This window comes from Carcharodon carcharias, chromosome 33, assembly GCF_017639515.1.
Source record: "Carcharodon carcharias isolate sCarCar2 chromosome 33, sCarCar2.pri, whole genome shotgun sequence".
NCBI lineage: Eukaryota > Metazoa > Chordata > Chondrichthyes > Lamniformes > Lamnidae > Carcharodon > Carcharodon carcharias.
This window is the reverse complement of record NC_054499.1, coordinates 18546832-18607779: the sequence shown is the minus strand read 5'-3', so window position 1 is coordinate 18607779 and position 60948 is coordinate 18546832. Positions and strand designations below refer to the sequence as shown.

The following is a 60948-nucleotide window of genomic DNA, read 5'->3' as shown; positions in this document are numbered from 1 at the left end:
GCTGGAGCAAAGCCTTGTCACTGGCCTTGAGTAAGGCCTGATCACTGGTCTGGAGCAAGGCCTGGTCACTACTCTGGAATGAGGCCTGGTCATTAGGGCAGAGAGAGGCCTTGTCATTGGCTGGAACAAGGCCTGGTCAATGGTCTGGAGTGAGACCTGGTCATTGACCTTGTGCAAAGACTGGTCACTGGCCTGGAGCAAGTTCTGGCCACTAGTGTGAAATGTGGCCTGGTCACTGGTCTGGAGCAAGGCCTGCTCACTGGTCTGCAACAATGCCTGGTCATTGGCTAGAACAAGGACTGGCCACTGGAATGAGGCCTGGTCACTGGTCTGGAGTGAGGGCTGGTCATTGGTTTAAAGCAAGGCCTGGTCACTGGCCATTTGTGAGGTCACAGGTCTGGAATGAGACCTGGGCACTGGTCTGGAATGAAGCCTGGTCACTCATTTGGAATGAGGCCTGGTCACTGGTCTGGAGCAAGACCTGGTCACTAGTCTGGAGGGAGGCCAGGTCACTGGCCAGGAGTGATGCCTAGTCACCAGCCAGGAGTGAGGCCAGGTCACTGATTGGGAATGAAACCTGTTCACTGGTCTGGAGTGAGGCCTGGTCTCTGGTCTGGAGCAAGACCTGGTGACTGGTCTGGAGGGAGTCCTGGTCATTGGCTGGAGCAAAGCCTGGTCACTGGCTTTGAGTGAGGCCTGGTCACTGGTCAGGAGCAAGGCCTGGTCACTAGTCAGGAATGAAGCCTGGTCATTAGGCTGGAGAGGGTCCTTGTCATTGGCTGGAACAAGGCCTGGTCATTGGTCAGGAGCAAGGCCTAGTAATTTGTCTGGAGTGAGACCTGGTGAATGGTCTGGAGTGAGACCTGGTCATTGAGCTTGAGCAAGGATTGGTCACTGGTCTGGAGCAAGGCCTGGCCACTAGTGTGGAATGTGGCCTGGTCACTGGTCTGGAGCGAGGCCTGCTCACTGGTCTGCAATGATGCCTGGTCATTGGCTGGAGCAAGGACTGGCCACTGGAGTGAGGGCTGGTCATTAGGCTTGAGCGAGGGATGGTCATTGATCTGGTGTGAGGCCTAGACACTGGTCTGGGGCAAGGACTAGACACATCGCATGGTCTCTGGCCTCGAGTGAGGCCTGCTCTCTGGTCTGGAGTGAGGGCTGGTCACTGGTCTGGAGTGAGACCTGGTAACTGGCCATTTGTGAGGCCAGGTCACTGGTCTGGAATGAGACCTGGGCACTGGTCTGGAATGAAGCCTGGTCACTCGTCTGGAATGAGGCCTGGTCACTGGTCTGGAGCAAGAGCTGGTCACTGGTCTGGAGGGAGGCCTAGTCATTGGCTGGAGAAAAGCCTGGTCATTGGCTTTGAGTTAGGCCTGGTCACTGGTCTGGAGCAAGGCCTGGTCACTCATCAGAAGCAAGGCCTGGTCACTTGTCAGGAATGAGGCCTGGTCATTAGGCTGGAGAGGGTCTTTGTCATTGGATGGAACAAGGCCTGGTCACTGGACTGGAGCAAGGCCTAGTAATTTGTCTGGAGTGAGACCTGGTGAATGGTCTGGAGTGAGACCTGGTCATTGGGCTTGAGCAAGGACTGGTCACTGGTCTGGAGCAAGGCCTGGCCACTAGTGTGGAATGTGGCCTGGTCTCTGGTCTGGTGCAAGGCTTTGTCATTGGCCTGGAATGTGAGCTGGTCACTGGCCTGGAGTGAGGACTGGTCATTGGCTGGAGCAAGGTCTGGTCACTGGTCTGGAGCAAGGCCTGGCCATTGGCTGGAGCAAGGCCTGGTCACTGGTCTGGAGTGAGGCCTGGTCATTGGCTTTAGCAAGGCCTGGTCACTGGTCTGGAGCAAGGCCTGGTCACTGGTCTGGAGCGAGGCCTGGCCATTGGCTGGAGCCAGGCCTGGTCACTTTTCTGGAGTGAGGCCAGGTCAGTGGTCTGAAGCAAGGCCCTGACACTGCTCTGGAGGGAGGCCTGGTCATTCGGCTGGAGTGAGTCCTTGTCATTTGCCTGGAGTGAGGCCTGGTCACTGGTCTGGGCCAAGGCCTGGTCATTGGGCTAGAGCAAGGTCTGGTTACTGGTCTGGAACAAGGTCTGGTCAGTGATCTGTAGCAAGTGCTGCTCATTGGGCAGTGGCAAGGCCTGGTCATTAGGCTGGAGCTAGCCCTGGTCATTTTTCTAGAGCAAGGCTTGATCAAGGGCCTGGAGCAACATCTGGTTAATGGTCTGGAGTGAGGCCTGGTCATTGGGCTGGAGCAAAACCTGGTCACTGGTCTGGAGTAAGGCCTGATAGCTGGCTTGGAATGAGGCCTCGTCATTGGCTAGAGCTAGGCCTGGTCACTGGCCTGGTGTGAGGCCTGGTCACTCATCTGTAATGTGGCCTGGTCATTGGGCTGGAGCATGGCTTGGTCACCAGCCTGGAGTCAGGGCAGGTCACTGGTCTGGAGCAAGGCCTGGTCACTGGTTTGGAGCAAGGCCTGCTAACTGGTCTGAAGTGAGGCCTGGTCACTACTCTGGAGTGAGGCCTGGTCTCTGGCCTGGAGTGAGGGCTGGTCACTGGTCTGGGGCGAGGCTTGATCACTGGTCTGGATTGAGGCCTGGTCATTGGCTCAAGCAAAGTCTGGTCACTGGTCTGGAGCAAGTGCTGGTCATTGGTCTCAAGCAAGGCCTGATCACTGACCTGGAGTGAGGCCTTGCCACTGACTTGGAGTGAGGCCTGGTCACCAGGTCTGGAGCAAGACCTGGTCACTGCTTTTCAGTGTGACAGTGGGACAATGGATTGGAGTGAAGTTTGGTCAAGGGGCTGGAGTGAGACATGGACATTGAACTGGAGTGAGACCTGGTTTCTGGCCCTGGAATCTCGAGGTCCAAGCCCAGCAATGCCAGCCATTGGGGCTTCCCTCTAGGCTGGTGGACGAAGCATTTGCAGTGGAGGGGTATCTGTGCCCAACGTGCTTCGTGCCGCTCCTGCCTGTGTGATGTTTTTCTGTGGGCCACTAAATCACCAAGTCAACCTTGCCTATAAATGGCGCAGATCCATCTCCAGGTGGCAGCACATCCTCAGCACATTGCTTCACTTGACCACACCCCCCACCCCGGCCCCCACACCTTCAACTCCCCCGCCTTCCCCCCCGACATAAGTAGGCACAGGGCCCTGAGTGCAGCGGCAGTGGTCAAATAACCTGAAGCTGAAGTTTGGAGCCGCAAATAAAATCCCAAACCTAATAGCTGCCACTGACTCACCATCTGACTAAATTGAGCAAGAAGCTCAGTATAAAACAGCCACTGAGGGAGTGCGGGAGAATCACAGTAAAATCAGAGAATTTAACAATATGGGGCACTAGCTGTTCGGGCCTGTTTCAAAAGCTATTCATTTAGCTTTCACTCCCTCCCTATCCTATGAATATGCCTGATCAGTTATCAATCCAGTTACCTTTGAGAAGATACCATATTGAATCCATTTACATTACACAGCAAAACATTCCAGACTTTAGCAACTCACTAAAAGAATACTCATGTAAAAGAATTCTCCCTAAATTAGCTCCTTGCTTCATTTGCCAATTATCTGCAATCTGCCTCCTCTGGTTACTCACCAGAACACAACGTTCAGCTACCTAGTCATAATGTTACGATCCCAGCTGAGGTTACCCCCCGGATAAGCCTGACCCCAGAGTAGAACTCAGCTTGATAGGTCCAAACTTTTAATGTGTTTGTTTAGATATGTGGAGAGTAGCCATTGAACAGAGTCACAGGAGTCTGCTGATGAACTTTTAACAGAAGAATAAAACATTTATTAAACAAGAACAGATGGATTATATTACAATATTCCTTCACCCACAACTACCTTTAAGGATATATATGGATCTGTAAGGATAACACAAGTTACAAAAGCTCTCATACTCTAATTGACTTGAAAAGTACACAGTCCATGCACCAAAGGATGACCTATGGTCAAACACACCATAGTCTGAAACCAAGTGAAAGATGCCACCTCAAACAGATGCTTTGGATCTCTCCTCAACTCCCCCCAGAGGCTTATCACACCAGTAGCTAACCAGTCTCACTGCACTTCGGCTTTCACACAAAGGTTTCCAAACTCCACTCTCCAAGAGCTCGCCTTGGAATCTTCTCCCAAACTGATGTTTCCTCTCAGATGCCTTCTGCAAGGGTTCACCTCCAGGGTTTTGAACTCTCCTTCTGATGTTCCTCTCCGCTGGATTACCACAAGCTGTCTTCTACATGCTCTCTCTCACTGTCTCAGCCATCAACAGTACCACTGCTTCATATGCCCATAACCTTCGGTTATCTCTTTGGGCCTTCTGACTTCTCAAGCTTTTATCTCTTTAAGCTTGAAGCTTTAAGCCTTTTGCTGCCCCTCACACTTAACCTCACTTAACAGGAACTTTTCCCAGTTTCCTGTCCTTCCTTTGACTAGAAGGTCTGCTTGGGACTTTCTCTTGTTCCACTGCCCTGGATTCTTGAGGTTTTTCTTTAGCACGGTACTGGCTATCTGTCCCCTTTGCTCCAGTCTCTCCCAGCAGTTACTTTCAAAACCAACTGAACTCAAATAGCTTCCAAAATCCAACTGTTGTTCCTCTTCTTGTGTGTGTGTCTCTGTGGAAGGGACCTATCTCTCTGGACCCTGTTGCTAGACAGCAACACTTTTTTCCTGCTCTTGTTTGCTTAGCTTAGCTTACAGTTGCAAAACTCTCATTAGAAAAGCAAGCACCCATTAAAGTGAAATTAAAACTCAATTTGACCTTTCTTAACACACAGATACAGAAATACAAATCAAACTTAAACTTTAAAGTTAAAATTAATTCCTAACGCCCAAATACAAAAATAACTTACTTAAACTGTCTCTATTTCCCAACAATATGATCATAGGAAATAGAAGCAGGAGTAGGCCATTCAGCCCCTCGAGCCTGCTCCGTCATTCAATAAGATCATAGCTGATCTGATTGTGACCTTAACTCCACTTCCCTGCCTGCACCCTCTTAGCTCTTGACTCCCTAGTGGATCAAAAATTGGTTTAACTCAGTCTTGCTGTTAATGACCCAGCCTCCACTGCTCTGTGTGGAAAAGAATTCCAAAAGCTAATGACCCTCTGAGAGAAGAAACTCTCCGCATCTCCATCTTAAGTGGGAGACCCCCTTAATTTTAATCTGTGCTCCCTAGTCCCATGAGGGGAAAAATCCTTTCAGCATCCACCCTGTTAAACCCCTTCAGAATCATACATGTTTCAATAAGGTCACCTCTCATTCCTCTAAATTCCAATGGATACAGGCCCAACCTTCTCAACCTTTGCTCATAAAAGAAACCCCTTCATCCCAGGGATTAGCCTAACCTTCATTGCTTCCATTGCAGGTATATCCTTCCTTAAGTAAGGTGAATGAAGCTGTACACAGTACTGTAGGTGTGGTGTGACCAATGCCCAGTACATATGTAGTAAGACTCCTCCACTTTTATACTCCACCTGCCCTGTGCAACAAAGACCAAGGCCGGAATTTTCCGACCCCTCCCTCTAGCGGGATCTTCCAGTCCCGCCGAAGTGTATCCGCGTTTGATTGGCTCATTGCATTTTCTAGCCCCGCCCCTGCCATGACAGGGCTAGAAAATTCCGCCCCAACACTCCATTTGTCTTCCTTGCTGTACCTGCATCTTGTGATTCACATACCAGGTCACCTGTATCCCTGTGTACCACAGCATGTTGCAGTCTCTCTCCATTGAAATAATATCCTGCTTTTCTATCCTTCCTGCCAAAGCGAACAAGCTCACAATTTCCACACTATTACTGCATCTACCAAGTCATTTAATCTATCTATATCCCTCTACTCACTCACATAGCCTGCTCGCAACTTGCTTTCCTACTTATCATTGTATCATCAGCAAACTTGGCTAAAATACAGTTGGACCCTTCATCCAAGTTAATAATATAGATCATAAATAGTTGAGGCCCCAGCAAGGATCCTTGTGGCACTCCAGTAGACACAGTTTTATAACCTGAAACTGACCCATTTATCCTGGCTCTCTATTTCCTGTTAGCTACCCAGTCCTCTATCCATGCCAATATATTACCCCCAGTACCATGAGCTCTTATCTTGTGCAGTCGTCTTTCCTGTGGCACCTTATCAAAGGCCTTTTGGAAATTCCAATACACTACATCTACTAGTTCTCCTTTATCTACCCTGCTTTTTACAACCTCAAATAACTCCAGTTGTCAAACACAAATTCCCTTTCACGTAACCATGTTGACTCTGCCTGATTGTATTATGATTTTCTAAATGTCCTGCCTCTACCTCCTTAATAATAGATTCTAGCATTTTGCCAGTGGCAGATGTTCAGCTAGCTAGTCTGCCATTTCCTACTTTCTGTCTCCCTCTTTTCTTAAATAGAGGTGTTACATCTGTGGTCTTCCAATCCACTGGGACCTTTCCAGAATCTAGGGAATTTTGAAAGATTGCAACCTGTGCATCAACTATCTCTATAGCCACGTCTTTTAGCTTAGTGATGGGGAGGTGATGGCGCAGTGGTATTGTTGCTGGACTAATAATCCAGGGACCCAGGGTAATGCTTTGGGGGCCTGGGTTCAAAGCCCACCATGGCAGATGGTGGAATGTGAATTCAATAAAAGTCTGGAATTAAAAGTCTGATAGTGACCATGAAACTATTGGCGATTGTTGTAAAAACCCACCTGGTTCACTAATGTCCTTTAGGGATGGAAATCTGCTGTCCTTACCTGATCTGGCCTACATGGCACTCTAGGTCCACAGCAATGTGGTTGACTCTTAAAGTGCACCCTGAGCAAAGGCAATTAGGGATGGGCAATAAATGCTGGCCTAGCCAGCGATGCCCACATCCCATGAGGCAAATTTTTATTAAAGCCCATTAGCCCCGGGGAGCTTGTCAGACATTAGTCCCATTACTTTTCCTAGTACATTCCCTCGGGTAAACATGATTGTTTTAAGTTCTCTCTCCCTTTGGCCCCTGCTTTTTGACTGATCTTGGATATCAATCAATTTTGTGTCTTCTACTGTGAAGACAGATACAAAATACTTACTCAATGTCTCTGCTATTTCCTTTTTCCCAATATTAATTCGCGGCCTCATCGTCAAAAGTACTAATGCTCACTTTAGCTACAATTTCCCTTTTTCTAAACCTGTAAAAGCTTTTACGGTCTGTTTTTATATTTCTTAATAATTTTCTCTCACACTCGAATTTCTTCCTCCTGTATTTTTTCAGTCATCTTTCGCTGGTTTCTAAAGTTTGTCCAATCTTCTGCCCTTTGCTCAATGGTATCATTGCAATGGCCTTTGCTGCATTGTATGCATGTGAAAACTCCACCGTACCACCCTCCCTCAAACAGACTGGCCGAAAGGGTGGTTCAAAAGTTCAAGACAGCCATGAAAAGGCTAACTGGTGATTCCTTGGCAACCAAGCTAGTATGCTTTCATTCTCATTACAGGACCACCCCTCACACAACAGGTATCACACCTGCAGAGTTATTATTGAAACGCCGTCTCAGGACAAGACTGAGCTTAATAATGCCGAATTTAGATGGGAAGGTGGAAAGGAGTCAGGGAAGCCAGAAAACTAGACACGGCTGGCATAGTCGCAAGAGGAAATTTACCATTGGAGAGCCTGGTATACGTGAAAAATTTCAGGCAAGGACCAAAGTGGTTACCGGGTGAAATAAGTGCGGTGACTGGACCTCTATTTTACCTCATGGAGGTGGAAGGCCAGAAACTGTAAACATGTAGACCATTTAAGAAAGCAAGAGTCAAATCACAAAGATTTGGTTCCACCAGTGACCATGACTGGGTCTGCGTTTCCTGTTGAGGCTACTCAACCCAGGGCTGACATGTTTGATGTCCCTGTGAGAATACAGAACTGCAAGTGCGCTCCGAAGCACCTGATGTTCAGGCAACTCTAGAAAAGGAGGCTCCTGACAAAGAATCTGAAGTTGTGAAGCTGCCACGTTCCACAGATACCAGGAAACCAACTATAAGACTGAACTTGTAAGTTCTTCACCCAGTGTAAATACTATGTTGTCTTGAGAAAATATGTATTATAAATACAATATGTATAACTGAGTTAAAGGGGGAGGAATGTACTAATTATGGTTTTATTTAGTGTGTTTTAAGAATTTTTAACCTTTTAAGAATAATACTTGTTATGCAAGATCACATAATCTGTAGTAACCAATAGGAAAGTTGCATGGGCTACCTCAAGAGTCACTGTAAAATTAGAGTTAGAGTTAAAAGTACACGTATAGATGCTGCTGAATGCATTGTAAATAAACTTAACATCTCCACCCAAGAAGTGCCTGCCTATAGATGGCCCTGACTGCTTCAAGAGAGCTTTGCATGTCATGATAGTCAGCATATTGTTGGATCCCACAGGCTTTCTCTTCCCATCACGCAGCCTTTGTCTCCCAGCTTTGTCTTTGAGCCTTGAGCTCTTGGAATGTTGCCTTCTTGACCTATGACCTTGGGTTGTTCCGCCAGGCAATGGAGGCTGCTTGTTTTTGTTCCTGGAGGTCAATTATTTCAGCATCTCTTTCATCGAATCAGCTCTGGTGAAGGCAATGCTCGAACCCAATGGCCTGGACACAGGCGCCTAGTAAAGCTGACTTTAGTTGATCCCACTGTTCTGGAGGGAGTTGAACGTGTGAAGATTTTCCAGATTAGTCACAAGCTGCACTTGGAATTCCTCTCTTCATTCAGGCTGCTTTAGGTCTGAGGCATTGATTTTCTTCCGCTTGAACTATTGGGCCTTGCGATGTCTTGGTGCTAGGTGGGTGTTCATCACCAATTGAACAAGCCAATGATCTGTCCATTGGCTGTCAAGCCAATGATGGGGCAGGAGCCCATCAGTACCTCACATGAATCGATATCGATTGATCCAGGCATCACTTAGGTCTGTAATTCTAACAATGACATAATCTAGGAGATGCCAATGCTTTGATTTAGGATGTCTGCAAATTGATTTTTATTTGTCCTTCAGGCAGAAGAAGGTGTTTGTTATAATGAGGCCATGCTGAGCACACTTTGGCAGGAGAACATCACTTGCATTAGCTTTTACCCTGTGGGCTGAATAATCTGGGGTGGGAGGGTTGGGGGGTGGGAGTAGGGGTGAGTGGGGGGGGTGGTGTGGGCGGACAACACATTTTCCCCCCAGAAATCATGCCAGTGTGAAGCAGACATGCTCCACGCCACCCGCATTGGAGCAGAAGTCCTGCCTTCTGGAGCTTCCAATCCTGTTGAACAATTCTGTGTGCGCTAATAGCTACACTAACAATTTAAGATAATCAGCCGACCTCGTAATGTGGCTCATTTATACTTGCTAGAAGTGACATGCATTGACATGAAGGGACCTGTTCTCTGCAAACAAAAGGAATATGTTCAAGCCTTGCGCCTTTTTTTAAATTACCCGAGAGCTAGGGGGGGACTATAGTCCCCCATTGCTTTCTCCATAGCAACCCCTTAGCAAATCAGAGTCAAATTGCCAACCAATCAGCACTCTAAATATAGTTCTTTTAACCCAAGCATTACAAAAGAACAAATTGAGTCACTCAAAAGGCTGTAACACTTGTTGTTGGCTTATTGGTTCACACGATTCCGGATTTAGGTACAGATTTGAAATGTTTACAGCAAAATTAAAATGGTTACAGAAAATGATTAGAGTTTCAACAGGCTGGAAGAAAAGAAAATAATATCTAGAAAACAATGATTGTTTCGTTATTTTACACCCAGCAAATCAGCTCATCAGTGATAGCATCAGAAGGCTCAAATATGTTACTTTGCTTCCAGCAAGTAAACACACCAGCAATATCCACCTCAAATATGCTGCAGAAGTGGCTGGTCCTGTGGCTCTCACCTCCTCCCCTGGTGATCTGTCAGGTTCTCTCTCTCTCTCTCTCTCTTTGAGACGTTCTTCTGTCAATTTACAGTATAGATCTTCAATGTATTCAATCTTTCATACATTTTTTCAGCGAATGGCCTTAGTTTACTATTTTGAATAGCTATACCACCCTATGAAGCCTTTTTAAACCACAATATCCAATTATATTCTGCGACCATGATTAGAATCCTCCCAGAAAGTGGCCCATCTTTCTTTTGTTTTCTCCAGTAATTTTCCATTATGCGAAGCCCTTCATTGTAAATTTCCCAGGAAAAGATGTTTATATTTTGAGGGAACACAGCGCTTCATTTTATCTCGATTCAAGGCCTTGTCTTAATAACTATAACATGAATGTCCCTTGCAGGGCTGTGTTAACTCTGTTGTTCCTCCTGATAATATTTATTTTGATCTCTCAGCTTGGTAAGTTCAGTACATTTAATTTTGAGAGACTGACAAACAAGCATTTTCTTCATCAGCACTCTCTGAATTTCCAGGGAAATGCTGATTGAACGAGAAGCTGAAAAACATTTTTAAAAAATATTTGTTCATGGGCTGTGGGCATCACTGGCTGGGTCAGCATTTATTGCCCATCCCCGGTTGTCCTTGTTCGGAGGGCATTTAAGAGTCAACCACATTGCTATGAGTCTGGAGTCACATGTAGGCCAGACCAGGAAAAGACAACAGATTTCCTTCCCTAAAGAAATGGGTTTCTGAAACTCATCTGGCATTTTTTTAATTACAGATTTATTTTTGAACTGAACTCAAGTTTCACCATCTACCATAAAGGGATTTGAACCCAGGTCCCCAACATACTACCTGACATCTCTGGAATACTAGCCTAGTGATAAGGCTACTACACCACCTCTCCTGTCAACAGGCAATGTCAAAAAGTCTTGTCTGTGCTAAGCCATTGTGGTCCCAGCATGTATGGCATCAAGTAGTGGGCAAAGCATGGTGACATACTTCTGAGGGCAGCCAGGTTTGAGCGGGTCTCTCCATAAACCCTCGCAACCGGGCGGGGTCAAAGGCTTTCGCACGGCCAGAAAAAGTGACGTCCAGAGGCTGGTACTGCACTTGCCTCGCAATGGAGATTTATCTGTAATGTTTCTCAGTGGGCGAAATGCACATTCCAGCTCTAGGAGGAGCTGTTCAGCCACTGGGGAGAGGAGGTTGGGAATGATCTTTGCAATGATCTTCACTGTGGGGGACAGCGGCGAGTCTCCCCTAGAATTACCGCGATTGGACCCCTTTCTGGGAAACGGTCATGATTACAAACTCTCTGAGGTCCCTTGGCATGTGTTCCTCTTCTTAAATAAGGGATGTGATGTTGTGCAATGAGGCGTGTACCTCTGGTGTGCTTTAGGGTTGTTGGCAGGGATATTTGTGGACAAACCAAACAAGGTGGGGCCTGATCACTGCACTGCTATTCCAGTTCAGGAACCTAGGCTTCATGACAACAGTATCAGTGCTCTGAGCTTCTTTTCAGGAGTGCGTCTAGTTGAGATCTTTTAACAAGAGAGGGCTGTTGCACACCAGTTACCACACGGTTTTGATGGAGAGCTCCATCTCGATCCAATGGAGGGCTGAGACGGTTTGAGGGCCAGGTTCTGCTGCATAACATTGACACAATTGGCACATACACATTTGTCAGGTGTGCAGGGGAACATGGGACACAAACGCACATTACCTTCCCCACCCCCACTCTCTTTTGCCCCTTCACCTCCCCGAATCCTTCCGCACCCAACACCTCACCCACACCCAGACTTAACCCTCCCGTACTCACCTCCCTCACCCAGATTTTCCCTCCCTCTCACTAATCCCTCCCAACTCAGCCTCCATCCTTGGAGCCCCCCCCCCCCCACACCGACCCCATCTTTAGCTAACGATTCTCCCAGAAAACTTTGACCATAGCCCACTCTCCCTCCAACCCTCCCTCTATTTTTCCCTCCTGCACTCTCCAACTTTCTCCTGCTCCCTCCCTCCCATGGAGTGCTCCCTCCCACCCACTGCAAAGCCATAAATACGCCAACCAGGGCAGGTACCCCAAGGCCACCTACTGGCCACTAGTTATAGCGAATAAATTATTGAATCTGTTCACTCCAGTGATTCACTCTGCACTGTTTTAAACCTTTCACAAAGGCTTCTTCTATGTCTCAGCAGGTGGCACATTGTCAAAGCACCACAAACCATCACAACACCGCTTATTGCCCGTGCAGGCCTTTCCCCATTGATAAACGCAATTGCAAGTGCGATGGACACCACCTCAAATCGGCAAGTTACATCCATAACTCACATACCTCAACCCAACATGTGCCATTTCTTAATCCAACCCAGTGCTGCGATTATTTTGATTGATTCTTTCATGGGAAAATGGGCATCGCTGGCAAGGCCAGCATTTGTTGCCCATCCCAGATTTCCCATCAACTAAATGCCTCGCTAGGGTCACTTCAGAGGGTAATTAAGAGTCGACCACATGGCTGTGGGTCTGGAGTCACATGTAGGCCAGACCGGGTAAGGATGGCAGATTTCCTCCCCTATTGGTGAACCAGATGGGTTTTTACAACAATCGGTGATAGTTTCATGGTCGCCATGGTGACGAATTTTCGGGTCATCGGGCTAGGGTGGCAGGCAGGCCCCGGGAGCAGCCTGGAAACGGCCCGCGATTGGCCCCCGACCGCAATTGCACGTTGGCTGGCCAATTAACCGCCAGCCAGGGGCAAAGGCCCCCTGAGAATCTCATTGCTACCATGGTGGTGGGGGGGTGGGGGGCGCGAGAGGAGGGCGAGTCTGCGTGTGTGCGGGGGAGGGGGCACTGAATACTCCCTGAGGGCGGGGAGCTGAAGAATTTTGAAATCAAAAATAAGGATTTTGAAAATCAGAAAAAAACGTTCCCACACAGGGCTCAGTCACATGAACATAAACTTAATAAAACTTAAGTCAAAACATTTTTGTTTTCTTTTTAATTCACGTGAATTTTTAATTCACTTCCCTCTCCTTCCCCCCACTTCCCTCTCCTTCCCCCCACTTCCCCCTCCTTCCCCCCTCCCCCTCCCCCTTCCCCCTCCTTCCACCCCTTTCCCCCCACCTTCTCCGCTCCTTCCCTCTTCCCCCCTCCTTCCCCCTTCCCCCCTTACACCCTTTCCCCCTTTCCACCCCCTTCCCCCTTCCCCCTCCCTTCCCCCCTTCCCCCCCTTCCCTGCTCCTTCCCTCTTCCCCCCCTCCTTCCTCCTTCCCCCCCTTACCCCCTTTCCACCCCCTTCCCCCTTGCCCCCCCTCCCTTACCCCCCTTCCCTCACCTTCCTCCCATTTCCCTCCTTCCCCCCTGCCTTCTCCCCACTTCCCCCCCCCCCCCACTCCCCCTGCTTCTCCCCACTTCCCCCCAACCTGCCATGGATGGGGCTTCCTAAATATCCAAAGGTCACCTGGCTGATTTGCCTGCCCGCTAACCATAAGGTTACCCGGGCAGTGCAAAACAGCAATTCATTGAAACTTTAATGACTTGAATAGGCCTCTTAATTGTCGGCTGCCGACCCTCGTGCGTTACCCATCGGCCGCAATATCCCGTGGGTGCACAATGACATCAGCGCGCACGCCCAACATCCTCGTGCGCTATTTTATGCCCGATTGGGTTGGGCACGCGCCCGCCCGCGGGACATAAAATCCTGCCCCATGACTGAGACTAGCTTTATATCTCAAAATATCCCAAATTTATTACTAGTATTCAAATCCCACCAGCTGCTGTGGTGGGATTTGAACCCCTGTCCCCAGAGCATTAGCCTGGGCCTCTGGATTACTAGTCCAGTGACTTTTTAAAAAAGTTACCCTTTTATAGGATCCCTGGCTGGGCCAGAACTTATTTCCCATCCCTTATAGCCCCTTGAGAAGGAGGTGGTGAGCTGCCCTCTTGAGCCGCTGCAGTCCATTTGGTGTAGGTACACCCACAGCGCTGTTAGGGAGTGAGTTCCAGGGTTTTGACCCAACAATTTTGAAGGAACAGTGATATATTTCCAAGTCAAGGTGATGTGTGACTTGGAGGGGAAATTGCAGGTGGTGGTGTTCCCATCTATCTGCTGCCCTTGTCCTTCTCGATGGTAGAGTTTGTGGGTTTGGAAGGTGCTGTTGAAGGAGCCTTGTTGAGTGCTGCAGTGCATCTTGTAGATGGTGCACACACTGCTGCCACTGTGCATCTGCAGTCGAGGAAGTGGAGGTTGAAGGTGCAAGATGTGGCACTAATCAAATAGGCTGCTTTGTTCTAGATGGTGTCGAGCTTCTTGAGTGTTGTGGGAGCTGCACTCATCCAGGCAAGTGGAGAGTATTCCATCACACTCCTGACTTGTGCCTTGTAGATGGTGGACAGGCTTTGGGGAGTGAAGAGGTGAGATAATCGCTGCAGGATTCCCAGCCTCTGACCTGCCCTTGTAGCCACATTATTTATATGGCTAGTCCAGGATGTTGATTGTCGGGGATTCAGTGATGGTAATGCCATTGAACGTCAAGGGGCAATGGTTAGATTCTCTCTTGTTGGAGATGTTCATTGCCTGGCACTTGTGTGGCGCAAATGTTATTTACATTACCACTATGCTACCACCTCCCACCACAACATGTGATATATCTCACTCCCAAATGTGATATACTGCACCCCAACATGTAATATATCTCACCCCCATGTGATATACAGCTCCCCAACACATGATGTACTTCATCCCCACGTAATATACTGCACCTCAACATGTGATATATCACACCCCAAAATGGGATGTACCGCACACCAACATATGATATATCACACCATAATATGTGATATATCACACCCCAAGATGTGATTTATCACATCTCAACATGAGATAGATCTTATCCCAACATGTTCTATGGTTCTATGAATTGTATGGTTCTATGTCATATGCCCCAACCCACCAACATCCCAATATGTGATCTTCCTGAACTCAACCCTACCCCCAACACGGAAATACAACACAACACTTGACGTAATTCATGGGGCATGTGATATATCGCACTCCAAAAAGTGGAATACAGACCTCAGCTAAACACAAGATATAACTCACCACCAATATTCGAGGGCAGCACCACTGTGATATACCTCACCCCAACACATGGTATACCTCACCCCAACAAGTGATATACCTCAACCCAACATGTGATATACCTCACCCCAACATATGATATACCTCACCCCAACAAGTGTTATACCTCACCCCAACAAGTGATATACCTCAACCCAACATGTGATATACCTCACCCCAACACATGGTATACCTCACCCCAACAAGTGATATACCTCAACCCAACATGTGATATACCTCACCCCAACAAGTGATATACCTCACCCCAACACATGGTATACCTCACCCCAACAAGTGATATACCTCAACCCAACATGTGATATACCTCACCCCAACATATGGTATACCTCAACCCAACAAGTGTTATACCTCACCCCAACAGATGGTATACCTCATCCCAACAAGTGATATACCTCAACCCAACACATGATATACTGCACCCCAACACGTGATATAACGCACCCCAAAACATGATATACCTCACCCGAACACATGATAAACCTCACTGCCAACTCATAACATAATGTACCCCGATACATGATAAGCTTCACCCCAACACATGATGTACCACGTCCCAACATGTGAGACGCCTGACTACCAGTGGGTCATGTATCACATGGCCACATGTGATATTCCTCAACACAACATTTAATATGCCCCAGTCCAAAACGGAGGAGGGGAGATAGATAAAGTGCAGAAGGAGGAGGAAGATGAGGGGAGGAGAAGGAGGGGTGCAGAGGCTGAGAAGAAGAAGAAAAAGCAGCAGGAGGAGAAGGGAAGGAGAAGGCAGAGGGGGAAGAGGAGGGGAGGAGGTTAAAGAAGAAGTGGAAGAGGAGGAGAAGGGAAGGAAGCACCAGAGGAGGAGCAGGGGCAGGGTCAGGAGAAGGTTCAGGAGGACGATTGGTGGAGATGGAGCGGAGGAGGAGGAGAGAAGGAGGGGAGGGGAGAGGAGAGAAGAAGAGGAGGAGAGGAGGCAGAGAGGAGGTGGAGGAGAGGAGGAGAGGAGAGGCAGTGGAGAGGAAGAAGAGGGAGGGAGATGAATGCATAGGAGGAAGAGGGAGAGGGGGAGGAAAAGGGGTATAGCAGTAGGAGAAAGAAGAAGATAAGGAGCAGTTAGATGTGCAGTTGGAGGAGGAGAGGAAGAGCAGGATGAAGGGGAGGAGTAGAGAAAGATGAAGAGAAAGAGAAAGTGAAAAAAGAAGAGGACATAAAAGAAGAAAGGAGAAGGTGAAAGAGAGGCAGGAGAAACGGGAGATGGAGGATATGGAGGAGGAAGAGGAAGAGAACATGGAGAAATCAAATGAGAAAATGAAGAAGGAGGAGAAAGAACAGGAAAAGGGAGAGGACAGGAGATAATAAAGTGGGGAACATGGAGGAGCGAGGGGAGGAAGACGGGGAGGAGAAGAGGAAGTAGAGGAGGGGAGGAGGAGGGTGAGAGGAGGAGGAGGTGAAGGAGGGGGGAGGAGGAGGAGGAAAGGAAGATGAGTAGGAAGGAGGAGGGGGGAGGAAGAGTGCTGAAGGGGAGGGGAGAAAAAGGGGGGAGGAGAGGAGGAGTGGAGAGGAGGTCAAGGAGGGGGAGGGCAAGGAAGAGGGGAGTTGGGCAGGGGGTGAAGGAAAACGAAGAGGAGGGGGTGGAGGAGATAGAGGGAGTGGAGGGGTGGAGCACAATGGGTGGAGCAGGGGAAGAGGAGGGGGAGGAGGGGAGGAGGAGGAGGACAGCAGGAGTGGTGGAAGCGGAGGGGTGAGATTGGGAGAGGTGGAGAGGGAGGAAAGAGGGGAAAAGGAAGAGGAATTGAGGGAAGGAGTGGTAGAGGAGGAGAGGACGAGACAGGTGGGAGGAGGGCTGGAGAAGGAGAGCAAGAGGGGAGGATGGGAGAGGTGGAGGGGCAGGAGAGAAGGAGAAGTGGAGGATGAGGGCAGGAGCGGTGGAGGATGAGAGGTTGAGGAGGAGAGGAGGAGAGAGGAGGAGAAAGAGGAGGAAAGGGGGAGGAGGAGGAAAGCAGGAGGAGAGGAGGGGGAGGAGAGGGTGGGAGAGGTGGAGGGGGAGGGGAGAAGGAGACGTGGAGGATGAGGGAAGGAGTGGTGGAGGATGAAGGTTGAGGAGGAGAGGAGGAGAGAGGAGGAGAAAGAGGAGGAAAGCAGGAGGAGAGGAGGGGGAGGAGAGGGTGGAAGAGGTGGAAGGGGAGGGGAGAAGGAGGAGGTGGGGAGGGGGACAGGAGGTGGGGGAGGAGGGGAGGAGGAGGGGTGGTTGGGAGAGGTAAGTTGGGAGAGGTGGAGGGGGAGGGGAGTAGGCAAAGAAGAGGAGGAGGGAAGGAGCAGTGGAGGATAAGCGGAGGAGGAGGAAGAGAAGGAGAGGTGGAGGAGGGGAGGAGAAGGAGGGAAGGAGTGGAGGAAGAGGAGGGGAGGTTGGGAGAGGTGGAGGGAAGGGAAGAAGAAGGAGGAGTGGAGGAGGACAGGAGGCAGAGGAGGAGGGGAGAGGAGACGAGGAGGAGGAGGGAAGTAGCGGTGGAGGAAGATGGGAGGTGGAGGAGGAAGAGCAGGAAAGGAGGAGGAGGGGAGGAGGGGAAAGAGGAAGAGGAGGAGGAGGGAGAATTTCAGAAAGGAATAGTAATTAAATAGCAGCAGGGTTATACTGCTGCCTTCCAATCCTTGGGAACTGTTCTAGAATCCAAAGATTTCGGGAAGATCGAGCCAAGGCATCCATGATCTCTGCAGCTACCCAAATTAAACCCATTGGGAAAATGTTGGAATCTATTATTAAGGAAGTAATCGAGCATTTAGAAAAATGTAATTCGAACAAGCAAAGTCAACATGGCATTATGAAAAGGAAATCAAGTTCGAAACCTTTAATGATGTAACAAACAGGATGGATAAAGGTGAACCAGTAGATGCTGTGTCTTTGGATTTCCAAAAGGCATTCGATTCGCTGCTAGATAAAAGGTTATTGCACAAGATTAGAGCTCATGGGGTTGGGGGTAATATATTAGCACGGATAGAGGATTGACTAGCTAACAGAAGTGTGTATTGTAGCCAAATATGCTGACAATACAAAGATAGGTTGGAATGTAAGTTGTGAGGAGGATACAAAAAGTCTGCAAAGGAATGCAGCTTAAATGAGTGCAAAGAATTGGCGGATGAAGCATAATGTTAGAAAATACGGGGCTGTCTACTTTGGCAAGAAGAATAGAAAAGCAGAATATTATTAAATGGAGAGAGGCTGCAGAGTGCTGTAGTACAGAGGGAATTGGGTGTTTCCTGTGCCTGAAACACATAAAGGTGAGCACGCAGGAACACAGGTAATTAGGAAGGCAAATGGAATGTTGGCCTTTATTGCAGGAGGGGTGGAGTATAAAAATCTTGCTACAACAGCCTGGGACATTCGTGAGACTGCACCTAGAGTACTGTGTACTGTTTTGGTCTGCTTACCTAAGGGGGGATATACTTGCATCGAGGCAGTTCAGAGAGGGTTCTCAAGGCTAATTCCTGGGATGAACGGGATATCTTTTGAGGTAAGGTGGAGGATGAGTAGGAGGAAAGGGGTGGAGCAGCAGGAGAACCAGTCAACAATGCCCCCCTGCCCTCCCCTACCCCACCCCCACCGCAGACATGCCTCTGCCTTCCACCACTTCCCATCTCGCTGGTCTGGCCCTGATGGATGAGCAGGATCCTTGGGGAAGAATCGGAGCAGCCACAGGGCACGGCAGCAGCACAGTTAAAGGTAGGCGAATTCGGAGGGAGGGTGTAATTCCGGCGAGTGGAGTTTCAAATGAGTATTCACGGTATGGAAATGCATGCAAACATGCTTCCCGATATGGATCAGCGGGAAAGTCGACCCACCATTCGATGCCATGAAAACCAGGAGTGGAAAATACCAACTTATTTTCCCGTAGGTGGAAAACTGACATTTGCCATCATGCCAGATTTTTGCCCTCATCCGCCACGATCCCCGCCGCTGACAGGACCGGAAAATTCCGCTCAATTTCTTGTTCCTCTGCTGAATTTCCAAAAACCCTCCCAATCCTCAGGCTTCCACCTTCTTGTTTGTCCTTGGAAGTGAAGATGAGCACGTTCATCATCTGGTAGGGTTCTGACGGGTAATTCGTGACTGCCAAGGCCCATATTCGTCCAGGAGATTCTGCTGCAAGTAGGGCAAGATACGGCAGACGATTAAGTTTTGGATGAGTCGGTGGCTCGGGATTTCCTCTCCTTGTGTTTTCTCTCTGCCTCCAGTATCCTTTCGAGAGAGGACGCACTGTTTGCTATTTGGTTGTGCCAGGTTCAGCGTTCCTGGGCGAACTCCTCCCAGGACTCAAAGTCGTTATCAAAACTCCAAAGCGAAGCCTTCAGTGTCCTTGTAGAGATTCCTTTGACTGCCATGACAGCGCACCCCAGAATCAAGTGAGCGCCAGGCATTCTAGCTACATGAACAGCCCAACTCGCTTGTGAATGTCTCAATATGGTGTAGATGTTTCTGAAGGTAGCTCAAGTGAAAGCAGTTGAGTTTCATGACTTGATGCTGGTGCACAGTTCAGATCTCACACGTGCAGAGCAGAGTGGGAAGGACTATTGATCTATAGACTTTCAGCTTGGGAGGCAGACTTACTCCTCTTCATTCCCTGACTGATGTTCAAAATCTGCCAAAGGCTACACTTGCTTTGGCCCATTCTTGCATGTGTCTTACCGTCAATGTAAACAGCTTGAGAGCAACCTTACAACTCAGTTTGACCACATTATAAGCCTCTTCCTTTGCCCTAATAGTATCTTTAACTCTTCATTAACCAGAGTTGGACCACTTTTTCTGCAGGTTATGAGCCATAGAGGAATATATATTTGTTGCACATTCTGTATTAATTCTTCAAACAATAGCCATCACATCCGTCATCACATTTTTTAATGTAGCTTGCCAAACCACCTTAGCCAACTCGCCACTCATATCTATGTATTTTGCTTTGTCTAGGTGTCAGATCTCAGATTCAGTCTTAAATAAATCACTTACAAAGTCAATGTAAAATTCTATCATTTTATGGTCGCCCTTCCCTCCGAGCCCTTTTACTACAAGGTTATTAATTAACCCGTCCACATTGCACAATAGTCAGTTTCCTAGTTGGTTGCTCAACATACTGATCTAGAAAATTATCTTGTATATGCATCCCATGAGCATGTCCTTCACACAATTCCCACAATTTTTGTTTGTCCAGTTAAATGAAGTGTAGCACTGTGATTACTGTATTCCCCTTATTACATAAGCCTCGAATTTCCTGAGTTAGACACTGCTCCACATTACAACCACTGTTATGGAGCCTATAAACAACTCCCCCCCACAACATTTTTTCCCCCGTGATGTATCTAAGCCCCACCCGCTTAGTTGTATCAAACCACTACAAAGTCTCAAAAAAGGAATGAAACCAGATGGCCCACACAGCATCGACCTAGGCACCGGAAACAACAACGGCAAACTTAGTCCTGTCAACCCTGCAAAGTCTTCCTCCCTAATATGTTGAGGCTAGTGCCAAAATTGGGAGAGCTGTCTCACAGACTAGTCAAGCAACAGCCTTGCATCATCATCCTCACTGAACCATACCATACAGATAATGTCCCAGACACCACCATCACAATCCCTGGGTATGTCCTGTCCCACTGGCAGGACAGACCCAGCGGAGGTGGTGGCACAGTGGCATAGTCAGAAGGGAGTTGCCCTGGGAGTCCTCAACATCAACTCCTAACCCCATGAAGTCTCATGACATCAGATCATAGATGGACAAGGAAACCTCCTGCTGATTACCACGTATTGACCTCCCTCAGCTGATGAGTCAGTGGTCCTCCATGTTGATCACTGCTTGGAGGAAGCACTGAGGGTGGCAAGGGCACAGAATAGTCTCTGGGTGGGGGCCTTCAATGTCCATCATCAAGAGTGGCTACTGACCGAGCTGGCTGAGTCCTAAATGACATAACTGCTAGACTGGGTCTGCGGCAGGTGGTGAGGGAACCAACAAGAGGGAAAAACATACTTGACCTCATCCTCACAACTTGCTTGCCGCAGATGCATCTGTCCATGACAGTATCGGTAGGAGTGACCACTGCGCAACCATTGTGGAGACAAATCACCCATTCACATTGAGGATATCCTCCATCGTGTTGTGTGGCACTATCACTGTGCTAAATGGGTTAGATTTCAAACAGATCTAGCAACTCAGACTGGGCATCCATGAAGCACCGTGGGCCATCAGCAGCAGCAGAATTGTACTCGAACACAATCTGTAACCTCATGGCCCGGCATATCCCCCACTCTACCATTACCATCAAGCTAGGGGATCAACCCTGGTTCAATGAAGAGTGCAGGAGGGCATGCCAGGAGCAGCAGCAGGCATACCTAAAAATGAGGTGTCTACCAGGTGAAGCTACAACACAGGACTACTTGCATGCCAAACAGCATAAACAGCAAGTGTTAAACAGAGCTAAGTGACCTCACAACCAACAGATCAGATTTAAGCTCTGCAGTCCTGCCACATCCAGTCATGAATGGTGGTGGACAATTAAACAACTCACTGGAGGAGGCTCCACAAATATCCCCATCCTCAATGATGGAGAAACCCAGCACATCAGTGCAAAATATACGGTTGAAGTATTTGCTAGAATCGTCAGCCAGAAGGGCTGAGTGGATGATCCATCTCAGCTTCCTCCAGGGGTCCCCAGCATCACAGGTGCCAGTTTTCAGCCAATTCGATTCACTCCATATGATATCAGGAAAGGGCTGAAGGCACTGGATACTGCAAAGGCTATGGGTCCTGACAATATTCCGGCAATAGTACTGAAGACTTGTGATCCAGAACTTGATGCATCCCTGGCCAAGCTGTTCTAATACAACTACAACACTGGCATCTACCTGGCTATGTGGAAAATGGCCCAGGTATGTCCTGAACACAAAAAGCAGCACAAATCTAACCCGGCCAATTACCACCCCATCAGTCTATGCTCCCATCATCAGTAAAGTAATGGACATCAACAGTGCTATCAAGCGGCACTTGTTTAGCAATAACCTGCTCATTGACGCCCAGTTTCGGTTCCGCCAGGGCCACTCAGCTTCTGACCTCATTACAGCCTTGGTTCAAACACGGACAAAAGAGCTGAACCCGAGCTGAGGTGAGAGTGACTGCCCTTGACATCAAGGCAGCATTTGACCAAGTGTAGCATCAAGGAGCCCTAGCAAAACTGGAGTCAATGGGAATCAGGGGGAAAACTCTCCGCTAGTTGGAGTCATACCTAGCACAAAGGAAGATAGTTGTGTTTGTTGGAGGTCAGTCACCTCAGCTCCAGGACATCACTGCAGGAGTTCCTCAGGGTAGTGTCCTCGGCCCAACCACCTTCATCAATGACCTTCCTTCCATCATAACTTCAGAAGTGGGGATTTTCGCTGATGTTTGCACAATGTTCAGCACTATTCGCAACTACACACATACTGATGCAGCCCATGTCCAAATGCTGCAAGACTTGGACAATATTCAGGCTTGAGCTGACAAGCGGCAAGTAACGTTCGTGCCACACAAGTGCCAAGCAATGACCATCTCCAACAAGAGAGAATCTAACCCTCACCCCTTGATGTTCAATGGTATTCCTATCACTGAATTCCCCGCTATCAGCATCTTGGGGGTTACCATTGACCAGCAGCTGTACCGGACTAGCCATATAAATACTGTGGCGACAAAGCAGGTCAGAGGTTAGGAATTCTGCGGCAAGTAACTCACCTCCTGACTCCGCAAAGCTTGTCCACAAGGCATAAGTCAGGAGTGTAATGGACTACTCTCCACTTGCCTGGATGAATGCAGCTCCTACAACACTCAAGAAGCTTGACACTGTCCAGGACAAAGCAACCCGCTTGATTGACACCACATCCACAAACATTCACTCCCTCCACTACCAAAACATAGTAGCAGCAGTGTGTACCATCTACAAGATGCACTGCAAGAACTCACCAAGGCTCCTTCGACAGCACCTTCCAAACCCAAGACCACCACCATCTAGAAGGTGGACAAGGGCAGCAGATAGGTGGGAGCACCACCACCTGGGAAGTTCCCCTCCAAGCCACTCACCATCCTGACTTGGAAATATATCACCGTTCCTTCACTGTCGCTGGGTCAAAATCCTGGAACTCCCTCCCTAACAGCACTGTGGGTGTACCTACACCACATGGACTGCAGCGGCTCATGAGGGCAGCTCACTACCACCTTCTCAAGGGCAACTAAGGATGGGCAATAAATGCTGGGCCCAGCCAGCGACGCCCACATTCCATGAATGAATTAAAAAAAAAATGATTAGTCCAAAGCTATTAAATTCTATGTGTGATTAAGTGCAAGGGCTAGGGGGTACAGATTTAAGATTTTGGGCAGGAGCTGCAGGAGGGGAGGTGAGGAAGAAGCTTTTTTATGCAGTGCTTGCTAATGATCTGCAACTCGCTGCCCACAAGGACGGTGGAAGTGGAGACAATCAATGGCTTGAAAAGAAAATTGGACAGGCACTTGATGGAGATAAACCTGTAGGGCTGTTGGGATTGAGCAGGTGAATGGGACTGACTGGATTTCTCCGTATAGAACTGGACTTGATGGCTGAATGGTCTCCTTCTACCGAAAATCACTCCAGTTTATATTAGTTGTCAGGTTTGCAAATCAAGAAGTAGTTTCCTGAAATTGCCTCTCGTTTCGTGATCTGTTTCAGATGCTTCCTGTTATGAGATATATCAACCCGAAGCAGACTCAGAGCTGTTGACAGTCCGGGCCCTATCCACATGTAAACAGCAACGCTTATTGAATGGTTTGGGAGCACAGCGAATGCAGGAGTGGAGGGATCTGGGCACCTGAGGAGAGTGTCAGAGTGAGAAAGGTAAGCACAGAACCTTAAAAGCAACAGCCTAGGCCTGTCTGGCTGAAACAATTGTGCACCGAAGCGTCTGACTGAAAAAGGGATTTTGTTTGCCGAGATTGGGAAACAAATCTTTTCATGAGGGAGTGTGACATTTCATTTCAGAACTTCTTTTGACCAGCTTCCAAAGAGGGTCAGGTGCGTGGGAACAAATCTTACTTTGAAACTCTGGGTTTCTGAGGTAAACTGTACTCAGTACCAGTTACTGATTCTGAGATTACCAATTTCCATCAAAGCACTGCCACTTGCCCTCCAGAAACTCAGCCACAAAGCATGGAATTCCCTGAAATTGGACAAAATCCCCTGCCTTAAGGTGCTGGTGGACTAGACAGGTGTTGTTTCACTGCAGGTTGTAAACAACAGGCAATGTAATAGCTTGTCTCAGTTGGCGATGAACATCTTGGCACTCATGGTGTTGGGAAGTTTCCTGTTCATTCTAGTTATGTGCAATAGGAGCAAGCCACAGTGAGAGAAGAAAAAAACAGCTGGCCAGCTGGGCTAAAGAGGAAGATGTCAGGGCAAGCTGATAAGAGTTCTTTCAGGAGGTATTAGATAAGGATGGGTTGAAAAGTGATGTGGGTGTGCTATACATGGATTTTTGGAAAGCCTTTGTCAAGGGTAAGTAAAGGCTGGTTAGTATGACCAAGGCCAAATTGCCAGGGTGAATGGGTAGTGATGCCAGCAGTGGCTCCTTTTCCATGCCTTCAGTAGGTGCATCAATGACAGGGCAGTGACGTTTCCCTGTATGGGGGGGTTGCACCTTCTCCCTGCATCTGAGCTGGTTTCCACTGGGTACTCCAGTGTCCTCCTGCTGGCTAAAAGCCGTGCTGATTAGGTGGATCAACTACGGTTAAATTAACTAAGAAGGAGAAAGCAGAGAGCTGTGACAAACTGGAGGTAAGTACACAGTGGCATTCCTCAGGGGTCAATGTTGTGACCACCGTTCGTTTTGACCTATATTAACATTGGGTAGACAGGCACAATTTAAAAGCTTGCTAAATTCAGAAACAATGAAGAAGATAGCAACAGACTTCAGGAGGACAGAGAAAGACTGACAAAATTGCCAATGCCATTTAAGAGGGAGAAGTGTAAAGTGTTGGGTTTTGCTCGATGGAATGAGGGGCATAATCTAAACTAAATGGTACAGTTTTAAAAAGGGCGCAGGAACAGAGAGATCCGGGAGTCTTTGAATGTGGCAGGAAAAGCTTAGAAGGCAGAGTTTAAAAATGTTTTAAAAATAGACAAAGTCCTGGGCTTTATTAATAGAGGCATTAGAGTGCAAAAGCAAAACAGGGAAAAGGCAGGGGAATGGTACTAAGTCATAATGCTCATTCAGAGAGCCGGTGCAGACACGATGGGCTGAATGGCCTCCTTCTGCACCATAACAACTCTGTCATCACTAGGTTGGCTTCATTTGAAGCATTGTGTTCAATTCTGGGAATTCTAGAGCAGACATCAGAGAGGCTGCCGGGGATATTTGCCAGGATAGTACCGGGAATGTGGGGCTTCAGATATACAGACAGGCGAGAGAAGCAGGCCTTGATCTTATAGCAGAGAAGATTGAGAGGAATGCTGGCACCAGGCGACCATGCTAGATTTTGCTCGTGATTGGCAAAAGACCTGAGGGGGGGGGGTGGATGAGGAGATTTCCCCTTAGTGTATGTGTGTGTGCGTGTGTGTGACCTGTGATGGACTGGCATCCTGTCTTGGGTGTACCCTGCCAGCGCCCATTGCCTTTCGGGATAGGCACCAACTCCCTGCAACCCTGACTTGGATAAAGCGGTCCTGGAAAAGTGAGTGAGAACTGGGTGATGTGGATAGGCAGAAGGACTTGGAGCTTCAGGTTAACAAGATATTAACAGAATTGCCTCAAGTGGATAAAAGGAAAGCTAATGGGGCCATGGATACTATAACTAGAGGTACAGAATATAAAAATGCAGATGTAATGATGAAACTGCAGCAATGTTAGTAAGACATCAGCTATGCCCCGTCCAGTTTTAGGCTTCGCTATATAAGGATATTGAGGTAATGGAAAAACGATGACAGAATGGCGTCTTGAAATATGAATATGAAGCAAGACTCAAATAATAAAATTTTACAGCTCAGAAGAGGCCATTCAGCCCATCGTGAGTGGGCTGGGGTTTGAAATGAACTATCCAATCAGTTCCATGCCCCTGGCTTTTCCGTGTGGCTTTTCATCTTCAAGCCTACATCCAGTTCCCTTTTGAAAGTTACTGTTGAATCTGCTTCCACCTCCCTTTAAGGCATCCCAGATCACAACTGGCTGCGTGAAAAAAAAAATCTCCTCATCTACCCCTCGGATCTTTTGCCAATCACTGGCAAAATCTAGCATGGTTGCCTGGTGCCAGCATTCCTCTCAATCTTCTCTGCTTTAAGATCAAGGCCAGCTTCTCTCGCCTGTCCGTATATCTGAAGCCCCACATCCCTGGTACCATCCTGGCAAATATCCCCGGCAGCCTCTCTGATGTCTGCTCTAGAATTCCCAGAATTGAACACAATGCTTCAAATGAAGCCAACCTAGTGATGACAGAGTTGTTATGGTGCAGAAGGAGGCCATTCAGCCCATCGTATCTGCACCGGCTCTCTGAATGAGCATTATGACTTGATGCCATTCCCCTGCCTCTTCCGTTTTGCTTTTGCACTCTAATGCCTCTATTAATAAAGCCCAGGACTTTGTCTATTTTTAAAACATTTTTAAACTCTGCCTTCTAATCTTTTCCTGCCACATTCAAAGACTCCCGGATCTCTCTGTTCCTGCACCCTTTTTAAAATTGTACCATTTAATTCAGATTACGCCCCTCATTCCATCAAGCAAAAGCCATCATTTCACATTTCTCCCTCTTAAATGACATTGGCAATTTTGTCAGTCTTTCTCTGTCCTCCTGAAGTCTGTTGCTATCTTCTTCGCTGTTTCTGAATTTGGCAAGTTTTTAAATTATACCCAATGTTAATATATATCAGAACGAATGGTGGTCACAACATTGACCCCTGAGGAATGCCACTGTGTACTTACCTCCAGTCTGAGAAACAACCGTTTGTCACGGCTTTCTGCTTTCTCTTTCTTAGTCAATTTTGTATTCACAGTGCTACTGCCCTTTTAATTCTTTGGGCTTAAATTTTGCTAAAAGTCTATTATTTGGTACTTTAACAAATGCCTTTTTATTGTCAATATCTATGACAACAACTACACTATCCTTATCAACCCGTTCCTCCATCAAAAAACTCAGGTTGGTCAAACGCTGTTTTCCTCTTCAAAGAGAAGGTTGAGGGGTGAATAGATAGAGGTATTGAAAATTGGGATGGGTCTGGACAGAGTAGATAAGGCAAAACCGTCCCCATCGGCGGAAGGATCGAGAACCAGAGATTTAAGGCAACTGGCAAAAGAAGCAATGGAGTCACAAGGAAAAGCTTTTTCAGGCCGTGAGTGGCAGGGTTCTGGAATGTGCTCTTTGTAAATGTGGTAGAGGCAGGTTCATTCCAGGGATTTAAGTGGCAATTGGAAGAATGGCTACGGGGAGAAGGCCAGGAAGTGGCACTAGGTAAGTTTCTCCGTCGGAGAGCCAGCATAGACAAGATGGGCTGAATGGCCTCCTTCTGTGCAGTATCTGTTCCGCGATGCTGTCTTGACCTTGAGAAATATGGGGCCGATTTTCATTTTTAGCCCGTATTTTGCCGAGTGATAGTTTCGTTTTGAACCATCACCTCTAAAAGTGTCCCCATCATTGACATTAGGCTGACTGACCTTTTTTGAGTTTATTTCTCTCAGCTCTTTTGAGCAGGATAGGAACATCTGCAATTCTCCAGTCCTCTAGCACCACACTTTCAGGGCAATCTGAAGATCATGGCCATAGCCTTTGTTACTTCCATACTTATCTTGCACAATCACCTAGAGAGCATCCTAACTGCATCAGGTTCCTTATCCACTGCACTTGTCCTTTGACTGCCTTTTTACTGTTCACCACTGTGCACAACTCATTACTGAGTAACCAGCAGAACTCAGTCACTGGTTTAAAACCTATGCTTTTTTTGCTTCATTTTCTTTGAGCCCTTATTATTTAAGAAATTTTGGACTTGGGATAAAGGCTGTTTGACAGTCACCGGTCATAACAAAGAGTCTGTTCTCAGCCCAATTGTCTACTGGGTGGAGGGGGTGGGCACCTTGAGGATGGCCATGTCAGCCGACCAATTGTTGATGTGTGGGGCTGTGGCATTGTTACATCAGTGATCATGTGACTAAACCTCCTGGAACATATCCAACCAGAGTGGGTAACGTAACCCACACTGAGTGAGTGAATCAGCAGGGTGAGCTGATAGGCAGAAATAGGCCAACGAACCAGATAGCACCACATTTGAGCTTAAGACACATAATGAGTGATTAAGTATCCAATATTGGTGAAAGCAGAAAAAGAGACATCCAGGTCCCAGTCTTGAAATAGATGTAACCCTCACACACACAGGGGTTTAACATCTGCCTGAGGTCTGCATGAAGGCAGCAGGCACTGGACCTGCTCTGTGATGGAAAATGTTGCCTATAGCCCTAGGCCTTACATACGGCCAGTCCACACTGCTGCTTATGTACCACTCGAGCTTTAAATGGACAGCTGCAGCTGCCACCCACCAAGTGAGTTAGTTAACAGATAACACTGACCTGAATGTGGAAACCGAGAGACACAGTTGTGATTCCCTGGCACTATTGTAGTCAAAAAGCGTTACCTGCTCCTTCTTGATCGCTTCCCCCACCCTTTAAATCCCCTAACCCATCTAATCTACCCGATGGTCATTACATGTAATACAATGACCCAAATTTCGACCCCCTTTACTAAGACATCTGATAGGGGAGGCCTGACAGGTCACACACTAGCCTAACTTAAAAAAGTATGCTGTGGCTCAGTGGGTAGCACTCTCACCTCCGAGTCACAGGGTTCTGGGTTGAAACCCCATTCCAGCTCTTGAGCACAAAAACCCACTTCTTTGGATGAGATGTTAAAACGAAGGTCCCATCTACCTGCTGTGAAAGACCCCATGTCGCTGTTTTGAAGAAGGGCAGGGGAGTTCTCCCTAGTGACCTGGCCAGTGTGTATCCCTCTATCGACATCACAGAAACAGATTATCTGGTCATTACCACATTAATTAAGTGGGAGCTTGCTGTGCACAAACTGGCTGCTATGTTTCTTCCCTCACAACAGCAGGAGACAGTGGTGGAGTGGTAATGTCACTTGGCTAGTACTCCAGAAACTCAGGCTCATGCCCTGGTGATAAGAGTTCACATCCCATCATAGCCACCGGTGGAGTTTGAATTCAGTTAATATATCTGCAATTGAAAGCTACTCTCAGTAATGGTGACCATGTAGCCATTTTTGATTGTCGTAAAAGGCAATCTGATTCACTAAAGGGAAGAAAGTCTGCTTCCCTTTCCCATCTTTGCTCCATAGGCCTGGATCTAACTTCCCAACAAAAATCTATCAATTTTGTTTAAGTTCCAAGTTAACTTCAGCACCCAGACACTTTTGGGAGGGAGAGAATTCCAGATTTTCACTCTCTTTTCTGTGAGGAGGTATTTCCTGTCATTAGCCCTGAATGGCCTGGCTCTCATTTTAAAGATAGGCCTCTCTTGACCTGGGCTCCAGTCACCAGAGGAACTAATTCCTCCTTAATAAACCTAGCAACTCCTTTAATTCCCACAACCACCCCAATTAGACCATCCCATAATCTTCTACGTTCATGGGGATACAAGCCTAGAATGCAACCTTGGCCTATTAATTGAACCTTTTCAGCCCCAGGGTCATCTTGGTGAACCTACACTGCAAACTCTCCACAGCCAGCATATCCTTTCCTGAGGTGTGGTGTGTGGAACTGAATGCCAGGCCCAGATGTCATTCAACCAGAGCTTTATACAGCTGAAATTAAAACAGAAGATGTTGGAAAAACTCAGCAGGCCTGACAGCATCTGTGGAGAGAGAAACGTTTCGGTTCAGTATGACTCTTCTTCAGAGCATTCACAGCATTTCGCTTTTATCTTTATACAACTGAAGCCTGTTTTTTTTTTCAGTGTTCAATTTTAATTGCCCCTCCTTTGTGCCCTGTAATTTCCTGATTACAGGGAGTGGGGCAGGTAGGTAGGCAAACATCTCGATTTTAGCCTACCAGTTCAAATTGTTCACCAGTTCACTTTTAAAATGGGACGTGGGTGTCAATCTGACTATTTTGATTCTGTGCACAGCAATACTCCCATGTCTGCCATGGCTCAGTTAACATGCTTACCTCTGAGTCAGAAAGTTGTGGGTTCAAGTCCTGCTTGAGCCCATAATCCAGGCTAATACTCTGAGGGTGTGCTGCACTGTCAGAGGTGCTGTCCTTCAGATGAGAGATTAAACAAAAAGCCGTGCCTGCATTTTCTCAGGTTGTGTGAGAGACCATAGAAGTATAGGAGCAGGGGTAGGCCATTCGGCCCCTCAGGCTTGCTCTGCCATTCAACTGGATCATGGCTGGCTCAGTGCCATTTTCCCCGCACTATCCCCATATCCCTTGATACCTTCATTATCCAGAAACCTATCAATCTCAGCTTTCAACATACTCAACGACTGAGCCTCCGCAACCCTCTGGGGCAGAGAATTCCAAATATTTACCATCCTCAGTGAAGAATTTCCTCCTCAGCTCAGTCCTAAATAGCCTGCCCCTTATTCTGAGACTGTGTCCCCTGGCTCTGAACCAACCCCCGCCTGCCCCCAGCCAGGGGAAACATCCTTCCTGTGTCTACCCTGCCGAGCCCTGTAAGAATTTTGTAGGTTTCAATGAGATGACCTCTCATTCTTCTAAACTCTAGAGATTACAGGCCCAGTCTCCTCTTTCTCCCCTCACAGGACAATCCCACCATCCCAGGGATCAGACAGGTGAACCTCCACTGCACTGCCCCTATGGTAACCACATCCTTCCTTAGGTAAGGAGACCAAAACTGTACACAATACTTCAGGTGTGGTCTCACCAAGGCTCCATAAAACTGCAGCAAGACATCTTTACTCCTGTACTCAAATTGCCTTGCAATAGACGCCAAGAACAGTCCATCTCTAGAGTATATCACAATAAGTGTACAGTGAGTATTAGAGTCAGTCTAACAAAGCCATGGGCTATTTGGAATGATACTAAGCCTCACGCGTGGGCTATTTAAGAGGAGGTGGATTTTGGAGGTGTTTAGAAACAGATGGATCATAGAGCAGATATTTGGGGAGAGTTTGGGCCTAGAAGAGGTGCCTAGGAGCATACAGGACCAGTAGGGAGTTGTCTTTAAAGCTTTGGAAGAATGAAAAATCAGGAATGGGCAGGTTACCTTATGAAGAAACATTGGACAGACTAGGATTATATCCGCTGGTGTTTAGAAGAGTAAGAGGCAACTTGATTGAAACATATAAGATCCTGAGGGGTCGTGATAGGGTAGATATGGAGAGGATGTTTCCTCCTGTGGAAGAATCTAGAACTAAGGGTCACTGTTTAAAAATAAGAGGTCACTCATTTAAGACAGAGAAGAGGCGAAATGTTTTCTCCCAGAGGCTCACGAGTCTTTGGAACTCCCTTCCTCAAAAGGCAGTGGAAGCAGAGTCTTTGAATGTTTCCAGTCCAGAGGCAGATATATTCTTGATAAACGTGGGGGGGGGAGGGTCAAAGGTTTACTGGGGGTAGGTGGAAGGTTGCAGTCAGATCAACTAGGATCTTATTGAATGGTGGAGCAGGCTCGAGGGGCCAAATAGCCTACTCCTGGTCCGAATTCATATGTTTGTGTGAGAATTCAGCAAAGCAGTGAGAACAGATAAGATGAGAGGATCTAATGATCGCCCCTTGATGTTCAATGGCATTACCATTGCTGAATCCCCCATTATCAACATCCATTGACCATTGACCAGAAACTGAACTGGACTAGCCATATAAATACTGTGGCTACAAGAGCAGGTCAGAGGCTAGGAATCCTGCAGTGAGTAACTCAACTTCACCTCCCCAAAGCCTGTTCACCATCTACAAGGCACAATTCAGGAGTGTGATAGAACACTCTCCAATTGCCTGGATGAGTGCAGCTCTCACAACACTCAAGAAGCTCGACACCATCCAGGACAAAGCAGCCCCGCTTGATTGGTACCACATCCACAAACATTCACTCCCTCCACCACTGACACACAGTAGCAGCAGTGTGTGTACCATCTACAAGATGCACTGCAGCAACTCACCAAGGCTCCTTAGGCAGCACCTTCCAAACCCACAATCACTACCATCTAGAAGGACAAGGGCAGCAAACACATGGGAACACCACCACCTGGAAGTTCCTCTCCAAGTCACTCACCATCCTGACTTGGAAATATATCACCGTTCTTTCACTGTCACTGAGTCAAAATCCTGGAACTCCCTTCCTAATAGCACTGTGGGTGTACCTACACCACATGGACTGTAGCGGCTCAAGAAGACAGCTCACCTCCACATTCTTAAGGGGCAATTAGTGATGGGCAATAAATGCTGGCCCAGCCAGCGATGCCCACATCCTGTTGAATGAATTCTTAAAAAGAGGCTGAGTAAAATACATTGAGAAGGATAGGCATGAGGCTGTAGGCACAAGATTAGAGAGGAATCCCCTTTCTGACACCGAGGCCGGGATTTTCCATTCCCTCAGGCCAGCGGGTTCTCCCGGTCCTGCTGATGTGAATGGAGATTTCAATGGTTCACTGGCTCCGCTGTGGGGAACTCCCCACTCCCCCCCCCCCGGCCCCCCACCCCAACTGTGGGGCGGGGTGCTGGAAGATTCCGGCCCAAGTTTCATCTTTTACGTTCTCCAAGGGTGAAGTTTTTAAGGGCATTTTTTTTTTCCTTCCTGGGAACCATTTTGGGATTTGAATCTGCAATTGGTCTTTATGCGATATGAGCGGCACAGACAAGATGGGCATTTATTGCCCATTGCTAGTCGCTCTGAGAATATGGCAGTGAGGCTGTTCCCAATTCTAGCCTTTGCATGACTGAAGGGCCTTTAGTCTGCATTCAGAATCCACAAGGTGTAGCCCTGGGAAGTGTGGTAGGCCCCTTCCTAAAGACATGCTTAACCAGCTTGGGTTACACAACGATTGGACAGTTTAGTGATCATTTCTTTCTCCAAATTGTATGACTCTATGAACTGCCATGTCCCTCTGGAAGTGGGTAGTGTGGCAAAACCAAGAGAGGAGTACATGACAAGTAAAGGTTGATGCATCTTAGTTATGAGATGGGAGTTAGACTTGTGGAGCTGAGGGGGTGTAGAAGGGATTAGTGTGAGGATTTGGGACTGTCAGTATCTGACAAGTGACGCTTCAGAATAAACAGAGATCAGCCCATTAACCTTTGTCTGAAATATGAGCTGGTTTCCTCTCTCTCAGATGCTGGTTAACTGGTTTCATGATGCAGTTATTCCTCCAGATTTCTAGATTTGTCCTTTGCTTTCTAAATGGCTTTGGAAGAATGAAACTTCCAAATGGTAAACTGGATCACCAGAGATTTCTCCTCTCTTGGGACTGGGCCATATTCTTTACACTTTTGATGTTTTGTTTTTTTACCCATTTCCCACCAGTTTGGTGTAAACATTCTGTCACTGGGGCTTTCGAGAGTACGGAGGGTCGATGGGTAGATCTCATTCACTGCGGTTCATTCACTAACTCGCTTATGGGCTGCTGTTTGTACTTTGAGTTTTTAAAAAGCTGCAGAACTGTCTTGGTCTCAGGATGAGTCAGTATTTAGCTTTGCACCCATGTAATACACAGGCAATCCAAAATATTAATCAAGTTCAGTAGTTTTCTTCAGACATTGTTTACTGCCCTATTTATTGCAGTTTGAGATGATCAGATCTGCTGCCTCTGCTACTTCCCTTCCTTTTACAGTCCACTGGGCCAAAAAAATTTTTTTATTCATTCATGGGATGTGGGCTTCGCTGGCTGGGCCCAGCATTTATTGCCCATCCCTAATTGCCCTTGACAAGGTGGTGGTGAGTTGTCTTCTTGAACTGCTGCAGTCCATATGGTGTAGGTACATCCACCGTGCTGTTAGGGGGGAGAGTTCCAGGATTTTGACCCAGCGACAGTGAAGGAACGGCCGAGATATTTCCAAGTCAGGATGGTTAGTGACTTGGAGGGGATCTCCTAGGTGGTGATGTTCCCATGTGTTTGCTGCCCTTGTCCTTCTAGATGGTAGTGGTCATGGGTTTGGAAGGTGCTGTCTAAGGAACCTTGGTGAATTCCTGCAGTGCAACTTGTAGATGGTACACACACTGCTGCTACTGTGTGTCGGTGGTGGAGGGAGTGAATGTTTGTGGATGTGGTGCCAATCAAGTGGGCTACTTTGTCCTGGATGGTGTCAAGCTTCTTGAGTGTTATGGGAGCTGCACTCATCCAGGCAAGTGGGGAATATTCCATCACACTCTTCCAACATATTCCTGGCTGACCTCCCACATTCTGCACTCATTAACTTGGAGTCATCCAAAACTCTGCTGCCCAAGGCCTAACTTGGATCAAATGTTGCTCACCAATGCCCCTGTGCTCACTGAGGTTGTCTGGTTGGTTCCCCATCAAACAAGGCCGCAATTTTTAAAATTCTGACCTGGGCACCCCTCCCTATCTCAGTAGTCTCCTCAAACCCAAAACCCCCTGAGATCCTCTAATTCTGGCCTCTTCTGGTTTCCTGATTTTAATTGCACCATCATTTGGCAGCCGTGCCTTCAACTGCCTGGGCCCAAGCTCTGGATTTCTCTCCCTGCCCCTCTCTACCTCACTTTCCTCCTTTAAGACTCTCTTTATAACCTACCCCTTTGATCAAGCTTTCAGTCATCTGATTTAACACTTTCTTACATGACTCATTGTCATATTTTGTTTTTGAATAGTCATGTGCGGGGCCTTGAGATGTTTTAATTGTTAAAGTCACTATATAAATTCTAAATGTTGTTTATCGCCATGTTTGTCATCCCTGCTTATTGTCTCAGTTTTCCTACCTCTTGTTCTGTTCACTTTTTGTTGACCCTGTTTATTTATCATGGGGTTCCTTCCAGACAACAGTAAGACCTGATGGAAGCTATATTCATCCACAAATGACGCAGAGGGAGGAATACAAATTATATATGAACTGTCATCACGTAAGTTTCGGCCTTTGGACTCTGACAGCCCTAAGCAGAAAGTAAGCTCTTGCATTACCGTAAAGACCTGAAAGATCTAATAGATTTTGTCAGGTGCCACAGGGAGAGGATTTTGGCTCAGGTTCCCCACTTCAAATCACTCTTCTTCATGCCAAGGAGTGGCAAGAAGTTCTGGGGAATAACAAGCAATGGTGAGGAGTGACGGTGATTGATGAGTAATGATAAGTGACAACCAATTATGAAGACAGGTGAGCGATGGTGCAGAACAGTGCAGGATGGTACAGACGGGTACAGAATGATGAGGAATGAGGAACATTGATGAGGGACAATGTGGAATGATTGAGGCTAACATGGACTGGGGGATAATAATGGCAAAGAGTAGCAAAGACTGGTGATGAATCTGAAGGCTAGTGTGGATTGGACTAGCATGATGGGGATTAACGGTGAGTGACAGAGAGTGACAGAAAATGGGGAGGAAGGGTTGGGCGTGGTTCGTGTGCTGAAAAGTGATAAGGAATGCTGTCTTAATTAAACATGTAGAATAACAGAGAGAAAAAAAGCTGCATTGTAATGCAGAAAAATAACTCCAAATGCTTCCCAGAATTGGTGAAGGTAAGGAGAGAACTATAAACAATAGGTGAGCCTGTAAGAGAGAGCTGAGGGTGGTTTCAAGGCTAAATTAACAAGATGAGATTTCCAAAGGGTATTGAAGATGGAGAAAATAATAGGTGTGTGGGACTTCATAGAAGATAACCTAAAGTGCAAGAGGTAGTCATTACTGCACCCACGTGGAGACGGGATGGGACCCATGTTGTGTCATGTTTGCCTAAAACTAAAGAAAGGCAGGAAACACTGTGTATAGTAGCATAAGGGAATGATAGGATGGCCATTCCACTGCAGTGAACAGGCCCCTGCATATGAATCTATGTCACTTCTAGCAAGTAAAAATGAGCGATGTATGAGTTCAATTTTAATTATCTTAAAACGTTCCCTGCAAACGAAAGGAATATGTTCAAGTCTTGCACCTTTCTTTAATTACCCAGGAGCTTGGGGAGCCTATAGTTCCCCATTGCTTTATCCATGGCAATCACAGTCAACTTGCCAACCAATCAACACCCTTTTTCTCCTGTCGTATAAATTGTTGTGATCATTTAAAGTTTGGTATTCTTGCACTTGCCTGATGAGTGCAAGACGAAAAGCATTGGCAATATGATTAGAGAGGAGATATAAGATGCAGAGAACTGGAAGAGATATTAACCTGAACAGCAGCTTAGGAAGAGGACAGGGGAAAATATAAAACATTCTAAGTCAATTTTGAAGTGTGTGACAAGCTCATGTTGTATTTCTTTAATTAACCTATCTATTACAAATACCACCAGCCTTCACTTCTTCATTCCTTGCGGGGCCATTTCACAGGGTAGTTAAGAGTTAATAACATTGGTGAGCTACAGATACAAGTCATCTCCTGAGATTATGATATAGTGGCAATAATAGAGAGCTGCCCCAGACAAGGGGTGGGCTGAGCATATAATATTCTTGGCATAGTGGTAATGTCACTGGGCTAGTAATCCAGAGGCCAAGGCTAACCTTTTGGGGCACAGATTCAAACCCCACCATGGCCGCTGCTGGAATTTGAATTTGATTAAGAGAGCTATCATCAATTGTTGTAAAAACCCATCTGGTTCATTAACGGCCTGTAGGGAAGGAAATCTGCTACCCTTCTCGGTCTGGCTCACATGTGACTCTAGACCCACATTAATGCGGTTAACTCTTAACTGCCCTCTGAAATGGCTGAGCAAGGGATGAAGAAGGGTGGTGGTATTTGCAACAGATTTTGGTACGGCTCAGAAAAGAGACAATGTGCTTTAAGAACTGAAGGGGTGCTGGAACCCTGCTGGGTGTTTACTGAGGCCAGTAAATACTGAGAAAGAGATGGAGAAGGCAAATTTCAGAGAGATGCAAAAGCAATGGAGTCATAATGATGTTACAGCCTTATTCAAAAAAGGGTGTAAAGATAAGGCCAGCAAATAGAGGCCAATCGTTTTAACCTTGGTGGTGGATATGCTTTCAGAAATGATAAGTTGTAATAAAATTAATTGTCTCTTGGCAAAAATGCAGGTTAATTAAAGAAATACAACATGAATTTGTCAACTTGCTGGAGTTTTTTGATGAGGTAACAGAGAAGGTTGATGAAGATAATGCAGTTGATGTGGTGTACATGGACTTCCAAAAGACATTTCATCAAGTACCGTACTGTGGTACGGTAAGTAACTTTGTAAGCAAAGTTACAGCTCATGGAATAAAAGGAGCAATAGCAACATGCGTACAAAATTAGCAGAGTGACAGGAAACAAAGATTAATGCTGAACAGCTGCTTTTTGGACTGGAAGATTGCTTGTAGTGGAATTCCCCAAGGGTTGGTGTTAGGACCCCTGCTCTTCCTGTAATATATTATAACCAAGACATTGGTCATGGCATAATTGCAAAATTTGCAGATGATAAAGTATTGTGAACTGTGAGGAAGGAAGTGTAGAAGGGCATATACAGCATGGTGGAATGGGCAGACAAGTGGTAGATGGAATGTAATGCAGAATAGCATGAGGTGATTCATTTTGATCAGAAGAACTCGGAGAGACAATATAAAATAAGGGGTACAACTCTAAAGGGGGTGTAGGAGCAGAGGGAATACATGAGCATAAATCATTGAAGTTTGCAGATCAAGCTGAGATCCGCAGTTAATAAAGCATACAGCCCCCTGGGCTTTATAAATTGGGGATTAAAATACTAAAACAAAAAAGCTGTGATAAATCTGTATATAACATTAGTCTGGCCTCAAGAAGAGCATTATGTCCACTTCTGGGAGCCATGCTCCAAGAAGGATGTGAGGCCATCAGTGAGCATGCAGAAAAGATTTAAGAGAATAAGAAACTACAAATAGATTGGAGAAGTTGTCACTATTCTCCTTGGAGAAGGGAAGGATGAGAGGAGATTTGATAGAAGTGTTCAAAATCATGAGGGGCCAGGGAAGAATAGACAGGAAGAAACTGTTTCCATTAGTGAGAAAGTCGAGAACCAGAGGGCAGACATTTAAGATAATTGGCAAAAGAAGCAATGGCGGCATGGTGAGAAACTTTCATTGCTGAGTGGTTAGGACCTGGAATACACTGTCTGAGAGTGTGGTGGAGGCAGGGTCAATCGAGTGGTTAGAACCTGGAATGCACTGCCTGAGAGTGTGGTGGAGGTAGGGTCAATTGAGTGGTTAGGAGCTGGAATGCACTGCCTGAGAGTGTGGTGGAGGCAGGGTCAATTGAGTGGTTAGGAGCTGGAATGCACTGCCTGAGAGTGTGGTGGAGGCAGGGTCAATTGAGGCTTTCAAAAGGGAATTGAATTATCTGAAAAGGCAAAACATGCAGGGCTATAGGGATAAGGCAGGGTAGTGGCATGAGGTAAATTGCCGCTTCAATAGACCAGCACAGACATTGATGGACCGAATAGCCTCCTCCTTTGCTGTAACCATTCTAAGATTCTATGAGATTGGGGTACATCAATTATGCCCATGTGGACTGGGAGTTGTGGGTGCATGGGGAGGGGTGGGGGGGAGGGAGGTTGCGGCCTTGGTGGTGCCGGAGTGTTAAAAGCAAAGGGGGGGAGGGAAAAATTTCTGAAATGTGTAGATGAAAACATGAGTTCCCAGCACAATGAGGAAGGAAACAATGATGCATCTGGTTCCGAGAATGAAGTTGGGCAAGTGGGGTTTGTGTCAGTGGAAGTATATTTGGGGAGCGTTCATCACAGTGGCATTAGGTTCCAAACAATAATGGAAAAGGACAAAGAAAAATCAAACATGAAAATACTCAGTGAGACCAAAGGTGGATCGGAATGAAGGATCGACAGGTAAAACAGTAAATGAGCAATAGGAGGATTGGGTCCAGACACTTTCCTATGTAGCAGAGAAGATGTCCATCTGAAGATAGAGTTCAGATAAAGGCAAAATACTGTGGATGCTGGAAATCTGAAACAAAGAGAAAAAGTGTTGGAAATACTCAGCAGCTCTGGCAGCATTGTGTGGCGAGAAAGACAGAGTTAACGTTTCATACGGACTCGAAACATTCACTCTGTTTCTCTCTCCACAGATGCTGTCAGCCCTGCTGAGTTTTTCCAGCATTTTTTTGTCGTTGTTGAAGATGGAGCTCCCTGGATGACTCGGGATGAGGGGGATTCAAAGGAAACACAGGTACCGGACACTGTATCGGGGAAACTCGGGAGTGGAGTGTGTGCCGGATTTGGGGATTTGATGGATTTTGGGTCCTAGGCCTAGCATGTACCAATAATACTTAAAATAAAGTGTGAAAAACAAAGAATAAAAAAGGGTTTTATTCAAATAGCTGCGCTGGGTGTCAGCTTCGAATGCAGTCGGGCTTTTCTGTCCATCTGAATTTTGGGAAACCGGATAAGGTGTCCGGTACAAAAATAAAAGTAGCTGGAAAAACTCAGCAGGTCTGACAGGATCTGCGGTGAGGAACACAGTCCGTGTGACTCTTTATCAGAACAAGGTGTCCGGTGCCTGTTCAGAAAAGGATGTGTTTAATTAATGATGGATAATTCTGTAGGGAACCCAGCTGAATATAGAAAGTGTTAAAAGACCAATTCATTGAAGCTTGTCGCCTTTTCTCCCCCGACTGCAGGCGCTGACAGGTGACTCCCAAACTCGAGGACAGCCGGAAAATTCCAGCGGAATGGCAGATGTGAATGGAACCTGCGGGAAACTCAAGCAGTGGACAGACGCCATCTACGTGACGGCTTTCAGCTTCATTTTCCTGCTCGGGCTGGTCTTCAATGTCCTGGCCCTCGTCTTCTTCTTCCGCTTTACCAAGATCCGCTCGCAGACCACCATCTACATGAAGAACCTGGCGTGCTCCGACCTGCTGCTGGTTGTCTCCTTGCCCATCCGCATCTGGTACTACATGAGCCGGCCGCAGCTGCCGCTGCGGCTGTGCGAGGTCAACGGCCTCATCTTCTTGGTCAACATGTACGGCAGCATCTTCTTCCTCACCTGCATCAGCCTGGACCGCTGCGTGGCTATCTGCTTCCCCATGAAGTCCCGGCTCAACGAGCTGCGCAACTGGGCCACTTGGATCAGTGTTGGGATCTGGGTGCTGGTGATCGGAGCAAGCATTCCCCCTTACCTGGTCATCCCAAGTAAGTCCAATGCCTCCTGCCACTCCTGCTTTGACAAGGACCCTACCTTTGTCACCAACCGAATGACTGTGGTCCCCACCCTCTTCATCGGTTATGGGATCCCACTGGCCACCATCCTGATCTGCTCCCACGCCCTCCTGAGAGGCATTCGTCAAAGCACCGCCACCCGCATGGACTATGTGGACTGGCGCAAGATCCGCAACATGGTGCTGGCCAACGTGGTGATCTTCATCATCTGCTTCCTGCCTTATCACACGGTGCTGCTCCTCTACAGTGTCGCCCCCGGCAAAGACAGTGACTCGGCGCTGCCAGCCGCCTACCGCATCACCATCACCGTGGCCTGCTTCAACGCCATGCTCGACCCCATCGTCTACTACTTCGCCACGGAGACCTTCCAGAAGAGCGTGGGCATGAAGGCTCTGAAGAACGCCCTCACCTCCAACACGGACAGCGCCGAGGGCAACAACCGCTCCATGTCGCCCATCAACGCCTGAAGTCAAGGGTCAGCCAGCTCGGTGCCCGGGAGAAAAGGATTTTGAAGGGAGAGAGGGAGACAGACAGAGGGCCAGAGTTAGGGGAGAGGGTGGAGGGCTGGAGGGCCACGTGGCTGCAAGCGTGAGAGAATTGCCCTGCGACTACAGTCTACATGTGGGGAAATCTGGTAAGGTCAAGGAGTGTGAATATAGAGCTAACAATGTAAGCGACTTGGGACTTAATAGGAGTGTGAATGCAATCTGAAGACTGAGGATCTTCTGAGTGAGAGTGAGCTGTGAAGCTTCGGCAAGTGGTGGCATTCACTTCACACCTACTTTCAATGTTAGCTTGGAAATAATGGATGATAATAAAGTCCTATTGCGCTTCACCGAGGTCAGGAGTCCGGAAACCTGGGTAGTAGCAAAAGGAGTATGCACTTTAAGCAGGTTCGATGTAAATATTAAAGCTCTTTATTTGCAGTATCTTTTTGAGATATTCGCGATAGTTCACCAACAGTCACAGACTCCCAGAAGTGACAGTTCACAGGGAGTTGACGCAGAGAGATCCTTAATTATAATACTTTTCACAAATACTTTCACTTCTGATGTAAAACCTGCTGAAAGGAAATGGGTCCTGGGTGTAGTCGAGTAACATTCGCTAAAGGTCATCGACCAGTGCCGAGGGGCCGCTGTCATGTTGGATACCAGGGCGTTCTGTTGAAGGGTCATGAGGACTCGAAACGTCAACTGTGCTCTTCGCCGATGCTGCCAAACCTGCTGAGTTTTTCCAGGTATTTCTGTTTCTGTTTTTTGTTCATCCATAAGGTTGGTGCCAGGGGACTGGAGAATTGCAATAGCACACGCTGAATCAAAAGGAAGGCAAGGATAAACCCAGCAACTACAGGCCAGTCAGTTTAAACTTGTTGCAGAGAAAGATTTTAGATAGAATGACCCGGGACTAAATTAACGCTTGGGTAAATGTGAATTAATTAAGGAAAGCCATCAAAGGATTTGTTGCGGGAGAATTGCAGATTTTTGATGAGGTAACAGAGAGGGTTCAGTAGAGCAATATGGTTGATGTTCTGTACATAGATGTCCAAAAGGTGACTGATAAACATATGAACATATATAAGAAATAGGAGCAGGAGGAGGCCATTCGGCCCCTCAATACTGTTCCGCCATTCAATAAGATCATGGCTGACCTAATTGTGACCTCAACACATTCCTGCCTACCCCCGATAACCTTCGACTATCTTGTTAGTCATGAATCTACCTAACTCTGCTTTAAAAATATTCAATGACCCTGCTTCCACCACTTTCTCGGGGAGAGAATTCCATTGACTCATGAGCCTCTGAGAGAAAAAAATTCTCCTCATCTCTTAAACGGGATACCTCTTATTTTTAAACTGTGTCCCTCTAGTTCTAGTCTCTCCCACAAGGGGAAACACCCTTTCAGCATCCACCCTGTCAAGTCGCCTCAGGATCTTATATGTTATAATAAGAGCACCTCTCATTCTTCTAAACTCCAATGGAGACAAGCCCAACCTGTCCAACCTTTTCTCATAAGATAACCCTGCCCACCCCCCAAATCGAGGAATCAGCTGAGTGAACCTTCTCTGAACTGCTTCCAATGCCTTTATATCGTTTCTTAAATAAGGAGACCAAAACTGTACAAATTACTCCAGCTGTAGTCTCAGTAACACTCTGCACAACTGTAGCAAAACATCCCCACTTGTATATTCCATTCCCCTCGCAATAAACAACAACATTCTATTTGCCTTCCTAATCACTTGCGGTATCTGCATACAAACTTTTTGTGATTCGTGTACCAGGACACCCAGATCCTTCTGTACCTCAGAGTTCTCCAACCTCTCTCCATTTAAATACTATGCTGCTTTTCTATACTTCCTGCCAAAGTGGGCAAGTTCACATTTTTCCACATTCTACTACATCTAACAATTTTTTATCCACTCACCCAGCCTACCTGCATTGCTTTGCAGACTCCTTATGTCCTCTTCACAATTTACCTTCCTACCTATCATCAACAACTTTGGCAACCATACCATTTGCTCCCATCATCCAAGCCAGTTTAAATACTTGAGGCCCCAGCACGGATCCCAAGTGGCACATAACAGGTGTGTCAGCAAAGTTAAGGACCATGGCATAAAAGCGGCAGTAGCAGCATGGATACAGGAAATAGAGTGCAGCAATGAACAGTTATTTTAGGGACTGGAGGAAAGTACACAGCCGGTTTCTCCACGGGTCAGGACTAGGAGCACTGCTTTTTGTGATCTATGTTCATGACCTCGACTTAAGTGTGCAGGGCACAGTTTCAACATTTCTGGATGACTCAAAACTTGGACGTATTGTGAACTTGTGAGGAGGGCAGAGATAGACTTCAAGAGGCTGGTGGAATTGGCAGATATCTGGCAAGTGAAGTGTAATGCAGAGAAGCCTGAAGTGATACATTTTGGTAGGAGGAATGAGGAAAGTCAATAGAAAATAAAAGTTACAATTCTAAAGGGGGCGTGAGAGTAGAGGAACCTGAGGGTATATGAACATAAATCATTAAAGGGAGCAAGGCAAGTTGAAAAAGTGGTTAGTGAAGCATTTGGCATCCTGAGCTTTATTAATAGGGACATGGAGTAAAAAGCACAGAGGTTACGATGAGCCTTTATAGAACGCTGGTTTGGCCTCAACTGCAGTATTGCACCCAATTCAGGGCACCACATTTCAGGGAGGATGTACAGATATTGGAAAAGGTGCAAAAAAGATTTAGCAGATGAGGCACATCAGTCGTCTGGATAGATTGGAGAAGCTAGGGATGTTCTGCTTAGAGCAGAGGAGGGGTTGAGAGGAGATTCGACAAAATTATGAGGCTTCTGGACAGTGTAGATGGAGAGAAACTGTTTCCGATGGTGGAAGGGTCAAGAATGAGCAGACACTGATTTAAGGTGAGTGGCAAAAGAACCAAGGCAACATGAGGGAAACCTTTTTAGGCAGTGAGTGGTTAGGATCTGAATGCACTGCCTGAAACTTTGGCAGGGGGAAGCAGGTTCCATTGTGGCTTCCAAAGAGAATTGGATAATTATCTGAAGAGAAAAAAATTGCAGGGCTAGGAGGAAAAGGCAGGATAATGGGAATAGTTGCTCTAGTATTGACACAATGGGTTGATTGGCCACCTTCGGAGCTGTAACCATTCTATGATTCTATAATTCTTTGATTTAGGATAATCCAACATCAAATTAGTCATTTAACTATTAGGAATCTACATTCAAAGTGATTTTAAATGGGATTACCAAGTGTGTGAAATGCTTAACTGAGGAAATGGATGACTTCGCATGCCAAGTCTTCTCAAGTATCACGATCTATCGCAAACTGACCTGTTCACTGTACTTAATATTCACCTAAAACCCACTGTTCAATATGGTTGGTTTGGATTGCTGGACTTCGCAAAGAGCATGTGGCTGAAGCTCGAAAGCATTCAGAAACGGGTACTGAAATCGATCCCAGGTAAAGTGTACCAAAGCTACTCCTTCACGACTAAACAGCTGAGCATGTGTTCCCTCACTGAGAGGTGGAAAAAACTCATGCTGGACAGGTGGGAAAATTCTTGAACCCCACCTCCCATTACCACTATCTCTTGGCACAACCACATGAAAGCAAACATGCAGTGGAATTAAGTAGAAAGGGCACCATTTCACAATTACGATATTGAACGGATCGACCACGAGACAGCCCAATCCCATACTTTATAAAACTGGGAAATAGTGTGTGAATGATTGAGAACTTAACAAACTCAATTTGACAACATATGACCTGTGAACTTTAACACAAAATGGCGAATGCAGTAGGTCTTTCATTTCTATTACGTAAATTAAGGAGACCTTGTATTTTTCAACCTATAATAATTATTTGTGTCCCAAAACTTTTATCATTGTGCAATCTTTTTATTATCTTATGCCCTACTTTAATTTTAAACATTGTCCATAACTAATTGCAATTCCTGGATTTATTTTTATCATCATCACAATGCTGCCATGATTTATTTTTCAATAAAGCAACTAATTAAACAAAGAAAATAAAAAACACAATGATGTCATGACATTCGACTCTGTTATAGAAAATTGTCCGCCTCATTCGACCAACCATCAGCTCCTGTCTGATTCCATAGACTTGGGTGTTTTAATCTGACTAAGTCCTGCCTCCGGCTCTCTCCCCAGTCACATTTACCAATCCCTACACCCCTCCCCCAGCCTCTCAGATTTAAGTTCCACCAAACCATTTGCCCAAAACAGACAGAAAAATGAAGAAGTATATCACGCCTGAATGGCTGGCTCTAATTTCAAGGTTATTGTTTGTTAGGGCTCCCTAGATAAGAGGAAATAATTCCTCGCAATCTACCCTACCAACTGCTTTAATCGTCTTAAACACCTCACCCCTTGATATTCCTAGAATCAAGGTAAGTTTCTGCACATTTCCTCATAATTTAACCCTTTGAGTTCTGCTAGTCCCCTCCAGGGTCAATTCACCCTTCCTGAGTTGTGGTACCAGGAGCTGAATTCAGTTACTCCAGATGGGGGTCAGACTAGGGCTCTGTACAACTGAAGGATCACCTTCTCAACTCTACATTTCAACTGCCTTGTTATCAAAGTCGCCATCCAGAGGCTCAAGCTCGTCAGCAACTTTTAACTATATAACAGGTGGACATAAACATCCCAAAGCGCTTCACAGCAATGCTTGGAAATTGGGTGTCAGCTGCAGCTCATTTGTCAGTGCTCTCATGTCTGAGTCAGTCACAAGTTTCTGGGTTCAAGTCCCACTCCAGGACCTGAGTGCAAAAATTTAAAGCAGATACTCCAGTGCAACATTGAGGGAGCACTGAACTACCAGAAGTGCTGTCTTTTGCATGAGGTATTAAAGCAAGGCTGCTGATGTAAAAGGGCTGCTAATGCCATGCATACACTGTTCTGGTGTTTTACTTTGTGACATAATTGTAAGCATCAGAGTTGGCATAGCTAGCAGCCATCGCACTGTAAAAGCAACTAACTTGGAGGCCATTTCAAACTGATTCTCAAAGATAGATCTTAAGGGAGTGTTTTACTTATTTGTTCATAGGATGGGATGTCGCTGGCTGGGCCAACATTTATTGACCATCCCTAATTGCCCTTGGCTAGGCCATTTAAGAGTCAGCCACATTGCTTTGGGTCTAGAGTCACATGTAGTCACAGACCAGGTAAGGATGTCAGATTTTCGTCTCCTAAGGGGCATTATCAAACCAGATGAGTTCTTACAACAATCAACAATGGTTTCATGGTCATCATTAGACTTTTAATTCCAGATTTCTTTCCATTAAATTCAAATCTCGCCATCTGCCCTGGTGGCATTCCAACCCAGGTCCTCAATGTATTGCCCTGGGTAACTAGTTCAGTGACAATAGCACTACGCCGCTGCCTCCCCACTAGTGTGTGTAAATTGAGGGACGGCAAATCTGAAACCTGTTTTATCCCCTCTTAATTTTTATTTCAGTTGATTTCGGTGGAATGCGGAAGCACACGGATTGGCAGCTCATGTGTACACAGTCCAATCGTTGCTCATCAGCACATACATTGTCCTTATTTTGCCAGTGATAATCGCTGTCTGAGCCAACTGACTCCACATAGACCAATTCTTAAAGTGAGCCACTCAACCCTGAACTGTCTAACCTGTTTCTGGATTCCTGCACATGCCAGGACCAGTGTGCATGTGCAGATGGGTATCAGGGGCAATCTTATACGGGCATATTACATGGGCAGGAGACACGGTGATGTTAAAAACCCCATGGTACTATTTGGAAGAAGAGCAGGGGAGTTATTCCTGTTATCCTGATCAATATTTATCTCTCAATCAACATCTTAAAAAAACAGAAACAAACATGGAAAATGCTGGAAAAAACTCAGCAGGTCAAGCAGCGTCTGTGGAGAGAGAAACCGTTAATGATTTGAGTCCAATATGAAAACAGGTTATTTAGTCATTATCACATCGCTGTTTGTGGGAGCTTGCTGTGCACAAATTGGCTACTGAGTTTCCTACATTATAATAGCGACCAGACTTCAAAAAGTGCTTCATTGGCTGTAACGTGCTTGGGGTTATTCAGTGATTGTGATAAAGTGAATGCAAGCCTTTCTTTCCTTGTTTTCCTAAGCATGACACTGAGCCAAATAAGCAGATATTAGGTCAGATGACCAAAAGCTTGGTCAAAGAGGTGAGTTTAAAGGGGGAAAGTGAGGTAGAGAGGCGGAGAGGTGTAGGGAAGAAATTCCAGGCTTCAGGCCTCAGAACCTGGCCTCCAATTGTGGAGTAATTAGAATTGGGGTGCACATGAGGCCAGAGTTAGAGGAGCACAGATATCTCCGAGGGTTGTGGAGCTGGAGGAGGTTACAGAGATAGGGAGGGGTAAGGTCCTGGATGGGTTTGGGCCGCAAGCTTTCGGATGGCCTCAGGCTTACAGAGGGAGGAATCAGCAGTCAGGCTGACACTTCCCAGTGCAGTAGTGAGGGAGTGCTGCACTGCCGGAGGTGCTGTCTCCTGCTGAGCTGTTAAACTGAGGTCCCATCTGCCCTCTCCGGTGGATGTAAAGGAGCCCGTGGTCGCTGATCCGAAGGAGATGTACCCCCAGTATTCTGACCATAACCTCCCTCCCCCCAAAAAAACTTTCCACCAAAAGTCGACCGACATGAGCCATTGACCAAACTGTTTATGTGACCTTGCGGCGCTTCCTGCATTAAGCAGTGCCTGCACACCAGTTACTTCACTGCTTCTGTAGCGCTTTGAGATGTCGTGCGGTTGTGTGAGATGCGCTGTTTAAGTGCAAACCCTGTGAATACGTGAAGCAGTTTGCACTGTGGGAATTTACAGGGCACGGGAAGGTGAGGCTTTCTCAACAACCTGCAAGACTCAAGCACAGTGTGACCAGCTGCGGTTCACTCTGCATTCAGCGTGACCTTAGCTTTGAGCTCAAGACGGAGGAATGCAGAAAACAAACAGCAGCTCGGGGTTTTATTTTTCAGTTTCACGTGTGATATGCGATTAGATACCAAGAAACTGCTGTGCACGCCTACGGCTTGGTTTAGATGTCGTTCAAATCTTTATTTCCCATCAGCAGAGCTGACTGAGCTTTCTAATATTAGCTCAGAAACGACATAAACAGGTCTCCAGGGAGAGTTGCCCTGTGAGACGATTCTGCATTCACACAGTTGTCTCTGAGAGACAGGCACTGCTCCCCCTCTTGCCTCGCCTCAACCTCCCACCCCAGAATTGCTCGAACAACCCCTTGCATTTTTATAGCGCCCTTAAACATAGCAAGACACTGCCGGAGTGCTCACAAAATTTGAATGCTACCAAACTTGACAGAAGGTCAAGTCATGAGACATCAGGCTGGTCAAGAGGCAGGTTTTAAGGAGTGTCTTGAAGGGGGAAAGCGAGGCAGAGAAGCGGAGAGGTTTAGGGAGGGAATTGTGAGGGGTGACTTGATTGAGGTGTTTAAAATCCTGGATGGTCTCGACAAGGTGGACCTGGAGAGAATGTTTCCTCTTGAGGGTGAGTCCAGAACTAGGGGGCACTGTTTTAAAATTAGGGGTCGCCCTTTTAGGACAGAGATGAGGAGAATTTTTCTTCTCTCAGAGGATTGAGCGACTTTGGAACTCTCTGCCTCAGAAGGTGGTAGAGTCCAGGAGTCACTGAATATTTTTAAGGCAGAGGTAGATAGATTATTGTTAGGCAAGGGAATCAAAGGTCATCGAGGATAGATGGGAACGTCGAATTTGAAACAAAAATAGGTCAGCCACGGTCTTAATGAGTGGCGGGGCAGGCTCGAGGGGCCGAATGGCCTACTTTTGCTCCTATTTCTGTGTTTGTATGTCATTTCAGAGCTTGGGGTCCAGGCAGCTGAAGGCGACGGTGGGGGCAATTAAGATCGGGGATTCGGGGATGCTCAAGGGGCCAGAATGAGCTGAGTGCAGAGATCTCGGAGGATTGCGGGGGGGGGGGGGGGGTGGGGTGCTCGAGGAGATTGCAGGGAGGGGGTGAGCCCTTGGAGGGATTTGAGGACAAGGGTAAGAATTTTAAAATTAAGCCATTGCCAGGTGGAGGGGGGGCTGAATCTGGACGCACCCAGAGCGTGGGTGAGTGTTTCGTCAGCTGCTGAACCGAGACACGGACTGAAACTGGCCTCTGAGGCAGGAGACTTACACCAAGGTTGCAAGCAGACTGGTTTAACCTCATTGACAAGGGTTCAGAGTTTCTGATTGAGACCAAAAGCAACAGCTTTGGTCTTCCCAGTGTTTAATTGAAGGAAATTACTGCTAATTCAACACTGGATATCAAATCAGTGCCAAATCAGAGAGAGTGAAGGAGGCATGATGAGTTAAAGGTACTTTAGGTGTGATCAGTTTTCAGATGAGAACTAGGAGGGGATAATGATCTAAACTTGGGGCACCCCAAAGTTAAAAGTTTAAACACCAAGAGTTTCAGTATGGGGTGCCCCCTGGAGCTGCTGAATGGTGAATGATTACGCCTATTGGGCAATGTCAGGGAGATGGTAACAGATAGACACTACTCAGGATCTCCAGAATAAACTCCCAGCCGCACGCCTCGCCCTTCCCCACCTCCCCCCCCCCCACCGCCACCCACCCACTACCCCCTTCGAGCACAGTGGCTGCTGGCATCTCTAATGATGACACTTGGACCTTTCGAGACTGGGAGGGGAACACACTAGAAGAAGGAAGTAGGTCAAGAGGCTCCAAGCGGACGGCCAAATAGGGGAAGGGGAAGCAACTAGAGGGAGAACAGGAGCAGGGCCTATCCAGGAGGGGAGTGCGGTATAAGAGGGGAGGGGAGCAGGGTCAATGGGGGAGGGGAGCAGAGTCTATGGGGGGAGGGGGACAAGGGTTTATGAGGGAGGGGAGCAGGATCTATGGGGTAGGGGATAGCAGGATTATGAGGGATGTGAGTGGGGTCAATGGGGGAGGGGAGCAGGGTCTATGGGGGGAGGGGAACAGAGTATATGTAGGTCGGGAGCAGGGTCTATGGGGGGATGAGAACAGGGAATATGTGGGTGGGGTGCAGGGTCTATGGGGAGCAGAGCAGAGTCTATGTGGGGGAGGGGAGCAGGATCTATGGGGAGTGTGTCTCTGGGGGAACGGAGCAGGGTCAATGGGAGAGGGGCACAGGACCTATAGGGAAGGGGAGCAGGATCTTTGGGGAGGGCAGCAGTGTCTATGGGGGAAGGGGTGGGGTCAACGGGGGAGGGGAGCAGGGTCCATGGGGGCGGAGACCAAGGTCTAAGGGGAGGGCAGCAGTACATATGGGGGAGGGGAGTAGAGTCAATGGGGGAGGGGGTGCAGGGTCCATGGGGGAGGGGAGCAGGATATATGGGGGGTGGGGAGCATTGACTGTGAGTGGAGGGGAGCAGTGTCTATGGGGCGAGAAGCAGTATGACACTTCTCACTGAACTCCTCTGATTTTGGGGCAATGTGTTGTTACCTGCATGAGGGAGCAGGAGTGCCTCTCACAGGTTGGCACAGGGCCAGAAGGAGCAATAGCCTGATCAGCAAGAAGCAGCGGGGTCTTGAGAAGGCCAGGAAGCTGCCAGCCAGTGCGACAGTGAGCATAAGCCCAACCACAGGTATATCACAGGCAATGCCAGAGGCACCTTAGAATGACCCAGAATTTTGTTGCTCACATCTGCCAGTTTCTACATGATGACCTACGGCTGCAAGGACTTGGAGGCAATCCCATCCCAGTGGCATTAAAGGTCACCGTTGCCTTAAGCTTCTTTCTCAGTGCCTCTCTCCAGGGGTCCACTGGGGACCTGAGCACCATCTCCCAATCCGTGACACACAAGTGCATCCAGGAGGTGATAGATGCCCTGTTCAGGAGACCGCATCAATTTGTCCAATTTCTCCTGGATTCCCAAAGCCAGGCTGCAAGAACGTTGGGTTTTGCAGCAAGTGCAAAGCTTTATTGACTGTGCACATGTGGCCTTGAGAGCTCCCTAGCAACAGCCAGTCAGATTCATCAATAGGCAATGTGCAGCTGATTTGTGACCACAGAAGGCAAATCATAAAAGTTTGTGCTCAGTTCCCAAGGTGTCCTCACAACACAACATTCTGACCCACTCCCAGGTGCCACAGGCTTTTGAAGGGCCTTGGCAATTGCAGGACTCCTCAGGGGCAAAGGATATTCCTGGAAGACCTGGCTGATGATGCCAGTTTACCATTCACAGTGTGCTGCCGCAGAGAGGTACAATGCCTCACATGCCTCCACCAGGTCCATAATTGAGCAGATGAGCTTCAGATGTTTGGACCCCTCAGGCACGGCTTTCTGATACCACAGAGGACGCCTCAAATCATCATTGTCTACTGTGCGCCTGCACAACCTCACGCTGCAAAGGGAGCAGTGCCTCGGCTAAGGGAAACACGGAGGGCCAAGATAACTCCTCTGATTATGAGGACAATGAAGGGGGAGGAGCTGACACAGGATGTGTCACCGAGCCACATGCAGAGGCCATGGCAGGGGTACAGCATGGCAGACAGGCCTGTGACAATCTGACAGCTAACTGATTCCAGGCAGAATAAGCTGCCGAGACACTTCCCTGACTTTTTGGTTTCCTATTCTCTGCTGGCTCCAAAAGGCCCCATCTCCTTTTTGGTTATGGGCATTATACTTTGCTGTAATGTACCTTGATTGATGATAGCTGAATTACCTTGCACGACTTAACATCTGGCCTGCTGGTGGTTTGACCCTTAGTGTACATCAAACTGTGCTAATACACAGAGCCTTGACGTTAAATGAACCATTAGAGCCTGCACAGCACTCTGCCCTCCCATGACCTCGGCACCTCTAAGTAGAATTGAGATTTCATCCCTCCGCTCACAAAATCCACATGTATCGCAACTTGGAAGCAATATTGTGGTGAAATGCGAATGTTTTTTTCTTAAGTCAGCAGTTCAGGTTTTTTAAAGCAGTTTTGGCCTTTCATGCCTGCATTGGCAGGGAGATGGCCACATGTGTGCAGTTGGCGGCTTTTGCCACCTTTAGGCCAGGAACCAGCCCTGCGCACCTGTGCAGAAGATAAAGGAAGCAGAGAAGTGAAATGGCGCAAAATGGCAGGTCAGGTGACCTGGAACCGGAGCGCCATTCAGAGGAAGGTGTCCCAGGCAGCAGGGCACAGGGAGGTGGACAGGGAGAAGGTCCCAAACCAAAGAGCAGGACAGGAAGAGGTCCCAGAAGACAGTCCCAGGCAAGGAATAAGGGCAGAGATCAGAAACAGATCCTGTCAAACAAAGCTGAAAGGAGCAGAGAAATAGGCTCTTGAGTTAAAGAGAGAGCTGCAGGGGGCAGACTTGAAGAAAAGTGGTCTTGAGAGATGCCCAGAAGACCCAAGAGGGCAGCCGAAGGTTGGTGACTCTGTGCTGTGGGCCGTAAGGGCAAAGGTGCCCTTTTGGAGCAGTGGTGTTCTGCCTGGCGTGGTCGAAGATGTGAACTAGTGCTTGGCAGGTGAAGCTTGGGTGTGTTCAAAGATACAGGGGAAAGGAAACTCAGAAGGCATGATGGGAACCCTGGAGGTGGAACCTTGGTGAAGCCATCTGAGTAGGAGTGATATTTGGAGAGAATTCCAAGGTGAGTTCTTCAAAAGTGGAGATGAGAAAGCCTCGTGAGAAAGACAGAGTTTCAGTGAGATTAGTTGGCAAGTGTCCAGGTGGGTTGTTGAGAAATCTGTGTGATCTGCTTGGATTGCATCTGTCATTTAGTTTGAAATGTGATGTGTCTGACCACAGCTCGCCTGTTAATTCACATATACCACATACTCACCATGAATACTAGGATATATGATAGATATTATAACTTGCTTTATCTTTCCAAATTCATATTCGTCTATAAAGATATAGCTGGGCTGAAGAAATAGTGAATATTTGAATCATTTTCTTGTGTTTGTATTGAGATCTTTCCAACCTTTCTGCTGGTATAATATAGTTAATTTATATTGTTTAACAAATGTTTTATTCTTTGTGTTAAAAGTTCAACAGCAGACTCCTGTGAATTTGTTCAGTCGCTTTCCTCCATGGTTTCAAGAAAAGGGTAGCATCTATCAAGCCAGGTTTCATTCTGGGATCTAATTGGCCAGTATTAACATCAGCTGCGATCATAACAATACAAACTCTAACCTCGGCGGGGATGTACTCATGACACCCTCACCTTCACCCTCACACGAAGTGGGGGGGGAGGGGGTGTGGGGGAGGGGGCAGACCTGGCAGAGAGCTCTTTCAGGCAGAACCAAATAGATGGGTCTACAGGGTGGACCAGCATGAGAACACCATTTAGCCCCTAGAGATCCTCCCTCCATGCAGATTGATCAGGGATGATCATGTTCCTGCCCCTCACCTGATCGCCACTCACCTATAGTAAACCCATATCCCATGACATCTTTATCATATCGAAAGTTTCGAGGTCACTTTGGAGTCCACTCACTGAGAGTGCCTCACCTGTACTATGAGTTGCTGAGTAGCAACCACTCCAGGCCCTCCAATCGCAGAGACTCCTACAAGTCTCAATCCTAAATGGCCTTAGTACTGGTGTAACACTATAATTAGTCCTTGTGGACACCCAGCCAAGGTAAACATCTTTTCTGAATGGACACTGCAGAGGCCTGTTAGAGCTGATGTTTCACATGGATTGTCTCACAGTCCTAGGCATGGCCCAGCACACCGGCTCATTCTACTCTCTCTCACCTCATGGACTAAGACCCTGGTCCTCCAATGAAGTCCAATGCACTTTGATTGCAAACTCTTAATGCAAGGTCTACTGCTGCCCTTGATGAGGAGACGAACAGGCCAAACCAATCTCCATGTGAGGTCTGACAAAGGCTTCAGTCAGCTGCACACACACACACCTCTTTAATCCTACACTCAAATCCCTCTTGCAGTCAAGGCTAAATTGCCCATTGCCTTCACCTGCATGTTAGCTCAAAATGACAAATCGCCAAGGACGGCTAGTACAATTGGATGTGCTCACCACAGCTTTCTCCAGATACATAGGGCAGCCTCTGGTTTTCTACTGTTAAGAAGGCAGTGTAGACCTTCACTCTCTCAGCTCTGAAACTGCATCTACAGTGTTCCTCACCGCTCACATAGCAGGTTTAAGTCCTCCCGAATGCTCGTAGCATCCACCCACATCTCACATCAGGGCAACAGCAGCAGCAGATGCAATGATCTCGCTGAACACATTTTCAGAGGTCAAGACATGGTGAACGGCAAGCTTGCATGATGCCTGCTCAGGCAGTACACTCAGAAATGTGGCCAGTGCATAATCATGCACAAGTGGGATTATTGAGTAATCACTTTGTTGACAACGTGAGAGAAGTGAATCTAAAGAAGTTCATGATCGGACTCTGATGGGGGCCCAAATTCCAGACGCTTAACCTTAACCAGCTGCAACCATTGAAGGAACTAGCAGCAAGATGGAATCCAGGAAACTTCCAATCAGTGCAAATGAACTTATATTTACAAGTGCCACAACTATATCCAATGGTTGTAAACTCATGCCATTTGTGTTCTTTGCCTTTTTTTGCCTCCTGCTACATCTAGGTGCAGCCCTGACATCCGCAGCTGAGGTGGAGGCAGCTTGCTGACTGCTATGCCACATTGGCTTCAGCCCAGCACTTGTATCCATGTTTCAAACACACCCGTCCCTATTTCTGCATTCCCCAGCACCACAATATGCCCCCTCCACTGAACTCTCTGCTCTTCTGTCTCTGGGCCTTGTGGTCCTCTCACTCCCTTTGCCTCACCAGCGGCTGCTGTGCCTTCACCTGTCTCACCTCCACTCTCTGGGATTCCCTCCTTGAGGCTGTCTGCCATCCTTCCCTTATGACCCTCCTTAACACCCACCTCGTTGGCCAAAGCTTTTTGATCGCACCCTCTTACACCTCCTCTGTTGTCTTGGAGTCCATTTCACCCTAGCAGCTCAGTGCACAGCGCCTTGGAATCTTTCTCCATACAGAGACAACGACCTCCTGAATTCTGAGCTGCTGAGTGTTATTAAAAGCCTGTCCAAGCACTTACTGCTGTGCCTGTCTCTATCCTATTCTGTGTTTGGTGTCCTGTGAGAGCAGGGTCTGTGTGTGGCCGTGCCTAGCTGAACTTTCAGGGCCAAAATAAAAGGATTCCAATATTTTCCCAAGACAGGCTAAGAAAGGCTCCGAAGAAGACTCATACGGACTCGAAACGTTAACACTGTTTCTCTCTCCACAGATGCTGCCATGCCTGCTGAGTTTTTGTTTCAGCTTTCCAGCATCTGCCGTATTTTGCTTTTATCAGGCTAAGAATTGTTTCTTAATTTTGGTCTTTGGTACATTTCTGCACTAAAGCGATTTGCATTTTTGCCAACTTTTGTCTGTACAACTTAAACCAAAAGCACCGTTGCGTGAATACACTTTGCTTTACAAGACCAGGGTTTCAATGCATCTCTTCCTCAAATCCTTTCCTGGGGATAAGTGGGTGAAACCAAACCCTAAAAAATGACTGCATGACATCGATAGCGACTGTTCCTATGTCCTATATTCCAACACTTGGAAAAGCTGCTTTGTTCCCTCTGGAGTCAAAGGATGTAGGGATAGAGGGGAAAATAGCATAAGAAATGAATGATCAGCAGTGATCTGTTTGAATGGTGGTGCAAGCCTGATGGGTCAAATGGCCTATTCCTGCTCCTATGTTCCTGAGTCAACAATTCCAATGCTCTGCAGGCTGACCTCACACCTTGTACCCACAGTAAACTTCAGCTCATCCAAATTTCTGCCACTCATATCCTAACTGGGGAGGCAATAGCATAGTGGTACTGTTGCTGGACTTGTAAGCCAGGAATACAGGGTGACGCTGTGGGTGAAACTCACAGTTGATTGTTTTAAAAACCTATCTGCTTCACTAATACCCTTTAGGAAAGGAAATAAGGCAGCCTTACCTGGTTTGGCACACATCTGACTTCAGACCCACAGCAATGTGGTTGACTCTGAAGGGGCTGAGACAAGCTACTCAGTTGTAACAAAACCTAAAAAAAAGAATGAAACACCACTCGCCCCAACCTAGACACCAGAAACGACAATGGCAAACTCAGCCTTGTTGACCCTGTAAAGCCCTCCTGGGAGCGAGTGCCAAAATTTGGAGTTTTCTCACAGACTAGTCAAGCAAATAGCTTGACGTAGTCATCCTCACAGAATCATACCGTACAGATAATGTCCCAGACACCACCATCACCATCCCTGGGTATGCCCCGTCCCACTGGCAGGACAGACCCCGCAGAGATGGGGGCACAGTCGTATACGTGCGGGAGGGAGAGTGAGGTACCCTGGGAGTCCTCAACATTGAATCTGGACCCCATGAAGTCTCATGGCATCAGGTCAAACGTGGGCAAGGAAACCTCCTGCTGATTACCTCATACCGCCCTCCCTCAGCTGATGAATCAGTGCTTATCCATGTTGAACACCATTTGAAGCACTGAGGGTGCTAAGGGTGCAAAATGTACCCTGGCTGGGGGGGCTTCAATGTCCATCACCAAGAGTGACTCAGTAGCACCACTACTGACCAAGCTGGCCGAGTCCTAAAGGACATAGCTGCAAGCCTGGGTATGCGGCAGGTGGTGAGGGAACCAACAAGAGGGAAGGACAAACTTGACCTCATCCTCACCAACCTGCCTGCCGCAGATGTATCTGTCCATGACAGTATCAGTAGGAGTGACCACCGCACAGTCACTGTGGAGATGAAGTCCCATCTTCATATTAAGGTTACCCTCCATTGTGTTGTGTGGCACTATCACTGTGCTAAATGGCATAGATTTCAACCAGATCTAGCAACTCAAGGCTGGGCATCCATGAGGCGCTGTGGGCCATCAGCAGCAGCAGAATTGTACTCGAACACAATCTGCAACCTCACAGCCCGGCATATCCCCCCACTCTACCATTACCATCAAGCCAGGGGATCAACCCTGGTTCAATGAAGAGTGCAGGAGGCCATGCCAGGAGCAGCACCAGGCACACCTAAAAATGAGGTGTCAACCTGGTGAAGCTATAACACAAGACTACTTGCATGCCAAACAGCATAAGCAGCAAGTGATAGACAGACCTAAGGGATTCCACAAACAACGGAATCAGATCTAAGCTCTGCAGTCCTGCCACATCCAGTCATGAATGGTGGTGGACAATTAAACAATTCACTGGAGGAGGAAGCTCCACAAATATCCCCATCCTCAATGATGGAGGAGCCCAGCACATCAGTGCAAAAGATAAGGCTGAAGCATTTGCTACAATCTTCAGCCAGAAGTGCCGATTGGATGATCCATCTTGGCCTCCTCTGGGGGTCCCCAGCATCACAGATGCCAGTCTTCAGCCAATTTGATTCACTCCATGTGATATCAAGAAATGGCTAAAGGCACTGGAGAGTGCAAAGGCTATGGGCCCTGACAACATTCTAGCAATAGTATTGAAGACTTGTGCACCAGAACTTGCCACGGCCCTAGCCAAGCTGTTCCAGTACAGTTACAACACTGGCATCTCCTTGGCTTTGTGGAAAACTGCCCAGGCAAGTCCTGTACACAAAAAGCAGAACAACTGCCAATTACCACCTCATCAGTCTACTCTCCATCATCAGTAAAGTGGTGGAAGGGGTCATGAACAGTGCTATCAAGCAGCACTTGATTAGCAATAATCTGCTAGCTGATGCCCAGTTTGGGTTCCACCAGGTCCACTCAGCTCCTGACCTCATTACAGCCTTCAGTGAAACATGGGCAAAAGAGCTGAATACCTGAGGTGAGGTGAGAGTGACTGCCCTTGACATCAAGGCAGCATTTGACTGAGTGTGACATCAAGGAGCCCTAGCAAAACTGGAGTCAATAGAAATCAGGGAGAAAACTCTCTGCTGGTTGGAGTCATATCTAGCACAAAGGAAGATGGTTGTGGTTGTTGGTGGTCAGTCATCTCAGCTCCAGGACATCACTGCAGGAGTTCCTTAGGGTAGTCTCATTGACCCAATCATCTTCAGCTGCTTCATCAATCACCTTCCTTCCATCATAAGGTCAGAAGTGGGGATGTTCGCGAATGATTGCACAATGTTCAGCACCATTCGTGACTCCTCACATACTCAAGCAGCCCATGTACAAATGCAGCAAGACCTGGACAATATCCAGGCGTGGGCTGACAAGTGGCAAATAACATTCATGTCACCTAAGTGCCAGGAATGGCCATCTCCAACAAGAGAGAATCTAACTATTGCCCCTTGACTATTCAATGGCATCACCAGAATCGAATCCCCCATGATCATAATCCAGGGAGTTGCTGTTGACCAGAAACAGAACTGGGTTAGCCATATAAATACTGTGGCTACAAGAGCAGGTCAGGGGCTAGGAATCCTGCGGAGAGTAACTCACCTTCTGACTCCGCAAAGCCTGCCCACCATCCACAAGGCACAAGTCAGGAGTGTGATGGAATACACCCCACTTGCCTGGATGGGTGCAGCTCCCACAACACTCAAGAAGTTCGACACCATCCACAGGTCCAGCCAGCAATGCCCACATCCCGTGACTGGATGAAAAAAACTCCCAGCACAGATCCCATTCTCCCAACACATTTGTGATCCATGGCCTACCTTGGCTCACAGTCTGGCAATGCCTCCATTTTAAGGTTTCCAACCCAGTTTTCCAAACTTTCCATAGCCCAGAAATTATTCTGGTGAATCTACACTGCACCTACAGCAAGGTCAATAAAAATTTCCTGAATTCCTGCATTCAGTACCCAACCAGTACACTGGATGGGGTCCAACCAGAGCTCCCTACAGCTACTACATAACTTCTTCCGCTTTGTATTCCATGCCCTTAAGATAAAGACCTTTTTAATCATACTTTGTCCCTGTCCACTAGCTTCTGATGGTCTCTGTTGTTGGACCCACTGAAGCACAGTGGCAGCTGTGTGTACCATCTACAAGTTACACTGCAGGAAGTCACCAAGCCTCATTCGACAGCACCTTCCAAACCAGTGACCACTACCACCTTGAAGGACAAGGGCAGCAGGTGCATGGAGATACCATCACCACCAGCAAGTTCCCCTCCAAGCCACACACATAGGAAGATAGGAAATATGAGTAGGCCATTTGGGCCCTCGAGCCTGCTCTGCCATTCAGTTAAATCATGGCTAATGTTCCACCCCGGTGTCATTTTCCCACACTAGCCCCCTCTCCCTTGATGCCTTTGCTATCTTGAAATTTTATCAATCTCTTTCTTGAACATACTTAATGACTGTGCCTCCTCAGCCTTGGCTTGGAATTATATCACAGTTTCTTCACTGTCGCTGGGTCAAAATGCTGGGACTCCCTCCCTAACAGCACTGTGGGTATACCTACACCACGTGGACTGCAACGGTTCAAGATGGCGGGGCTCACCACTACCTTCATAAGAGGCAATTGTGGATGGGCCACAAATGCTGGCCTCGCCAGCTATGCTCACTTCCTACGAATGAATACATAAAAATCTCCTTGCTCCTCCATAATTCTTAACTTCCCACGATTTTGAAAATACTCCAGATCTACTTTGGTCTGAAATGGATGAGTTCACACACTCCCCACATTAAATTCCATCTGCCACAGTTTAGCCCGCACACCGAATCGATCAATGTCCCTTTGCTCCCACATCCGCAGTTTCCTGTTAGTTCGAGGGTCCTGAGGGAAACTGAGGAACAGGCCGTCACTTCCCAAAATTTTAACAGGAAAGAACGGGGTAAAAAAGGGCATGAAAATTGTATCCGCCCTTGAACAAATTAGGGAGAGGGAGAGAAGGTGGGAAATGAGAGCTGGGTTAATTTGCAATTCTTGCTAAATAAGCAGTTATAATCTGGGATGAATATACTGGGGACTTGGAGAATATGTTCATCAGGGTCTGTGTAGGGAAAATCTGGGAACTTTGGGAATACTATTTTGGACTGTTGCTAAAAGTTGTTTAAAAACCAGAGCCTTTATGATTGGGAGACAGTAACCATGGAGATGATATTATCCACATGAACTGTCTTTCCTTGGGTTTAGAGCTGTTTGTGAAAGATATTTTGATCCAAGAAGTTAAACGGATTGATGGCTTTATGAGAATATGCTTCCTGTGAATTTGCCCTGATGTGTCTGGTGACCTCAGATTGTTTGACCAAGCCCAGAAAGCAGCCACACAAGAACTGAAAACATTTTATCAAACATGTGGGTGATGGAAACCTTGGCTTGCGATCAGAGAAGGAAGCAAAACAAAGCTGAACCCTTGAGATAGGGAAGTGAAGGTACCATCATGTCCTCAGTAGGGCAAGCGAACCTCTGAGTGCAACATCTTAGTGTCGGAGATACAGATCAAAAATAACTGAAACCCATTTAATGCACAGGACGTGGGAGGAATAACTTAGAACCATTGAAAAGTTATGGCACAGGAAGACGCTATTCAGCCCATCACGTCTGCGCCAGTTTGGAAAATAAAAAATAAAAAACTAGCCTTCCATTCTAATATCACCTTTCAGTACCCAGTCCGTAGCCTTGCAGGTTACAACACTTCAGGTTCGGATCCAGGTAACTTTTAAATGAGCTGAGGGTTTATGCCTCCACCAACAAACTAGGCAGCGAATTCCAGACACCCACCATCCTCTGGGTAAAGAGGATTTTCCTCTAGTTCTGCTACCAACCACCTCAAAACTGTGCCCCCTTGTAATTGACCTTTCCTCCAGGGGAAACGGGTCTTTCTTGTCTACTCTATCTAGGCCCCTCATAATCTTGTACATCTCAGTTAAGTCATCCCTCAGCGTCCTCTGCTCTAAAGAAAACAACCCTAGCCTATCCAATCTTTCATCATAGCTGCAATTTTCAAGCCCTGGTAACGTTCTTGTATATCTCCTCTGTACTCTCTCCAGAGCAATTATGTCCTTCCTGTAATGTGGTGACCAAAGCTGTACACAAAATTCCAGCTGTGGCCTTAACAGCATTTTATATAGTTCCAGCATTACACCCCTGCTTTTGTATTTTATGCCTCGTTCAATAAAGGAAGGCATTCCATATGCTTTCTTTACCATCTTATCCACATGTCCTGCCATTTTCAGGGATCTTTCACTCCAAGGTCTCTCACTTCAATACCCCTCTCAATATGCTCCCATTTATTGTGTATTCCCTTGCTTTGTTTGCCCTTCCCAAATGCATTAC

At 47.2% G+C, this 60948-nt stretch overlaps 1 protein-coding gene across 3 annotated transcripts; it reads left to right on the top strand.

Moving 5' to 3' along the window:
• The first annotated feature begins 23732 nt into the window (after window positions 1-23732).
• On the top strand, window positions 23733-42158 carry LOC121272396 (lysophosphatidic acid receptor 6-like). 3 transcript variants are annotated; one of them, XM_041179066.1, is made up of 3 exons: window positions 23789-23852; window positions 39170-39270; window positions 39722-42158. In XM_041179066.1, the coding sequence occupies exons 2-3, from the start codon at window positions 39235-39237 to the stop codon at window positions 40727-40729; spliced, it is 1044 nt and encodes a 347-aa protein (XP_041035000.1). In that variant the 5' UTR covers window positions 23789-23852; window positions 39170-39234; the 3' UTR covers window positions 40730-42158. The 3 variants fall into 3 exon arrangements, with proteins under 3 accessions (XP_041034999.1, XP_041035000.1, XP_041035002.1); XM_041179065.1 differs by lacking the exon at window positions 39170-39270 and having other exon boundaries at window positions 23733-23852; XM_041179068.1 differs by lacking the exons at window positions 23789-23852; window positions 39170-39270 and adding an exon at window positions 38820-38930.
• Window positions 42159-60948: the final 18790 nt, after the last annotated feature.

Bases quoted from the DNA above. Each gene is read 5' to 3' on its own strand.
- LOC121272396 (XM_041179065.1), top strand. From the start codon at position 23,781: ATGGTTTGGGAGCACAGCGAATGCAGGAGTGGAGGGATCTGGGCACCT. The intron at 23,853-39,721 runs GTAAGCACAGAA...CCCCGACTGCAG, and splicing joins AGAGTGTCAGAGTGAGAAAG to GCGCTGACAGGTGACTCCCA.